We start from the raw sequence: 72,089 nt of genomic DNA, 5'->3' as shown, positions 1-72,089 counted from the left end.
TATGGAGGGGAGGTCATATGAGGAGAGACTGAGGGATTTGGGGTTGTTTTCGCTGGAAAGAAGGAGGCTAAGAGGGGACCTTATTGAAACATATAAGATGATTAGAGGTTTAGATAGGGTGGATAGTGATAGCCTTTTTCCTCGGATGGAGAATGCTAGCACGAGGGGGCATGGCTTTAAATTAAGGGGGGGTAGTTATAGGACGGATGTCAGGGGTAGGTTCTTTACCCAGAGGGTGGTGAGGGATTGGAATACCCTGCCTGCTGCGGTTGTAAATGCGCCTAGTTTGGGGGCGTTTAAGAGATCCGTGGATAGGTTTATGGACGAAAAGGGATTGGTTTAGATTAGTGGGTCTGTTTTTTTTTAAAAAAACTGGTCGGCGCAACATCGTGGGCCGAAGGGCCTGTTCTGCGCTGTAATGTTCTACGTTGTATGTATGTTCTATGTTCTATGTTTAAACGTGGAAAATACTTACTGCAATATGCTTTGAGATTATATTATCTTGTTGCAGCTGAGCTGATGAGTTTCTTTGTGCCCATGCCGCATTAATTTCCTCCTTATGGCTCATTTCATTCATTTCACAGTGAATACATATGTGCAATCAAATGCTCAAATAAAGTTAAAAAAAGTTCCCTGCATTTCAGCTGAGATTATACCCCCCAAAAAAAACTTGCCCTTCATCCGATTTTGCGGTTATGCCTCATCATTTGACACGAAAGTCACTCTCGCACAGAGTTTGGCAAAGTTAAAGAGGAAAGCAAATGCCAGTTAGTTCAGACTGTTAAGCATTGCTGGGTTTTCAAGCAAATCAAATATATTTGTTTTCAAATGTAGAGTGGCCACATATATATTATTATGATGATATATCTGACCCTGAGGTTCACAACATTTATGTGTCTGAAAATGGGCAGGCCTTCTCTATTACATTCCATACCACTAGTTCATTGACGCCGAGACAGCAATACTAACCAAAACGGGAAATAAGCCATTTAAATTTAGGTTAAAGACATATCTCTGGCCAGAGAATAAGAACATCAGGTGTAGTTAGCACTGCTGCCTCACAGCGCCATGGAAACAGGTTCAATTCTGGCCTCAGATCACTGTCTCTCTTGAGTTTGCACATTCTTCCCGTGTCTGCGTGGGTTTCCTCCGGGTGCCCCGTTTTCCTCCGACAGTCAAAAGATGCGTGTGTTGGGTTCATTGGCCATGGTAAATTGACCCTGGTGTCAGAGGATTAGCAAGGTAAGTGTGTAGGGTTACGGGATAGGGCATTAATGGGTTGGTGGTTGGTGCAGACTCAATGGGCCGAATGGCATCCTTCTGTGCTGTAGGGATTCTATGAGCAGGAGAAGGCCATTCGGTATTTCAATTTTCTGCTACCATTCAAGATGACAAGGATCCTTGTTATGGACTACATCTCCCTGCCCACAAACACAGGTCGCTTGATTGCCTGAGAGATCAACACTTAGATCTGGTAGACGACGAAGCATCCACAAGCCTTTGCGCTCGGGAATTATAAAAGAGTTAGAACTACTTATCTGATCAAATATTCTTCAACTCAGTTCAAACAGCCCTGTTATCTTAAATAGTGTGCCCACATTCTGGAGACCCCGGCCAAGGAAAATACCCTCTCAGCGTCGATGTAAATTTTTTTCAGGGTCGAGTATGACGTTATAATTTGACATTCTACTAAACTATTCGCCTGAGCGGATAGTCCAAACTTACCCAATCTCCCACCATTCATACACAGTCTCATTCCATGAAACCAGCTTGTGAACTTTCAAAATAACATACACATTCTCAGTATGTCATTCCCGAATTGGGAAAAGTAAAACACAGCAAAACAGGCGAAGTGTTAACAAAGCCCTTAGAATTGCAGTAAAATTTGATTATATTCTCCACTCCAGTGTCATCGAAATGAAGGACGGCAGAAATTCACTGCTCGTTCAACCTGGCAGGATTCCCTGGTCCCTCCAGCAGCACAACAAGTGCCCGCGGGTTTCCGACCGGCGTTGTGTAACGCCAGTGGGATTTCCCATTCACAGCAGTGAGACATGGGGATCCCACCACTCGCACACAATGTGCCACCTCTCGCTGCCAGGACCACATGGTGGGAGGCCGGAAAATTGGGTTTTCCGTTCTATTTGCTTCCTCGATCTGAACGATAGTTTTGTGAATTCGTGGTAAGAATGCACCTCAGTCAATACAGAAACACATATTAGCTAATTATGTGACTTTATAAAGGTCTTAATTTTCTCTTGTTCTTGCCAAAATTAATTTCTCCACAATTCCTCACATTACTCACCTTCACCCAATTGTTGTTCAGTTCCTATGTGCCTCATTGCAGCCCATGCGCGTCCTCAACATAGTTTACACTTCCACCGAGCGCTGTATTGTATGTTGAGGTGGATTCCTCTTTGACTTGGATATATGGAGATTAAAACCCCTCCCCCACGCCCACTACAACAACTACATCCACAATAATTATATTGCATTTGTTCGAAGCTAGTGTGGAATATTGCTTAATGGTATGTCCAAGAGTTTCACTCAATAGGAAACGCGTCCATATAGAACTCCAAAGCAAAAGCTTTTATTTCACTTTTGCGATTCTTATTTTCCATCAATTCAAATTCAACCTCCAAGTATTTACATCCTTTCTGCTCATGTACCCTGATTGTCACTTCTGCCACTCCTGAAAGCATTTTACCTTTGTCGATTGGTGTTTGCCAGACAATATTAATATCAGTCGTTATCATCTTTCAACGTGCTTGCCAGAAGTACATTTACATCTAAACCACAAATTTTAAATTACTACAGATTCTTCCCCTTATCTGCCACCGAGAAATATACAGCACCTCTGTGAAACTCATAAGTAGGTCACATTCATACGAAGTGGTAATCTTCGAATTTACTAACATGCCTATAATGGAACGGATTTGCTGCCCAGAATTAGGCACCCTATTCAATTTAGTTCAAAGCTGTATTGAAGAAAGTTTGAACAGCATGTCCTTGATCAAAAGCGAAGTGTTTCTGTTTGAACAGCCCGAGATCTTGTTATATTTAACCATTTATTCGACCTTCCCGGCACTCCTCACTGATTTGTACAAATGCATCGCTAACTCTGCCTGTTCCTGAAAACATTTTTGGAACAGCAACCTTTTTTGTTGTATTGGTTTTCCTTAATTGGCATCAACATAAAACATGAGTAGGGGAAAAAGCCATGAAAAGTTTGGAAGTTTGCCTGAAATATAATGACCCATCCAATTAATTTCAAACAACAGAGCACCAACGTGAATGCATTTTGCAACAAAATAGCAAACAATAAAATCCCCGTGCCGGAAACGGATTGGTTTCACCAACTGGAACCTTCAGGTAATACTCCCAGTCAGTCTACTGAGATGCATTTGGTTTATTTCCCAACAGTAAACTTGGAACTATAATAGGAAGCGTGAATCCTTTAACAGTGTCATTTCAACATTGTTTTCTGTTAGAACATCTAACAAGGAAGGTCACTTTGCCTGTCTCTGCCAAATGCCCTTTTAAATCTGTGACTCCACAAAAACAAGCACCTATTGCCTTTCAGAAGATAATAGTGAGTCCCTTTCCTGAAATGCTGCCATCAGTGTGGTGTTGGTCCGTCCACAGTGCAGTTGTGTTGCGGTTTACATGATTTTGCCTTCGGGAAAATGAAGGAAAGGACCCATATATTTCCATGTCAGGATGTATTGAGTATTGGAAATATACTGCCTGCTTTTAATATCCCTGGATCATAACCCTGGATGTCCCTGTCCAACACAACTGTGGGGTTATTTCAACCATAGGGACTGCGATCGTTCTAGAAGGCGGCTCACCCTTACCTTCTCAAGTGTATTCAGCGATGAGAGATAAATGTTCGCCGGGGCAGCGACGCCCACAGAATCTTATTGAATAAGTGTGAGGTGATTCAATTTGGGAGGACAACCTTGATTGCGGATTACAAGATCAACGGCAGGGTTCTGAAGAATGTGGAGGAGCAGAGAGATCTTGGGATTCATATCCAATGATCTCTGAAGATTGCTACTCAAGTGGATAAAGCAATGAAGAAGGTGTTAACGTTCATTAACAGGGGGTTTGCGTTTTAGAGCCCTGGAATTATGCTGCAACGGTACCGGACCTTGCTGAGACAGTGTTTGGAATATTGTGTGCAGTTCTGGTCACCTCACTTTAAGAAGGATGTGGAAGCATTGGAGAGAGTGCAGAGGAGATTTAGCAGAGGAGATGCTGCCTGGTTTGGAGGGGAGGTCTTATGAGGAAAGGTTGAGGGAGCTGGGACTTTCTCTTTAGAGTGGAGGAGGATGAGAGGCGACTTAATAGAGGTTTATAAGATGTTCAGGGGAATAGATAGTGTGGACGTGCCGGAGAATACTTCCTCGGGTGGATGTGGCTGTTACTGGGGGGCATAACTATAACGTGCATGGTGGGAGGTATAGGACGGATGTCAGAGGTATATTCTTCACTCAGAGAGTGGTTCGGGTTTGAAATGTACTGCCTGCTGTGATAGTGGAGTTGGACACTTTAGGAACTTTCAAGTGGTTATTGGATAGGCTCATGGAGCACACCAGAATGACAGGGAGTGGGATAGCTTGCTCTTGGGTTTGGACGTAGCACAGCGCAACATCAAGGGCCGAAGTGGCTGTACGGTGCTGCACTGTTCTAAGTTCTATCAGTGTGAAGCCAGGATATCAACTGCCTAATTTAACAAAAATGCATCTGAGCCACGTGAAGTCTTTGCTTCATCAGAAGTGGAAACATGCCGGCTCCAAAATGCCCCTTTTGGTTGTAGGATGATGAAAGAATGGGTCCCTCTCTATTTTCTGGATTTCGTGAGACTACTGTAACTTTCAACAGCCACTGTTTAACATGGATAACCTGGTGAAGCACAGCAGCCGAACTTGGGAGCTATTACATTGCATAAGAAGGTATTACAACGAAATGATGCTTCCCAAATGTATGTGCTCCATCTTACTTGCTTGGCAAGAATTAGTCACCGTTTTATTCGTGTAATTCTAACAGTTGTTACTGCAAGAGTGTGGGTAGATGCCTCAGTTATTGTAGCTAAAGGACTTTACTCATGTGTCAACAGATGCAGCAAAGACCAGGAATGACTGTACAATGAGAGCATCAAAGGTTAATTGGATTTTCATTTGATTGGAACTCATACATGGCAAGCTAAACTAAATAGAGAATTGAACTATTATTTACTGCTACTGTACAAATAAATGGCGACGAGAGGCGGGATGGAGAACAAACAAAATCAATTGAATTATCAAATGCCTGAGCATAACCTGATATTCTGGGAAGTTTTAAATTTCCCGCTTCTATTGGAGAGATGCCTGTGCAATGATTGCAGAGATAATGTTCTTATTCTGAAAAAGAATCCAGCCATAACTGACAAGTAAATCATGAGAGGTGATTTATTTGATCAAAATACTGGTCACTTGATTAGTTTTAGGGCGTGAAAACTGTATTTGATTAGACCCTGTGATATCTCTCCCACTTGTGACTGTACTTTTAATTCTAGAAATGTGCGCATTTCTTTCCGTTATTTGGCTGAATGCTTTAACAGTTGGTTGTTTCTGACTTTCAGTTGGCTGACTCGGAGCACACAGTATTATGCTGCGTTAAAACAGTAAGTTCAGTATGGAAGAGAGAGTTGGTAACGTCTCCTCCCTCATCGTGCAGTGCCTTCATTGTCTTAATGCACTGCTCGGCACTGTGTCAAAGCTTGTTCTCATCAGCAGAAAACTGCACAATTAACCAACAGGCATTTTCATCATCGTAGAGTCATCATCATCGTAGAAACACTGCAGTGCAGAAAGAGGCCATTTGGCCCATCGAGGCTGCAACAGCCACAATCCCATCCAGGCCCTACCCCCATATCCCTACAGACTTTACTCGGCAATCCCTCGAACCGACGCATCTCAGGGCAATAAAGGGCATTTTTAGCATGGCCAATAAACCTAACCCGCACATTTTTGGACATCCTTCATCTGTTAATTTCACTGGATTCTCAGGTAGCTTGCTTGGGCCAACCAATTGAGTGTTGACTATCATCTCCTTTCCGAAGAGAAGACGCATTAATTGGTGTCCAAACATTTTGGATTTGCTGGACCCAACTTGAATCTGCTCGTTACTGTATTCTCTTCTGGATATTGTGGCCGGATTAAGTGAAAAGTCTTATTTTTGGAACAAAAACATTCCGACAAACTGTGCTTACCTTTCGGGCTGTTGATCGTCTTCTTTCCGGTGAATTTTGTAGCTGGATGTGAAACGGTACAGGTGTATCTTGCTCCTGTCTTCCATTCCGCTGCCGGTAAAATGAGGAGGCTGCTTGTGCTGAAGGCCTGGTCCTGTTCCAGAGCAGTGGGGAAGCGAGTGATGTTCGAGCTCAAAACAGCTCCGTTCTTCTCCCAGGAGATGGATATTTTTTCCGGGTAGAATCTTCTTATCAAACAAGTGAGAGTCGCGACCCTGGAACTTTGAAGCTCCTCTGCTGATGGAGGCAGGAGTTGGAGATTGGGCTTCGATGGCTCGACTGCAACAGAATAACAACCAGTGATTTCTGTCCCTCCATTGTCATCCAGAAAAGAACCATTGTATTTGTTCATCGTGCTTTAATTCACCTTTTAACTTTTGTGTTCGTTTTGAGACCGGAGTCGATGATTCGCTCTTTTGTGCTGAACAGTTCAGCCCCACGATCCCACTCCTCCACACTGCTGGTCAAGCGGCTGATGGTCAGATAGTGGTTTCTTTGTTGAGGTCTTTCAGTTTGAACACCTTCAGTCCTTTTCTTACCATCCACTGTCCAAGAGATCCCAACCACACTGGGAACTGTGGAAACCACTTCACAAATGAGTGTGACAGTTTTCTTTATCCAAATTTCTTCAAGTGAGGGGTCTCTGAGAAATACTATGATTTCTGTCAATGGAAAATAACATAAATCCTGAATCAATGGCAGGCATTAATGGTAACGATTTCGTTTATACCGAGAATTTTAATGTCAATGAGAACCGCTAGCGTGGCAATTTTTGCCTTTACTGGGTTTTCTTAAATGTGAATTATAATTTTGCAGTTTGGCAAGATGCTGATCTGAAACACAATACCGAACGGCGAATTTAGACTGTGCAACTGGTTGAGGAGTACTGGCATATACAGAAAGGCACAAAGAAATGCAACAGAAAGTGCCATGTGCAGCAAAATTCAGAAGCATAGATTGAGAAAGAAACAATAACGTATGGAGCAGGAGAAAGCGAGATGGAGAGGGAGGAAGCTGCAGGGGGAGGGAGTCAGAGAAATACGTGAAGAAGGTATGAGACCGGAAGTTCAGCTCTTGGATGCCGAGTTCTTAAACGGTTTGTTTCTGCTTGAGACAATGTGCGAGAAATCAAGTGGTAGAGAGAGATGCACAGAGAGGAAAGAAAACGAGTTTCTGTGTGTGTGTGTGCGTGCGTGCGTGCGTGCGCGCGCACGTGAGTGCGTGAGAGAGTTAGGGAGGGAGGGGATCAGAATCGGAAAAAATAGCTCGAGGAAGAAATGACGGTCTATGTTTCTGTTCTATTCCACCGAGATTGATTTGGTGACCTGTCGCTATATTTTCGCAATATTGTTGATACATTATACTCAATACATTATTTACCCAAAATATAACATTTATGAGAAGGCGTCTGAAAATTGTCTGTTGCAACATTTTCCCAATTTTAATCAACATCGGGTACTTCACGCACCGTAGTTGAAAAGGAGAAAGATAGACAGCAAAATGAGGACGTTCAGCCTTTCAAAACTTCACGATCTCTTCTGAAAAGCATTATTAAGCAGCTTGGCCATTACAGCTGGATGAATTCCAACCAATTTTACTGCAACTTTTACTCTAACTGACCACACTCACAGGATGTCCACTGGGTAGATAAGTGGCAGATGGAATGTAAGCATGAAAAGTGTGACGTGGTACACGTTGAATGGAATCATTTGACAAACAAGTATTGGAAATTATGTCGAAAAAAAAATCCTTGACGTATATGTCCATAAAACCCTGAAGACCGAAGGGCATGATAGCAAGGTGGTGAAAAAAGTCTTTCGACACTTGTCTTTCTCCATCGAGTTATAGATTACAAAATCAGGGAAATCATGTTATAGTTGTATCGAACTTTGTTGAGGCCATAGCTAGTGCATTGCGCGCAGTTCTGGTGGCCAGATTGTAGGAAGAATGTGATTGAACTGAAGGGGTGCAGAGGAGATTCACTGGGACGCTGCCTGGCTTGCAGCATTTAATTACGAAGAGAGGATGGATAGGCTTAGGTTGATTTCTTTGCAGCAGAGAGAAATGAGGGCTGTCCTGACCGAGGCATACAAGATTATGAGGGGCATGGGCAGAGTGGACAAGGAAAGTTGCGCCCTTTGTTAAAGGATGAGTGAGGAGGGGTTAGAAATTCAAGCTGAAGGGTAGGCATTTTAGGTGATTTGAGGAAAGTCGATTTACTCCCAGATTGTGGTGACGGTCTGGCCTGCACTTCTTAAGAGGATGGTAAAGGTAGTTTGTCTCAGATCCTTTTAAAACATGTCTACATGTGCACTTGTCACGTCATCACATTCAAGGCTATGGGGACAACTGCTGGTGAATGGGATTAAGCGAGAGTTCATGCTTCTTTGGTGTCTTTGCAGATCCCAGAGGCCGAAGAGCGTATTCTGCAATGTATGTGCTATGAATATATGATTCAATTGGCCTGCTCCAGGATCTGCAACAACATATTATGTGACATTCTGTGAATCTGAAATTGAAAAATAAAACAGAAATTGCTAAAGATGAGTCAAACAGATTCCAAAGTCCTACTGCTTCTCTCGCCAAACATACTGCTGAGTTTTCATAACATTTTCTGGATTTTCTTTCCAGGATTTTTAGTGTTTATTGAATAATTTATATGCCAGCTTCCCAATGAATTGAATCCTGAAATTAAAATAAGATTGTATGACATCTGGAAGTTTGTGAGTTGGTTCCATTTCCTCACCTGAAGTTGATCTAATGTCTTTCCGTTTGTTGCTGTTGGTAGCAGAATGTGTCACTTGGCAGCTGTACGTGGAACCGCTGTTCCATTCCTGAAGCGGCAACTTTAGGATGCTGCTGGATTGGAATTTTCCATCTGCTGTCGCACATGGGGATGTAGTGGTGAAGCCAGACTGTAGGGCGTTTCCATTCTTCTCCCAGCTCACTCCAATGCTTTCTGGTTTGTATTCACTGATCAAACAAATCAGCTGCACAAACCCCTCATCAGTTTCAGAGGAGAGACTAATGACTGGGGGAGTCGCTCCTAAAATTACAAATCAAGTCTTAGTCCCTTATTTGAATAAAATTAAATCTTTTTCAACATGGTTAGCCAAAATTTATTCCTGTGCCAACATCGAAATCGAAATGAAATAATTCTGGCAGAATCACATTGCTGTATGTGAGAGCACATTAACGGCATCATCTGTCTGAACGTATCAGTGCCTATATTCGAAAGGTGTTTCATGGTCAGTATAACATTTATGAGGATGTGAAAAGTGGGTTAGAGTATTTTATTTTTTCTTGGTTTGCCGAGTTAATCCATTGTCGTGTATTACTTTCCATTTATATCATTAGCCTAACAAACCTGACAACACTTGAATTGTTTTCAAAAATATAGGACAAACATTTTTTGTTTAAGATGACATGATTGACTGTCAGCACTGAGTTGTGGGAGCTGATATCGTTGACACATCGCAGATTGTATATCCCTGACTCATTCCTATTCATCATTACAGTTGCCTGGAATTTCCTGCCATTGCATCACTGTGGGACATAACTGAGGCGCATCTTACAGGGCGTAAATTAATGCTCTCATCAGGAAATTGTGTTTTGCCTCAACAGCTTGAGAAAAAATCTATGCTGCAGATAACAGTGGACCTACATTTTGAGAGCACAAATTGAGTTCACAGAAATTTCCAAGCTGTTTAATGGCTTTTTCATATTTATGGCCAATGCTCGCAGGTACAGATTCAACTCAGAATTCGTTGAGCAGCGCATTGGCAATCTGAATTTGAGATTTATTTTAAGACTGATCTCAATTTTCTCTGGCAAATTGCAACGGGGCATTGAGCGTTTCACAAGATGTTGGAGAAAACGTTCAATTTTATTTTCAAAAAATAGCCGTAACAGGAATGAAACTCCCTGGAAACTTCCTGTGTACGTTTATCGACTGGTGAATAGCTGTGAGGGAACAGATAGGGAGCTGGTTCCCGTGCTGTCAAGCTATGTTTTGATAATGTCTTGATAACTACTGACAATCTGGTTAGTAATAGAGTCAACATTAGGACAGTCAGCTCCACATCTACCGCCAGCCATCAATTATGAGCGGAATATTCGGGTATGGACATTGTGTTAAAGAAATTGAAATGACAATGAACATTTAAATTTGCTTGCCATTAATTAAGTTGATGGCCAAATGATTTCCCATTCAATGTGTCAAACATTTCATTCTTTTTGACTTGGCGCCAAGTTGTCTGAAATTAAATGTACATTGAATTCATTTTTTCCTCCCATATATGTTTTTATTTATAATATAAATGCGCGCCTCGGTGACATCATCTGACACCGAAACGAAACTACGCACCTGTGCACTGTTGTATACTGACAACCTACACCGCCACAAATAGCAATTGCTCAAATGTCACTGAATTAACTAATTGTTAGTCCAACATCCAGTTCTAAATCATCACTCTTCATTCTCCCTTCCGTGAATTTAAAGCCACCAAAACCACTATTGACCGATTTTTAACCATGCTAAGTATCTTTCTCATGATATGGAGATGCTGGCGTTAGACTGGGTTAAACACAGTAGGAAGTCTCAACAACACCAGTCTAACGGGTTTATTTGGTAACAAAAGCCATTCGCTGTTGCAGCGCTGCCCCTTCGTCAGGTAAGTGGAAGTTCTGTTCACAAACAGGGCATATGAAGACATATGCTCAATTTACAAACTAGTGGTTGGAATGACGTCTTTGCAGGTAATGAGGTCTTAAAGGTACAGACAATGTCAATCGAGAGAGGGGTGAAGTGTCTCCAGCCGTGGCAGTTAGTGAGATTTTGCAAGCCCAGGCAGTTCATGGGGGTACGTTGTCTACCTGAAACTCTGCAGGAAAGGATGTCCTGAGGCATGGTGCATTGGGGAGACCATGCAGATGCTACGACAACAGATGAATGAAGATCACTCGACAATCACCAGGCAAGAGTGTTCTCTTCTCGTTGGGGAACACTTCTGCGGTCATGGGCATTCGGCCTTTGATCTTCAGGTAAGCGTTCTCCAAGGTGGCCTTCATGACACCCCACAGTGCACAGTCGCTGAGCAGAAACTGATAGCCAAGTTCTGCACACATGAGGACGGCCTCAAGCGGGGTCTTGGGTATATATCGCACTTTCTGTAACCCCCATTGAGTTTGTGTCTTTATATGCCCTGTTTGTGAACAGAACTCCCACTTACCTGACCAAGGGGCAGTACTCCGAAAGCTAGTGGCTTTTGCTACCAAATAAATCTGTTGGACTTTAATCTGGTGTTGTGAGACTTCTTAAAGTATCTTTGTCCCATGAGTTTGATGCTTGATGACCTACACCGTGCCCAGGTCAATCAACACTCTTATCTTAAAATTCTCTGCAAATCTTTCCATCACATCCTTCTCCGAGAACACAGAATACAACTGGATGTTCCACAAAGTACAAAGCACCTGTTCATGCTTATTTGCTTCCGATTTCAATTGCTCCAACATTGCTCGCCTTCTAATTAGCGGCCGTTCATGTTCTGTATTTGTCCCCGAAGACTCACCGCCCTTCCTGCTGGCCTCTATCCTTTATGATATTCATTAAATAAAGTAAAATATAAGCAAACAAATCTATCCCTCGAATCAAAGTTTTGCCAATTGGCATCTTCAGTGTCTCTTGTTAGACTTCAGTGTTTGACGACGCCATGAACGTCTTTGGAGTTGCATTTTTCTGCTAAAACTTCGACACTACGACTGTTCTTAACACTTCCAACATCTTTAAGAATAATTAAGCGAGTTGCTTTCTTAAAGAAGGATTCCTACCTGTGTAAGGTAAATGTTATGAAACAGAGATGCGTTGTGTGTTAAGTAAGTGACTGATAGAATAATCACAATGCCAACACAGAAGGATTAAGATTAAAATTATTCTGATGGCATCATTGCTTCTTGCAGTGCATTCATTACTCACACAAACTTCTGGTTAATACATCTATTTATCTTCACAAAATGATTTTACAATAGTGCCTTTTCTTTACCGACCAATACAAATATTGTTTCTGTCCAATTAGGGAATGAGAACTCTTCTTGATTATTACGGATGTAAAATTTTATTCTGATTAACTGAAGCTAATTTGTCAAAGAGCTGAATTCACTCTCTACCACATTGCTTGAGGCAGAGACTGTCCGCAACATTGACTCTGCACATTTGACTTGCCAAAAAGACCATAAGTCATAGGAACAGAATTAGGCCATTCGGCGCATCGAGTCTGCTCTGCCATTCAAACATGGCTGATGTTTTTCTCATCCTCATTTTCCCCATAAGCCCTGATCCCCTTTTGAATCAAGAACGCATTGATCTCTGCCTTAAAGACATTCAATGACTTGGCCTACACAGCCTTCTGAGACAGAGTTCCACCGATTCACCACTCTCTGGCTGAAGAAGTTCCTCCTCATCTCGGTTTTAAAAGATCGTTCCTTTCGTCTGAGATTGTGCCATCTGGTTCTAGTTTTTTCCTATTCTGGCACATACTCTCCACGCCCACTCTATCCAGACCTTGCAGTATCCTGTAAGGTGCAATAGCATCCGCCATCAACCCCCCACCCACCCCACCCCCCCCAACCCGGCGCACCACCACCACAACTCATTCGCCTAAACTCCAACGGGTACAGACCCAGAGTCCTCAACCGTTCGTCATACGCCAAACTCTTCATTCCAGGGATCATCGCTGTGAACCTCCTCTGGACCCTTTCCAAGGCCATCACATCCTTCCTTAGGTACGGAGCTCAAAACTGCTCACAATGCTCCAAATGGGGCCTGCCCAGAGCTGTGGACAGCCTCACAAGTACATCTTGCTTTTGTATTCTAGCCCTCTCGACATGAAAGCTAACACTGCATTTGCTTTCCTAACTGCCGCCTGAACCTTCATGTTAACCTTAAGAGAATGTCGAACAAGGTCTCCCAAGTCCCTTTGTGCTTCTGACTTCCGAACCGTTTCTCCATTTAGATAATAGTCTATGCCTGCATTCCTGCTTCTGAAGTGCAGAACCTCACACTTTTCCAGATTGTATTCTATCTGCTACTTCTTTGCCCATTCTCCTAGCCTGTCCAACTTCTTCTGCAGCCCTGCCCCTGCTTCGTCAATGCTGCCTGTCCCTCTACATATCTTTGTATCATCTGCCAACTTAGCAACAGTCCCTTCTCTTCCTTCTTCCAAGTCGTTAATGCATATTCTGAAAGGTTGTTGTCCTAGCACCACCCCTGAGGCACACTGCAAGTCACCAGCTGCCATTCTGAAAAATAGCCCTTCATTCCCAATCTCTGTCTTCACATTCAGCCAATCCTCTAGCCAAGCCAATATCTTACCCTGAACACCATGAGCTCTTAAATTATTTCACATTCTCCTATGTGGCACCTTATCAAAGGCCTTCTGGAAATCTAAATATATCACGTCCACTGGTCCTCCTTTTTCCAACTTCCTTGTTAACTCCTCAAAGAAATCTAAAGGATTTTTCAGAGATGACTTCCCCTAGCCTGAATTTCAACTTGACATGCTCGACGTCCCCAAGACCATCCATTTCTTTCACTAAATCATCTCATGCGTCCTTTCCTTCATACGGTCATATACAACTAAAGATATACTGCATGGCATTGCTATCTGTAGATTCCATAATAAAAATATGCCCATACCCACCCCGGCAAAACCTTGCTAATTACAGCTGTTCTGCTATTTGCGGCCATCGAAGAGGCATTGTAAAATAAACAGCAGCAAAAATCGTACAATCATTTCATAGTAGAGACCAAAATGAGGCAAATTTGTGATTCGGCCTGTGTACAGGGTCTTATTGAAATCCGCATATTGAGTCTGACTGCCTCATTTTCAAATAAAACTTGTCTGCATTCTGCCTGGACATTCTTGTAAAATTTATCTCTAGAAATTAATTCAGCATCCACTTCCATCAGGCCTCCTGGCAGTTCATTTCTTATCGTTACAAATCAAGACATCAAGCAATTCTTCAACCCGCATATGATGCGTTTATCTACATCCAGTCAAAGACTTCTCCTTAATTACTCGGCCAAAGCCGTCTTTGTTAACATCCCTGCTACACCGTGGCTAACATGCCTTGCTATAACCAGAACAATTAAAATTAATCTTAACTAATATGCCGTAGCACACATACTAAATTTAGCATTTTGTTACACACTGTTGCAGCGGCAAAACTACATTTCTCGCCCCGCAGCTTTCCTTGATGTTTCGAACGACTGGTCCACCGCTGCAATAAAACAATACACATGACTTATGTTTCGAATCCAACCTGCACCTCACCGTTTGCTTTGAAAGTTCAATGGTAAAATATTCGTCTGTGCTGATGGCGCAAAACGGGTGTATTAGTACTGGCCCCCTGTCATACAAACGTTCATTAAAATCAATGGAAGATAACGTGCCGAACCCATGCCCAAGTTTTGCACTGCCACGCGAGGCCAGATTTCCCGACCTCAGACTCGAAATCAACAAATTGCTTCTTCAAATGAAGTAAGGAAACAGACAACATAACATCTGAAGTGCAAGAAAACACTATTCACAACGAGACTTAGTATAAAAGGACAAAGAGAAAGCTTTTGAATATTTTGTTCAATTTCAGTTTCTCCTTTTTAGTTCAATCAGTTAGTTTTACACACAGAGAGCCCTTATTGGCTGAAGGAGACAAGTTTCGATGTAAACAGGGTTCTCGCAGAATTCCACAACGCATGGTTAAACCTGTCTCACTTGCTGTTCCACACCAGCAGATGGCGAATCGAGAGTCAGGTTTCCTCAATGATTCATCTACTGTCCATCTGCTTTCCACTGGTATTCACAAAACTGAGACTCAACTGGTCTGCTGTCGCTTACTCTTGGTCTGAAATTAAATCCACATTCCAGGTCAATGGGAGACATGGTAGGAGCTTGGGGTGTTGAGATGGGGGGCGGGGGGTGGAATAAACTTGTCAGGTAGGTTGCTGAATAACTAGCGCACTCCTGGCGCCAATGGAATAGAATAACACCATGACCAGTCAGTCCCTTACTCGATCAGTTGCTTTTTACCTTTGAGCAAATTCTGAAATGTACAGAAATTATTGGCCAACATGGCTCGATCAGACGTTAACGTTACTTTCCATGCCATGGTTAACGAAAAGTGTTTTATGGGTCATATAAAACTGTAACCAGCATTTTATGAAACAATACATTACATTTATTACGTGATTGTAGAGCTCAGTCTTCACCACAATATTGCATAGATTTGTTCTGGATTAGAAATAATATCTATTCATTTTACAAGTTACCAGGTCGGTCAGGATGAAAATTGGATGATTGGTTCCGTTTTAACTTTAAAAACCAGCATCACCTTCCCAATCAAGTCTTTAAAGTGTTTGTTGACAGCTAAGTTACCGTTAGAAATCTAATATTTTCAGTCACTATGTCCTAAATAGTTCTAAATGCCAGTCAAATCAAATGAGACAGTTTATGAAGTCAGGATCCGAAAAAGAGCTATGAATGTTACTTCACTTCTTCAGGCAATATTAATGAAAACATTAGTTCTTCTTAAACTTTGTGCACAAAAAACAATCTTATTGAAGTAGCAAGAAATGTCACTTACCAGGATTCACAGTCAGCACGGTGCCAGCCCCTTCAGACCAGTCACACACAGTCAGTAAGCATCCATTCTGGCCATGTCATAAACTGCCAATGAAGCAAAATCCGCTATTCAATGCCCTGAAGCAACATCGTTACAAAGATCTTTCGTATATGTTGCATTTATCAACGCATCTATATTCTTGATCTGTCTCCAACCGTGGAGAAATATTCCATGTGCTACATGTACACTTGTAATTCCTTAAAAGAAAGGCAGTCCAGTGATTCAATATAAAGGACCATAATGGGGCATTCCAAAAATGAAATTCCATCGGGAACGGATTTCCAACGCTGTGCAGTTAGAGGTGTAAGGAACAGTACTGTACAGCCTGGTTCAACAGTCGGAAAGGAAATAACTGGAGTGGAGGTTTTTGTTGTGGCCCGCACCATCGTGTCACCATAGCTGCACATCACTTCACATCAGCACAATAAATCCATTATCCAAACCTTCGCAGAAAATGCTTCAATCATTCCAAAATATCGGTTGGAAATTGCAGCAATTGTTTCCTTCATATTGGAATCTGAGCAGCTGTCTCTCGCTCCTGGGGACTTGTCCAAGTCATGGAGAAACCTCCGTGCTATGTTATAAATGCGATTCAATGATTTATAAACATAAGTGTCAAAATAAACAGAGAAAATGTTGCAATGCATCAATTGGTGTTTGAGGAGGACAGCAGTTGTTTAACCATGAGCTACCGTAGCCACTCAGAAAGTAAAATCGGTTTGTTTTGTCTTCAGGAGTAGAGGACTAGTTTTTGTATTAAGAGAACCTATGATTCATTAATGTGGGTCACACACCCACACAGCCGCAGAGGTCAGTGCAAAAACTTGTCATGTATAGTCATCCAAGCCTCTCAGTTCGAGACGTCTACTCCGATTTGAATTCACATCACACTGTCCTTTTTTCATTCTTTTCATTCCACTACATATGTTATCCCTCCAAAATATTCATGAATGATTTCTCGCAAAACCAGTTGAGGAACAGTTAACTTGTTCCAGTGTTAAAGAAAACAAATCTGAAGATAGTTTGTGTGTGATAGGAACCGTCTTCTCGACTGCTGTGGCAGTACCCACACAGTGGTCGAGCCCCGTTCAAAAACGGCTTCTCTGTTTATCTGGGTGTTAAATACAGTTGCTGCGCATCCACATTTCAAATGCTGGGATTTATCATCCTAGAACTGTCACCAGATGTTTAGAAAAGTCCCCATTTCAGAATAGTGTCCACAAATAAAATACAGTTTCAGCCTGAACAGCGTACAATATTGTCCTGCCTTTACTCGGAGATCGGAAGATACTTTTGCAGAACCAGAAGTTCAATCTTATTGTTGTGAGCCATCTCGAGCTTTGCAGAACATCACAATGTCCCTTTTCTCATCGTTTTCTTTCGACTAAACGTGCTAAACCTCCAGCTTATTCATTAATAACTTCCTGCAAGACCAGTTGAGAAACAGTTAAAATGTTCTGCAGTTCAAGAAAACAAATCTGACGATAGTTTGTGTATGACGGGAATTGCCTTCTCGATTGCTGTGGTTGTAATCACACAGTGGTCTCGCCCCGTTCAAAAGCAGCTTCTCTGTTTGTCTGTGGTTTGAATGCATTTGCTGCGCATCCACATTTCAAATGTTGGGGTTTATGATCCTGGAACTGTCATCAGATATTTACAAATGTCCCCGTTTCAGAATAGTTGTCATAGCTAAAATGCAGTTTCAGCCAGAAGAGCGAACAACATTGTGTTATCTTCATTGGAGATCAGAAGATATTTTTGTATGACTGAAAGTTCAATCTTATTGCTGTGTGAGTTAGAAGTTCCGCAGTAATATGTGCCACTATCTTCAACTGTTAAATCCTTGATTTGCAGAGAAAACGACTTGCTTCCCTTGTTGACTCTTTGAACATATCGGCCGCCAATGGTAATGCTTTCCCGACCTGTTGAACCAGGATTTTTCCGAAACCATCTTGTGTCATGCAAGGCAGAGCTACCAGCATCCCTTACGACGCAGTTGATTGTCAGAGATTCGCCTGTTTCTTTAGTTGCCGTCCGTGGTGTTTGATCGACATGTGCACTGAAGGCATCTGCATGGAGAAAAGATACGAAATGAATTATTTGGCTGAAACAATACAAGAACTTGAAGGTAAAGAATTTTCCACAATGTATGCGCAACCACCCAATTTTATCCAGTTAACACACTTTTCTCTTCTGAAAGAAACTTACTTGATAACCACGTTAAAAGGAGCGCAGCCCAGAAAATATGCATTGTTTCTTCACAAGCACTGAAAACCTCAGCAGGGCGATCACTCGAACTCAACACTGAGTGCTCTGTGTAACGGTGAGCAGCTGAACACCGACTTTATAAACCTCAAGAGACAGGGTGAATTTGCATAGGGCGGAGTGATCGAAGATGATCAATCTGCATTGGTCAGTCTGTGCCATAGCTTAAAATATGACTATAATATCCATAATCACGCGATTGGAATTTGTATCCAATGAATTTGGAGAATCCGTTAGCGTTATAGGGAATACTGTCAACATGTTGAGTTGTTTTCCATTTTTTCTTTCCTTTTTTATTTTAAACCAATATTATTCCCTGAGGTGTGGCAGTTACTAGCAGGAAAAGCAGACCTCATGAATGTGAAAGTGGTCGTGATTCGCCTGTTTAAACGTGTACAGTTCAACTGATGCAGGTACACATAAACTGCTGCGAGGAACGGAGTTCTTATTGATTCGATTAATAATATTATGTGTATTCAATCACTGTGAGAGAGCAGTGACATGGTTCCAAGTCAGGGTGTTGTGTGGCTTGGAGGAAAACGTTCAAGTCGCATTTTTCCGATCCGTTTGCTGTTCTTGTTTTACCCTTCAAAATAATTGCAGTTTCGAGTTTGGATTGTCCTTTCGAAGATGTCTCTGCAAATTCCTCTACAATGTTCAACAACCTGGCCATGCAATAAAGTAAGATCAAATGTCATCTTTGAAATAAAAGATGACATGCAAACAATATGAATGAAGTAGCAATTCTTTAACTGCATTATTGGAAGTAAACCTTTGCTCATTTTTGCAGTGATCGTTTGACTTTCAGTTATATATTGCACTGAGCACGCGAATTGTGCAAACACTTTTGATAGGTTTCCACTGCAGAATCGGCAAAGATATTAGCCAAAACATAATTATTAAGATGTGCCAAATTGGTTGAAGTTCTGTCTGCTTCACTGGCTATCTTTGCATGTATTTCCTCTTTGACACTGAAGATGCTTTTCGAAAGGGCAAGCAGAGGCCTCAGGTCGTTTGCAAATGTGTAAGTAAAACATTCCACAGGAATCTGTTCTTGGCCATGGTCGTCTACTCAATACATCCATTTTTTTTATCATCCCTGCTCCAAAAATCCTTTATCTGCCGTCAGTCCGTGCCCTTTACCGTGCAGCAAGCTCACATTAAAAATGTGTCTTTGCAACTCTGATGATAAATTAAATCACGAACGAGTTTTCCACTTCATATTTGCAATATCACTAAGACCCCTTATTTGCAATCCTAAAGCAGCTCGATTCACCTATATCTCAGCTCGCCTTGCAGGAACCCCTCATCTTTGTCTCCCTTACCTCTGTATTTGATCATTTCAACGTGTTCCGATCTCCCACACAATCGCCACAGTAAATTTAAGGTGATGTCAGCATCTAATGTCCATATTATAACACGCATTAGGTCCCATTTTCCTACAACACCTGTAATTTCAATACTGTCATCCTTGTTTACAAAACCCTTTCCTGCTTCAGATTTTTGTATCACTGTAATCTCCACCAAACGTTCATCGACGATGTGCATGCCTCTAATTGTAGTCTCCAGTACACTCCCAGTTTTAATTGCTCCACCATCTGTGGGATACAAACTGTTCACTTGTCTGCCGCACGACTTTGCATTCGCATTTAATACAATTATAAGTTGCCTCTTTATCAGGACTTGCATAAATTGACCTAATATTTCCTTCCTTGTCCCAGTCCCATTATTTTTTTCATAAGGAACTGGTTCTAGTTGTTGCGACATCCATTATGTTGAAGGTATTGGATAAATATTAGTTGTTTTCTGCGGTGGCGCTTTGGAGAGTGTTCCAAAAGGTGGGTGTGACACCGGAATTAAAAGCAAATGCATATTGTTAATAATTAGAAGATCAAAGTTATTTTTTAAACGGAACAATGAGCTGAAAAGTGACAGAAGACATTCCATCAGTAACTTTGAGATGAGTAAACAAAAAAAATATACTGGGAATGGAATGTTGTTCGGTGTTTGGAATGAGCAGAGGGATTAAGTGATATTGGGTCCGTTAATATGGTATGGAGATTGAGGCTTTAAATACTGCACAAGACATAACTTATAGTTTTATTCTTTCAAAGATGCAAATGTCTCTGGGAAAACCAGTATTAATTGTGTATCTCTCGTTACACATGATAAATTGTCGTGAGCTTCTTTCTGAGCAGGATGGCTCTCTTAGATAGAATTTAAGTGGAAATTACATTGCTGCATTTTTGGCTTTTTTTACAAGTGATGTCGGTTCGGAACAGTAGATATTGTTCCATTATGAAGAATATACCCTAAAAAGCATCATTTTTGACAATTGTGCATCTTCATGGTCAGCATTGCAAATTTTAGTTGCAGATTCATTAATTTAACTTTTTAACTCGAAAGCTGTTGTGGTGTTTTTTGAAATGACCTCTCTATTATCAGGCCAGCTGTAAAAGTGTTTGATCTGCAACGTCGTCAAACGGCTGCCACGCCGGTTCATCAGAGATTCCGCAAACAAGAGGCTAAATAAATACGAATAAACAAATAAGTGAATTGTCCAATTTCCTTCAAAAGAAATTTGAGGACGGGTCGATACATTAAGAATGTTTCAAAATATTGAAAAGGTGGAAAGGTTGGATGAAAGAAAAAGAAATGAATGTTCAATTGTTAGGAGGTGTCAGAGATACATTGTTAAGTTTTTTTATTTAGAAAAAATATCGAGTGAATTCAGAATTAAAGTTGTGAATCTGTAAAATTCACCAACATGTTTAATGCTTCGTTCAAGAACAATGTCAACATCCACATTAAGCTTGGGTTGATTGATTCTGTCTTTACCCCAAGCTGCTGAAATCTAACAGTCGAGCATTTTCAAGGCTCAGATTGAGTGGGAATTAAGGGTGACAGAGATAAGACAGGAACGAGGATTGTGTAAGTGGTAACACAGCTTTAATATTATGAAATGATGAAGCAGAGATGAAGAACTGAATAGTCTACTTCTGTTCCTATTTCTAATAGCCTTAAGTTCATTGCCGCTGTCAGAATTAAACATGCATTCCTTCCTGACAAGTGCTGGGACATACTTTTGTTGGAATGCACAGGTGGATATCATATTGACAATAGAGATGGATACATTTACACCTCTCCATTCTTGTTGACGATCAGTACACAGGGGAATTTTTCGGGTGAATTACTGTAATTGAAATTTTTGGACGAGTTGAAAGATGCATTTCCTCTGCTATTCTGTTAAATTTGTTTTGGCACTCTCACTGTGATAATACTTTGATCTTTAATATCTATGGGTGTTAAATCACGTTCTTGAAGCACGTTATGATACAGGAGCAGAGGCAGGCAATTCTAATAAAGTGTGGGAATTAAAGGTGACAGAGATAAAAGAGGATTGTGTTAGTGATAAATCAGCTTTAATATTATTAAATGACGGAGCAGACGTGAAGAGCTGAACAGTCTTTTCCTGTTCCTATTTCTAATAGTCTTAAGTTAATTGCCGCTGTCAGAATTAAACATGCATTACCTCCTCACAAGTGCTGGGACATATTTTTGTTGGAATGCACAGGTAGATATCATGTTGACAATAGAGACGGATATATTTGCACCTCTCCATTCTTGTTGACGATCTGTACACAAGGGAATTTTTCGGGTGAATTACTGTAATTGAGTTCTGGAATTGTTTCTGGAAGAGTTGAAAGATGCATTTCCTCTGCTATTCTGTTAACTTTGTTTTGGCACTCTCAATGTGATAATACTTTGATCTTTAATATCTATGGGTGTTAAATCACGTTCTTGAAGCACGTTACGGTGCTGGAGCAGAGGTAGGCAATTCAATCCCTTGAGCCTGTTCTACCATTGGACAACATGCTGGTTAATCTCTTTGTGCTTTAAGTGCTATGTTCCTATAACTTTTGGCCTCTTTCGGAAGAATAATCTGTCTACTTCCGCCTTGAACAGATTCAATTTCCTGGCTTCCTCTCCTTTCAGAGCAGAGAATTCCAAAGCTGCAAATAGAAAAATAATAACTTCATTGCTGTCCCAAAAAGCAGACCACTGACTTGAAAACGATGCCCCTCTAGTTGTGGGTTCACCCGTAAGACTCAGAATGTCATCTTTTCCACGTCTACTGTGTGAATACTATTTAGAATCGTATGTACTTCAACCAGGTTCAACACAGCCCAAAATTCTAAACTCCACTGGAAACAAATATATTCTTTCGACTTTAGCCTCATAAGAAAACCCATTCAATCCAGGAATAAATCCAGCAAACCTGTTCCAACCCATGTATATCCTTGTGTAAAGAAGGAGACGAAAACTGCTCACATTATTCAAAACGCAGTCTCACCAAAGCCTTGCATAATTGAAGCATAATATATTTATTATTTACAAGTTCATTTCCTCTCTTGTTAAATTATGCATTTGCTTTACTCTTCTTAATTAATATGTTTTGGGGCTCATGCACCAGATCAATTAGATCCCTCTGAAATTTGGAATTTTGCAGCAGTTCTTCGCATCAGCCATAGTTTTTTTTTCCTCACAACCTTATTCATAGGGCAGCAGTGTAAGAATACCATAGGTGGCCTAATGTTGAAATGGTAGAATTAAATGTTTTGGCACCTGATGCTTAGCTGAAAATTCCTGGCCAATGCAAGATTCGGTGAGCTTCATTGTCCATGAACATGCGACGTGACGATTTTTTTTGTGCAGATTTTTTTTTAATTCAATGAAGTATTTCAAAATCGTAGCATGCATTCCTAGTAAAGCCTACGTCCATTATTCTGCTTCGAATCGCATGCAAGTATAATTATCCTCCTGCATTGAACGCTCCATTATTCCAAATTATATTACTTTTTTTTCCGCTCAACGATGTAACATGTGTTTGACTGAGTTTACACAGACTCATTATACGTCAGATATCGAGGGTCCAGATTTCTCTGCTAAGCCTTTGCGAAATATTACTAATCTCTTTGATTTTTTGTGGATTATGCCAATACGTAGAAATTACTTCTAGTTATGGGTTCACCCATAAGACTCAGGATGTCATCTTTTCCAGGTCTGCTGTGTGAATATTATTTAGAATGGTATATAAATCAACAAGGTCAACAACAACTAAAATGCCAATAAGTAGAGATTAGTGTGTCCCGCGATATTTACTGTGAGGGAATCTGCAGACGTTCCATAAACTTCCACAACTAAGCTCAGAAAATAAGTTGCATAAGGAAGAATAGAGGAAGCTGGGATAAATGCTGTAGATTCAGATTTATAGAACGTTACAAATGGTAGTTTGACAGGAATCTGCACTGGTGTTTCATGTATCCACGATTCTCATTCAAAACTTGAACGATAAATCCGAAATTTGCATATCAGTGTCCGAAGGAGAAATAAGCACGTGTCACAATAAGTGGCACAGGTGGGATCACAAGTTTTCATTGGTAAATATACGATTTAAAAATCTGCATCCAACAGTACAGCAGTTGCAGATACGCTGCTTCGATGCTTAGTGCAGTTGACGTCACCTCTCGTCTGGTGTGTGAGTTGAAAATTGCTGGTTAGGCCAGCAAGGCGTTCTTTACTATTCTTTTGCGGAATGTGGTCAAAGCTAGGCCACCATTCATTATCAATTCTTAGGTACCGTTGAGAAGCAGGTCATGAGGTGCAATCTTGAACCGCTGCAGTCCCTGAGATGTAGTAACACAATCGTGCCCTTAGGGGTGGAATTTCAGGACTTTGAATCAGCAACAGTGAGGGAACGACAATATATTTTCACGTCAGAATGGTGACTGACTCTGAGGGGAACCTTGTGTTTGTGCTCCCGAGTAACTTGGAAAACCTACAATGCACAATGAGGCCATTCGGCAATTGACCATGCACCGACATGCTGTTTTGCGCATTCTTGCACTGAGACTGCATTGGGTATTTTCACAGCAATTTAATTGCAAAGTTAATGTAAGCCTATTTGTGACATTAATAAATAAACTTTAAAGTTGAATGATATTCGGAGCTGAGTGATCCCGACAGGACCCAAACTGAGCTTCTGTAAGCATCTTCATTCTGAGTCAGTATTCTTGAGAGCACTGTTAATGACCCATTCCATCACTTTACTGATGATCGACGGTAAACTCATGCTGGTGAATTGGCCAGGTTAAATTTCTCCTGTTTGGCGTTATAGAACAATTCGAAAACTTAGTTAGGCCTCATTTGGAATATGGTGTTCAATCCTGGTCGCCACACTACCAGAAGGATGTGGAGGCTTTGGAGGAGGTCCAGAAAAGATTTACCAGGTGTTTCTCTGGTATGGAGGGCATTAGCTATGAGGAGAGGTTGGAGAAACTTGGTTTGTTCTCACTGGAATGTCAGAGGTTGAGGGGCGACTTGATAGAAGTCTACAAGATTATGAGAGGCTTGGACAGAGTGGACAGTCAGAAATTTTTTCCCAGAGTGCAAGAGCCAATTACGAGGGGGGCATGAGTTTAAGGTGCGAGGCACAATGTTTAAAGGAGATGTACGAGGCAGAGTTTTTGCACAGAGAGTAGTGGGCGCCTAGAACTCGTTGCCGGAAAATGTAGTGGAAGCGGATACGGTAGTGACTTTTAAGGGGCATCTTGACAAGCACATGAATAGGATGGGAATAGAGGGATATGGTCCCTGGAAGCGTAGGGGGTTTCAGTTACGTCGGGCAACGTGTTTGGCGCAGGCTTGGAGGGCCGAAGGGCCTGTTCTTGTGCTGTAATTTTCTTTGTTTTTGTTCTTTGTTCTTTGAAGGGCAACTCCTCGTCTGAAACTGTGTTCTCAATCCTCGGCTTCTGCAGGGAGCTGATCAGTCATACAAAAATTGCAACTGCCAATTTTGCTTTCAGCGATAATAAGCAAGATTGATTGAGGCTGCTGTTGAATGTGACAGAGACTTTAAAGTCAAATAAACCTCTGGACTAGCGTGCAGATTTGAACATTCGTTCCAAAGAGTGAATGGCAATCTAAAACATAGCTTGAAAAAAAAACATAACAGTGAAAATGCTTTTTTGTGACCCTTGCCGTCATGGAAGATCTTGCCGCTCAAAAACTGGGCAGCCATCAGGCGCTGTTGGAAATCAGAAAATCTTTTGAGTCTTGCCAATATAGCAGCTGATCCAATATTAAACCTGTCATTTTCCTGTTCTGGAAGGTGTGGACAATGGGGAGCAAGGCAGCACGGCGTCACAGAGGTTAGTACTGCTGCCTCACCGCGCCAGGGACACAGGTTCAATCCGGCCTCGAGTCACTGTCTGTGTGCAGTTTACACTTTCCGAGTCTGTGTGGGTTTCCTCTGGGTGCTCCGGTTTCCTTCACAGCCCAAAGATGTGCGGGTTAGGTTGATCGGCCATGCTCATTTGAGTCGAATGTCAGGGGAATTAGCAGTGAAACTGAATAGGGCCTGGGTGGGGTTGTGGTTCGTGCAGACTCGATGGGCAGAATGGCTTCTTTCTGTGCTGAAGTGATTCTACGATAGCATGATATCCAGGTTTGGATTGATAAATGACAAGTAATATTCGTTCCATACGAGTGTCAGTCAATAGCCATTTCCAACATTTCCAGACCTGTCAGTTAGTCGCATTTATCATGCTAAAATTTTCCTCAATGGACGCCAGCCGGCACCAGAGTGTGCTGACTCGGGGATTTTCAGAGCAACTTCATTGCAGTGTTAATGTAAGTCTACGCGTGACAATAAATACATAAACGTATTTACTTTAATAATTAGCTAAATAATAGAAAATAGAGCCAACTCTGCCCACCACTGGATGGCATAAAAATTGCGAATACCCACCATCAACATTATGGGGATTACTTCAGGTACATAAGAACATAAGAAATAGGAGCAGGAGTAGGCCATCTAGCCCTTCGAACCTGCCCCGCCATTCAATAAGATCATGGCTGATCTGTCGCTGCTCAGTTCCACTTTCCCGCCCTCTCCCCATAACCCTTAATCCCCTCCCTAATCAAAAACCCATCAACCCGCGTCTTAAAAATATTTAGCGAGGCAGCCTCCACCACTTCAACGGGCAGAGAATTCCAGAGATTCACCACCCTTTGAGTGAATAAGTTCCTCCTCAACTCCGTTCTAAACCGCTCCGCCTTTATCTTGAGGCTGTGCCCCCTAGCCCTACTGTCTTTTTGAGCGGGAAGAGTCTCTCCACCTTTATCCTATCCATCCCATTCATCATCTTATACGTCTCAATGAGATCTCCCCTCATTCTTCTAAACTCTAACGAGTACAAGCCCAGTTTATTCAGCCTCTCCTCATAGCTCAACCCCCTCAACTCCGGTATCAGCCTAGTAAACCTCCTCTGCACTCCCTCCAAGGCCAAAATATCTTTGCGCAGGTGCGGCGCCCAAAACTGCACACAGTACTCCAGCTGCGGCCTCACCAATGCCCTATACAGCTGCAGCAAGACCTCCCTACTTTTATATTCAATCCCCCTCGCTATGAAGGCCAGCATCCCATTCGCCTTCCTGACCACCTGCTGCACCTACAAGCTGGGTTTTTGCGACTCATGCACAAGGACCCCGAGGTCCCTCTGCACCGTCGCCTGCTGCATTTTTTCGCCACGTAAGTAATAGTCCTTCCTACCATTCTTCCGACCAAAGTGGACCACCTCACACTTGCCAACATTAAATTCCATTTGCCATTTCCTGGCCCATTCGCCCAGCCTATCTAGATCCTTCTGCAGACTCTCCACACCCTCCGCACAATTTGCCGTTCCCCCAATCTTGGTGTCATCAGCAAATTTCGACACCCTACACTCGGTTCCCGCCTGAGCCAGCCAATTGGATCTTGTCAGAAAGATCAGGTCACAGGCTGTGCGCTCTGCTGACAGCAAATCAACTTAGGATTCCCCATCTTCTACAATTGCAGTTCAGGGGTGTGATGGAATACCCGTCAATAACCTGGGTGAATGCAGCTCCAACAATACTCAGTAAACCCAACATCATCCAGAAAATCGTGGCCGCTGGATCGACATTCTCTCCACCGCTGACTTCATTCACTCCCTCAATCATCGACAGGTAGTGTCAGCAGTATGCACCACGAAAAGCTGCACACTGCAACAACGTAACAGGTTCACTGTGACAGCATCTTCCGTTCCGCAACCCACACATTTCTGTCTCGCAAATAATTTGCCTTTCATTCGTTTTTGCTGGACAAAACTCTTCTGGTTGCCTTCCGAATATCCGAATATCAGTGAGATTATGCCTGAAACACACGGACCAAGCAGTTCAATGAACTGGACCGCCATCACTGTTTAAAGGGTATTTAGACATGGTCAATAAATGATGATCTACGTCGCAACATCCCGTGAACAAATTAATGTTTCCCAACTGCACTGATATTCGAACTTCATTCCCATCCCTGTTCCAAATTGGCGCATTCGTCTCATGTTGTGCTCCTGCAAAACATGCGGAATAATTTGAACTCTACGGAACTGGAAAAACGCACAGGCTATGTCCATTGGCCATGCCAAATTACCCCTTAGTGTCAGGGGCATTAGCAAGCGAAATACGTAGGATTGTGGAGTTAAGGCTTGGGTGGGATTGTTGACGCTGCATGCTCGATGGACTGGTGGTTTTTTGCAGCACAAGGCTTATATAAAGTGTGAGCGGACTACAGTAAATCAGATTGTTAATTTATCAAAATAATTGTCAGAGCGGAGCTCGTGAGTTTGATATCGAAGCCATGCAGTGTGTTTTAATAAATATTATACTTCTTAATAGATGTGTTCAATATTCAGGAATATTTCCAACGTTTCTGTAACATGTCGAAGTCTATGTTGTGCTGGTCCATTACATGGTTCTTTCAAATGAACGGGGCTTACAAAGTTCGTTGTATGACACTTTATGTGTTGGCGCATTATTTGTTTTTACATGTTTCAGCATTTAAAATGTGTACGTATGAGATTCATTGTGTTAATCACCGAGGCACACAAAAACCTCAACTATGTTGAACAGAAAAGCATGTGTTCGATATAAACTGGTATATTCAATGGAAAGAAACACGGAATCTAGTACGAAACACAAACTTTATTACATTTTACGTCATTTACCTTTCGACAGCCTATAAATTGTTTCTACACAAAAATACTACAACAAAATTCAAAACAACGATTAGTACACAATCTATTGAAGAGAATATGCAATACCCACACGTCCATCAACTGGGCAAAAATTTCCAATATTTCTGTCATTTCAGTTCGACAGGTCAGTGGAAATATTACATTTCAGGTAAAATCAACAAACGATCATGAGCCGCAAAGTTTCGGTGCATGTCACATATTGTCTAATATGAAGGCCAATTGTCGTACAGAATACACAAAATTCACACTGCAGAAACAAAATATTCCATATTGATAACGTTCATTCATTTTACATGACAATTGATAAGTACATGAAAAGTTAGGATTTGTGCCTCAAACTATATAGAGGAGAGAATCTATCTTCTCGCTTTGGGCATATGCTTCACAGGATATGTTGCAGGTTCTACCTTATATTATTGAGAACAGATACTCTTAAAATGCGTTATAATTTTGCTCAGGCCCAGAGAAATTAGCCTGGAAGCACTCTTGATCATAAAATAACAAGGTTCCTGACGAATTCGGAAACATGCCTTGAATCAAGAATCAGCAATTAAATTGCTGTTCCTTCAGAAATATGAGTAGCTAATCAGGAGGCATTTCAGTTTGGTGTCTGCAAGGGTGGAGTATTGTCAGTATGTCAGGAACAGTTGTGTATGCTAAGCATGTACCCATGGTAAGCTATGATGCAACGTTGTGCTCCTCTGGGTTCTGCATGTGAGCTATGTACACACAATTCTTCAAAATCTCTCAGTCTCTATTTCAAACATGCTATGCTCAGCTATGATAGGTTAACAACCGTGATAAAAAAAAGCCAAACAAAGACAATATTTCCTTGCACAGCAGGATTGTAAAGTAGGGTTGTACTAGAGAAAAACGTATTCCGCTTGTTCATCCTGTCTCCAATCTGCTCAACGAATGCCATTCGTTGATTACTCCAATGTGTTTTTATTCACAGAGAATGCTTCGACCTTCGGTTGCAGCTGACGAGCATAAACTTATCCAAGGTCAAGTTCTACAACAACAGCGGTTTGTCGATGTGATCAGGATGTGGTAAGGACATTAATCATTTCACATTTTTCAATTCAATTTGACTGGAAAAGTTTAACATATAAAGGAGCTAAGCAAGGCAACTTCTATTTCAAAAGCACAATCAACTTAGCGCATCATTCAGTGATGTATTTACAATTAATTTCAATTGGCTCAGTGGGATTTTCCGAAACACTGCTTTGTTTATCCAATAATGCTTAACCGAACATTGTGAGCCAATAAAAAAAAGTGAAGCCAACAAGTTGACATGGATTGGATAAAAATAGATAGGAACAGATGATGAGGGGTCGCTGTGGGGCAGTGGTACTTCTGATAGGGTGAGACAATTTGAAACAAGCAGGGTTCGGAATTCGAGAGAAGTTCCCTTTGAACATGTGCCAGAAGTCTCTTCAAGCCAAGCAGCCGCTATTTCACCTGCAGTGGAGGAAAAAATGCATTGAAACCAGGCGGGTTATTTAAGGAGACAGGCGATGTACAATCCAAGGGAACAATCCAGAAAGTACAGATACAATAATAAATATATTTGGTATTATGGTAGTAAAAGGTGAAGAAGATTCTTGACTCGGGTACCTATCATCCTCAATCAACAATCGTAATCTGAAGAAGAGGAAATCTCACTAAGTCATGTGCCTTCTTAACCTGATCAATGAGAATTGAATTGTATGATTTCACTTTTATAAATATAACACTAATTGAGAATGTTTCGCGGGGGAAATGTGATGGTTCTTCGAATAAGTGATTGCTTATTAGCACACCTGGTGCTGCATATCTGGATTTGATATGATCTGAACATGCAATTTCAAATTTGATGTGATTCACCATTTTCTGCTCAGTGAATGTCTGTTGGTCTGAAAAAAAAAATCAACCTCTTTCCTGTGTTTCGTCAACTGCTGGATTTGAAGCAATCTGCTATCTGGCGATCTGCACATAACATTGCCGTGTCTGTGTTATTCTGACATACGATTCCGACCCGCAGAACAATATATCCTGTCTGCATTATGGAAATGTTTTTCATGGTCTTTTGACAATTTAATGCAACACTATCCTTACTTTTCCCAGTGGCCGTTTGTACTCTCCCACGCCATGACTCTCTCGTCCTTCCCTCTCTCCTAGAATAAGGATGGAGTCTCCTTTGCTTTTGAATTTCACCGCACCAGCCTGCACAAACAAAGCATAATCCTCTGCTATTTCCGCCAACTCCAGCGTGATGCCGCCACCGAACATATCATCCCTTCACTCCCTCTGTCAGCACTCTGGAGAGACCTCTTCCTCCGGGATAAGCTCGTCCACTTCTCCACTGTGCTCAGCATCACTCCCGTCGCTCATGGCACATTCCCATGCAATCGCAGAAGGTGTAACATGTGCCCCTTTACTTCTTCCATGCATACCTTCCAGGGTCATAGAATCATAGAAACCCTACAGTACATAAAGAGGCTCTGCGGCCCATCAAGTCTGCACCAACTGCAATCCCACCCAGGCCCGACCCGCAATCCGTACATATTTTACCCACTAATCCTCTCTAATCTATGCAGCTACGGTCAATTTAGCATGGCCAATCAACGTAACCCGCACGTCTTTGGACTGTGGGAGGACTCCGGAGCATCCGGAGGAAACCCGCGCAGACATGAGGAGAATGTGCAAACTCCAGACAGACAGTGACCCAAGCCGGGAATTGAACCTAAGTCCCTGAAGCTGTGAAGCAGCACTGCTAACCATTGTGCTACCCTGCTGCCCAACACTATTTCCAGGTTAAGCAGCATTTCACTTACAGTTTTTTTTCAATTTGCTGCATTGCATTCACTGCTCCCAACGTCGTCTCCTCTATTTCGGAGAGCCCAAGCGTAGATAGGGTGATCTCTTTGCTGTGCACCTTCAGTCTGTGTGAAATCAGGACCCTGACCATCCGGCTGCTTGCCATTTTAACACACGATCTGGTTCCCTTGCTCACAAGTCTTCACTTGGCTTGCTGCAATGTCCCAGTGAAGCTCCAGAAAAGCTCAATATGCAAACTACATGTTCAGACCTCTTTGCAGAGCTTGGCCTGGTGCTGCCGAGTGCTCGTGCATGGCACTTTGAGGAATTTATTTAAAAAACGATTAAATCGGAAAGTGTAAAAATGAAATGACTAATGGAAGTTGGTAGTCAAATTGACTGGTGTTTCTGCAACAAGAAACACGAGTCTCTCATGAGAAGTTGTCTCAATGGTGTGAGGTAACATCACTGCATACTGAAGATAACATTGTCAAGTAAAAAAATCACAGCCCATTTTTCAGACAATCATATAATGGGAAGTAACGACGAACGTACTTTGAAATTGCATTGGTATCGACAGGAAAACATGGAAGAAAGCAATCTCTTGATGACTCCAGCTGTTAATGGATAGTCAGTGCAGCAGCAGCGAAGGAAAATATTTTAATATGGGAGCTGTGAATATTTTGAACAGATGTTTCACATTACAAGGGCATTGGCATCAGTTTGGGGTCGGTTGAAACATGGCACACCTACAGGGTTACATTTAATTTACCTACAAGAATGTTCAGGAACGCCGTGGCAGAGAGTTTCAGCTAATATGGAAGAGAAGGGCTAACAAGACACACCAAATGAAGAATTAGATGACAAGTGTAAGATGGAAGGATCTAGCTTCTGGAGGCATTGGAATTGATTCTCGAGAAGGTGCGACATGTAATTGCGGCATGAGCTGCACTCCAGCAGAAAAAACAACAATTAGTATCCTCGATTAGTTATTTGCTAGTAATGCTGGGAATGGGAACCTCTGCGTGGAGACAGGAGAACGGCAAACAAAGGGAATTTAAATAAATAAAATAAATAAAAATAAAAACAGAAAGTAGAGGAAGCAAAAATAAGTAGCAAATGAGGCCATTGTAGAAAATATGGTGTGTAAAATGTTAGAAGGACTTGTCTAAAAGCACTACATCTCATTGCACTGATCATTCACGGTTTTGAAGATGAATTAAGAGGCAAATAGATATAAACGGGTATGATAGCATTGTAATGACAGCTGCAGAATGGCCAATGTTTGGAACTGAATGACGAAGTGTTCTCGATGTTTAGGAAAGATAGACATAAAGAGAAAGAGATGACAGGTGTTGTTACTTAAGGATTAAATCGGTGCATTGTGCGAGAGGGTATTAGGTCATAACATCTAAAAGTTGATTCAGTCTGGGTGGAGATAAGCAGCAGCAAGGGGTAGATAAATGGTACGCGTTTTCTACAAGCTTCCATATTGTAATGACAAAGTTGAGTGTGGCATTTAAACAAGGAGTCAGAGGTGCACATAACAATGGGTGCGACAGTAATCATGGGTGACTTTAATCTGCATACAGATTGAGCTAATAAAATTAGCAGCATTACGGTGGCAGATGAATTCCTGGAGAATGTACGATTTTCCTTTTTCCCAGAAAAGGGGAAAATTACGTACCTTCACACCAGTCTGTTCTCCGCCAGTAGTGGAGGAAGTTTCAAATACCATTACTCAGTGTTCTCACCAATGTTGAGTTGTATCATTCAGGATGTTTAGATTTCGGTAGAACAGCAATAATATTTACTGGAATACTACCAGGAATGAAAGACAGTTATGGGGAAACAGTGAAGAATAATCGGACAGGGGCGTTTCTGACGAATTTTAAGTAATTAATGGAAACAACTTCTATTGAATTAACACCAGCACGGAGGGGTCGTCTGGATTGTGCCAGACAGTCTTCAACATATTTATCAATGAGTTATGATGAAGGAGAACCAGAAACAAGAATTGCTGACAATGTAGCATGAAACAGCTGCAACGTGGATCTCATCTTTGCAAATCTGAGAATGGGGTCAGAGGGTGCACAATGCTATTGAAATCCCATATAGAAACGTGATGACGTCGAATTTGAAACAAAAAAATTGAAATCTTAGTTATGTTACAAACAATTCGATGATTGGAACTGTAGAGTTTGGCATTCCTTTCACATGAATCTACAAAGCTAAATGGCAATGGCTAAAAGACAAATTGAGCACCTGCTTTGACGCCGGGTGGGTGCAGTCTGGTACAAGGAGGTAGAAGTTTTGCTTCAGTGGTGTTAATCACTGGTTATCGAGTTCAATTCAGGGGACGAACAACCCAGTAAGTACTTAGAGGGGGACAACACAAGTCCTCCACCATGACACCGGAAATTAAGGCAGTCGACATTATGCCAACATGACGTCATATTCGGCTTCTTTTGCCAAGGAAGTTACAGGCCGGCCTCATAGAATCCCGTAAGAAGTCTGACAACACCAGGTTTAAGTCCAACCGATTTATTTGATAGCAAACTCCTAAACTTTCGAGGTTTACATCTCTGTAAAAACTTGACGTCTGTGTCGATATGTGCAATCTTCTTGGAGATCCTCTTCACTTGGATCCGGCAGTTTCCGTGTCGATAGTAACCATGATGTGAGATGCTGGCGTTGGACTGGGATAAACACAGTAAGAAGTCTGACAACACCAGGTTAAAGTCCAACCGATTTATTTGAGAGTAATTTGTGAGTTTGCTATCAAATAAATCAGAAAAGTGTTCTTCACACATTGGGTGGACAGAATCTGGAACTTTCTCCACGCAAAAAGACAAACAAACTGATGTGGCTTGGCCAGATTCGTCTGAAAACTGAGTTTGACGGACTTTTTTTTTCAGTAAGCATATTAATAAAGCGAGTGACGATGCGTTCTTAATCAGTTAAAAGACTGAACAACCCATTATAAATGGGGCGGATAGGTAGCACAGTGGTGGGGTGGCATGGTCGCACTGCTGCTTCACCGCTCCAGGGACCTCGGTTCAATTCCCAGCTCAGGTCACTGTCTGTGTGGATATTGGACATTCGCCTCGTGTCTGTGTGGGTTTGCTGCAGGTCCTCCGGATTCCTCCCAAAGTCCAAAGATGTGCGGGCTAAGTTGATTGGCCATGCTAAAATAGTCCCTTAGTGTCCTGAGATGCATATATTAGAGGGATTAGCGGGTAAAATACGTCGGGATGTGGGGGTAGGGTCTGGGTGGGATTGTGGTCGGTGCAACCTCGATGGGCTGAAGGGCCTCTTTCAGCACTGTAGGATTCTATGATTATAAATGTGTGGTGAACCAGGTAAAACTGCTAATTTTCAAAATTTCCATTATCGTCCACTATCAATGTTTTTGTAATTCCAGTTACTTAACTTTGATCTGAGAGCCATAATATCTGTTTGATTGCTTGTCGTTTCCGTGCCCACAGCTTGCCGTCTTGTACTCGTTGTCTATCAAGTTGAAGGCTGATACTTTCTCCAATACTTCCGTTGCCAATGTTTTTTTTTGACAACTGTCAACAATTTTCTCCTCTCCCATCTTTCCATAAGAAATGTTTACCTCGTCCATCCACCCTGCCCCAAGATTTCCTCGGTAAACCTTTCGTCATCGTTTCAAAATGATTCATCTCACATTTTGTCAGTCACTGTTTTCCTCAAACATACACAATACTCCAAATTCCATCCTTCCATTATCAATAATGTTCACATTGATTCATCTCCTGTCAAGTTGGAGTCAATGCTTTCTTCATCTCTGCACAAAGATCCAGAACGCCATGTGAAGCATTTTTTGCAGCTCCCCCTCCCAATAGACATATCATAGTCAACGCTCCTCCTTTTTTTCACGAGAAGACTATTTGGATCATTTCTCAAAAACATCATTTTTTTTTAACGTGTCTAATGATGTCCAATCTGGATTCAATGTATTTATTCATTATTTACCGATTTCTCGTTTTCCTTTGAATGTCCATATGCATTCAATCTTCTCTTTAATCTTCATGTTCTGGAGGTTTATGAATTATTTCTATGCATCACATAGGAACGAACATTAAATTCAATTGCGAGAGAGTTAACAGTATAAATTGTGTGTATGTTGGAACATTTAGTTAACCATTTGTGCTACAGCAATATATGTGGATGACCTTCAATTTATGAACATATATTTACAATGTTATAGTACAATTGTGAGCCATTATTACCTTGGTAGCTGTCACATATGCGCTGTACATCATACTGAGAACGAATAAGGTGACGAAAGCAACTACTGTTGATGAAGTGCTGAGATTTTCATCGAAGTTTTCCAATCCATCTTCCACTACCACTTCGTTCTCCACTATGTCCGGTATTGGAGGGGTTTCTATAATCAACACATGAATGTATTTGTCAATTGAATCTTGTTGAAAATAGACTAGATATGTTGCGTTGTGCACTGAAATAATAGAACATGACAAGGCCCAAAGATGATCGAGATAGATTTCAGAAAAGGTGGAGATTGGTGCTGGTTGGCAATAACTGAAGGCTAATAGGGGACAGAGGGCAGGTGATTTTTTTAAATGATACATGCGTGTATCCTTCCTATATTCCCGTGAACAGAGCCAATCACACGTGTTGCATTTTACTTTCTTATTTTTTTTAACCGTCATTTTCAAAATCTGTCGATAAGCTGAACTCGGTTCCATTTTGAACATAGAACATAGAACATTACAGCGCGGAACAGGCCCTTCGGCCCACAATGTTGCGCCGACCAGTCTTATTTTTAAAAAAAAAACATTGACCCACTAATCTAAACCAATCCCTTTTCGTCCATAAACCTATCCACCAATCTCTTAAACGCCCCCAAACTAGGCGCATTTACAACTGCAGCAGGCAGGGCATTCCAGTCCCTCACCACCCTCTGGGTAAAGAACCTGCCCCTGACATCCGTCCTATAACTACCCCCCCCCCTTAATTTAAAGCCATGCACCCTCGTGCTAGCTTTCTCCATCCGAGGAAACAGGCTATCACCATCCACCCTATCTAAACCTCTAATCATCTTATATGTTTCTATAAGATCCCCTCTTAGCCGCCTTCTTTCCAGTGAAAACAACCCCAAATCCCTCAGTCTCTCCTCATAGGACCTCCCCTGCATACCAGGCAACATCCTGGTAAACCTCCTCTGCACCCTCTCCAAAGCCTCCACATCCTTCCTGTAATGTGGGGACCAGAACTGCACACAGTACTCCAAGTGCGGCCGCACCAGAGTTGTGTACAGTTGCAACATGAGGCTGCGACTCCTAAATTCAATCCCCCTACCAATAAACGCCAAGACACCGTATGCCTTCTTAACAATCTTATCTACTTGATTCCCAACTTTCAGGGATCTATGTACACATACACCTAGATCCCTCTGCTCCTCCACTCTATTCAAAGTCCTCCCGTTAGCCCTATACTCAACACATCTGTTATTCCTACCGAAATGGATTACCTCACACTTCTCCGCATTAAACTCCATCCGCCACCTCGCGGCCCAGCTCTGCAACCTGTCCAAGAACAGAAGGGTTGAGTGGGGCTCAAATATTTTGCATGTTAACTTAGCATGTTCACATGCTAAATTATCACAAGAACTGAATGTTAGAGCTGGGAATGAGTCATTTTTGAGCTTAAGATTTGAGGGCTTCAAGTTTGTGCAGATTGTATTCGCATCTGTTACGTTATTGACAGTTTACGGCGAAAGTCACTCACAGCTTAAGCTCACGCAACTGCAAACCGGCAAAGCATGTCTACTTCAGCTCAATGGTGTTCAACAATGCCCATTGTCATTTGAATTATTTGTTACACGTAATATCAGAATTGCCATACTTTGTAAGGCTGTTCTGTCAAATTACATTTACCAGGTTAGTGAGTTTACCAGGTTTACCAGGTTAGTGAGTTTTTATGGAATCCACATGCTTGTCTATAGCAGCTCTAGTATTCGGTCATTGAAAAATTCGCAGGTGTGGACACACTATCTGTTTTTATGGTTTCTGAATTACAACGGACATCAACACTTCTCTCAATCTCCTGAAGGCGTCACTCCGATCAAAGTCGATTTTTTTTTCAAACTACTGTTTTGGATAATGCTGGTCGATTTTTTGCGGAGGGTGTAATGTTTTTATGCTTGCATTAACGTTTACAGTTATTTGTAAAGCATCGTAATCTGAGCATGAACTGCCCTACGGCAGGTTTTCTTTTGTCATCTTGTTTCAAATTTATTGTATAATTTAATATCTTCTGGTACATAAAAGTTTATTGCACTGGCATGCCACATGTTCTAAATAACTGCGTCAGGAAGGGTAAATGCCACCTCAAAACAAGACCTTCCAATAATACAAGATGAACGTGACTGTTGCTCCTACTAGACACATGCGACACTGAGCCATACGTGCCCTTCAATAGTGTTAGCGAATGAAACAGAGTAAAGTCCAACGACCTGGTGATGGATCAGTAATAGAGTGAAACAGCTGTGTATCCTGTTCAGCCACATACAAATCAACGTTAAGTACATCGATACAAATTGTATTCACTGTATTTGATCAGTTGAACTTTTTTCAAGTCGGCGTTTGTCACCGTGTAAAATATACAGCGGTTACTTCACCCAGGCTATGTGGCATGGATAGATGGGTCAAATACCCTTATCCTGTGCTGGATAATTTCCACTCAATGAAACTTCAGCACGTAAAGCTACCAAACCCATTCGACACAGCATGACATCCCCCAGCATGGAGACACAACACAGCACAAACAGCAACAGCAACAGTTACTGGAGGCACAGTGCCTCAGCAATATCTGTTTAACTCTGCGTCAGTTAAGGCAGGTAGACACACCTAGTCACTTCCACACGTTCTCCAACCTGAGAGCAAACGCGCTTTTCTATAACCGAGCTAACATTGATGAATTAATGGACCCTGCACTGTTTCTAAGTCAATGCGTTAAGTTACATCAGAAGGCACACTCCAGTCGGGAGCAATGCAATGTTCCCTGATTTGCATAATTTCTTCTCTGCAAAGTTTAATCCACATGACAAGAAGGCGTGAAGTACTGATGCATTGGCTGGTAAAGAGATCAACTGACATATGAAATTGGTGTCAGTGCATTTTCCAACATCACGAAGTCAATAATGAATTGATGCACCAAGGGAATGGGAAACTGTTATACTGTTTGCGGCAAGAAGTCAAGCAGCTGATTCCCTTGAAATATTCAGCTATTGATGTCTCCCTTGCCATTGCATAAACTGACAGATTCCGTACACTGTCTGACATCATGTGGGTTCAGCCAGGTTGACGATCATGGCAACATATAAATATATTGCTTCATAGGTCGTCATTCCCCGGTTGCCGAAGGTTTTTAAGCAAATGATTTCATTTTAAAGTGTTTCAGTTAAATCCGTACAGCAAATTTACCCCTCATAAGATGTGTCAAAAATAAAGCCATGTTGCAATTAATGGGATGTCAGTGTATACAATGCTGCTTTTGGCCACACACTGGGAGGGATCGCTGCTCCAGCAATTCACCAAAAGAATATTCAACATACATCTGAACAATCGGTTCAGGCCAGGAAGAAATGTTTCGATTGAAACACTGCACTATTATGGCTGTAGCAACACAAAGAGTGTCGAGCTGCACGAATAGCCTTGATGAAAGTGCAAAATGTTGGATATGATCTTGAATGAAACAACTTCTGAGTCAGGAACTATCTCAATAGTCACGATAGAATCTGGGTCTTTAACGACAGGGCGATACATTCAAAGTCAATGCATAGTTCCGAATTGCAGCTTGCGTTCAATGCGGAACCGCATCAAGTTCCATTTTTACAGCATTTTAAGTTGTAAAAGGCCCCAAATTGTTTTTTGTGGCCATCAGCTCTCAAACTTTGCTGCCAAGTCATATAAGCGGACCAGAACTTAAGTGAATGAACACTTTGCAAAATTTTGGTGATATATAGATCTTGTTAAATTAAGAGATTAGACTGGAGGGCGTATAGCAACATTATTCTATTCAATTACGTCGGACTTGGCCAATTGAAATCAGAAAACCTAATCTACAAGTGCACATGGAAAGATAGTAACAATAAAGAAACATAAAATAGAAGCAGGAGTAAGCCATTAATCTCTTCAAGCCTGCTCCACCATTCATTTTCATCATTGCTGATCATCAAATTCAATAACCTGATCCCCCTACCCACCCACCCCACCCCCCCCCCCATAACGCTTGATACCGTTAGCCCCAAGAGATATACTTAATTTATTCTTGAAAGCATTTAACTTCAACCACTTGCTGTGGTAATAAATTCCACAGAAACATCACTCGCTGTGTGATGAAGTTTCTCCTCACCTCCGTCTCATAAGGCCCTTATCCTCAAACTAGGAAACTTAGCCAGAACTCACACACCAATGGGAACATTCTTTCTGAATCCACTCTGTTAGAATTTTATAATTAACTATGACATCCCCTCCCACAATTCTAAACTCCAAGTAATATAATTCTCATAGACAGTGACACTCCTCACATGACATATATTTCATCCCAGGAATCAGCCCAGTAAACCTTCGTTGCACTGCCTCTAGAGAAAGAACATCCTTCCTCAGATAAGGACAACAGCACTGTACAGTTCGCCAGGTGTGGCGTGAGCAACGCCCGATACATTTGCAGTATAATGTTCTATGTTCTATGTTCTATAACATCCCTATCCCTTTTCTCAGATCTTCTCGCTGTGAAGGTAAACACAGCATTCGGTTTCTTTACTGACTGCTGCACCTGTGTGCTTATTTTCACTGACTGATACATGAGGACACCAAGGTGTCGCTGAGTATTTACCTCTCCCAATTTGTATCCATTCAAAGAATATTCTGCCTTCCTTTAATTGGATATACGGAAAGCCTCACATTTCATCATACTATTTTATAATGCATTGGCCATGCATATGCCCATTCACTCAGTCTGTCCAACTGACGCTGAAGCTTCACTGCATCCTCCTCACAGCTCAACACCCCCCATCCGCACATTTGGAGATGAAACATTCATTGTTCTCTTCCAAATCATTGATATCAAATACGAACAGTTTCGGTCCTAGTTTTGATGCCTACATACTTGTCACATCCTGCCGATCCGAAAAAAGACCAATTTACGCCAGCACGTTTCTCCCTGTTGCTAACCAACTTTCTTTCCAGCTCAAGACAACACCCACAATCTCAGGCACATTAACTTTACATAGTAATCCATTATGTTAGGCCTTGTTGAGGGCTTTCTGAAATTACAAATAGACCACATCCATCAGTGCTCCTTGGTCATCTTTTCTCGTTATATCCTCCAAGAATTCCAATAGGTTCATCAAGCATGATTTCCCGTTGGTAAATCCATGCTCACTTTGTCTGATTCTACCACTGTTTTCAAATATTGTGCTATGAAGCCCTTGGTAATGGACTCCAGCAACTTCCTCTGTCCTGACGTTAGGCTGCCCGGTCTATAGTTCCCTATTTTCTCTCTCCCTCCCTTTCAAAATAGTTACTTGGAAAAACGGAGGTTTTAACAATGGTGAGCCATGAGAAAATTAAACAATTATTGAAAAGAAAAATCATTAATATCTTAAGGTAAGGAAATCTGCCATCCTTACATGTGCCCTCCAAATGATTTCAGACGCACAGCAATTTTTGATTCACAACTGCCCTCTGTCATGGTCTGGAAAATGATACAACAGGGCACCTTGTGATGGGCAACCACTCATGGCCTTCCCAGCGACTTCCCATGAAATAATAAAATGGAAACAAAGGAGGATCGATACAAGTTCTGAATTGGAGGCATATGGAGTTCGGAGAGGACTGATTAACTCAAGAATAGAATTAAAAAATCCTCCTACGTTGGCAATGCGTTCACATTTCCAAACAATTTCTTTCCCCTCACTCTGATTCACAGTGTAGACGTTCGACAGCAAACACTGCAACCACTTCCCACGCATCCTCAGATGGCTGCTTCCAAACCCAAGATCTCTCCCGCATAATGGACAACAGCAGCATAGGACTATCACCACTACCAAATCGCCCGAAATGTTACATATCTGTATTTGACAGCAAATTTCCGTTTCCTTTATTATTTCTGGATCAATATCCTGTAATGCCTTACAGCGAAGTGCGCACGCATACACCATATATGTACGCCAATTGGCTCGCCACTATCATCTCAAGGGAAATTATGGATGAGAAACAGATTTTGACCTTACTTGCAGTAATAACAAATCCAAAAGGAATACAATAAAATGTTGACAGAGCATAGAAGCCATGGACATATTTGAAAACAGAAGTAAGAATTTTCAAGTCATGTTGCTATTGGACCTGGGAGCCATTACAGGTGAACAGGCACAGGGTGGTGGGTAAAGAGCGATATGCAATGAATTCGGAATTGGGTGAAAACTTTTGGATGGCTCTGGTTGGACTCGGTAACATGAGAATGAGTCTAAGTGAGTAGAAAGATTATAATTTTGATGCTCTCAAAATTAAACTCAAGATTTGTCAGTCTCTGTCCACCTAATGCTACATCAGATATGCAACGTCAAAAATGAGGAGCAGTGGAGCGTGTAGACAAAACGCAATGAGATACTGCTGGCTGGTATCTGCAAGCAAGTGCAATGGAAAAAGGTGTCTTTGAATTTAGTGATCGAGAAGCAGCATCCAGTTATAGAACATGAGGGGGTTAATGTTGTGGAAAGCGAAGGCATTTCACTGAAACAGGTTGCCTTTCTGGAACTGGATTAAACCAGACAACCAGTGTTGGTGAATGAATGTGACTCTATAGGTTGAACAGATACTCCTTCACCTTCATTCATGCCACTCTATGGGTAAAGACTTCATGGTCAAGAAATAAATCACAAGATCACTTGTCAGTAAAGTTGTCAAGACTGCTTATAAGTTAGTTTGATCAGGTGATAGAAGCCCTGAGCTTTTTTAACTGGGTAAAGGCAAAGTTATTGCACATTTTGAACCTTACAGCATAGACATAATTTATCTTTTCCTGAAAATATAAATCATCCCCTCAAATATGTCACACACATAAACCAGGAATAGGCAAGTACGAAAGTTTTCATTTTGCATTTATTGCGTCTCGTCAGGCCGATACATATCGAAAAAGGGCACTAAAGCCTCCAAGAGATCTTCGACAAAATGACAAAGTGTATCAAATACTATTATGCTCATTTGAGGATCTCAGATTCTAAACACAATTATCCTTCATTGAATGACATAGTTTTATGTGTTAGCAAAGTGACAAAGCAAGTATTTGCTGCTCTAAAGCGTGATTGTGCCTTCATATGATTGGAAGATTTGCTGGTTCCAATTACCAAAAAGAAATAACCGAAAGTGGTGACACTTTTAGAGAAAAGAACAATTGAATCGTGGCGGGCTATACGCAAGATTTCAAACTGTCAGTTAGGGCCAGCGAAACATTCACTAAAGTAGGTTTACCATAAGAGTTATTTATACTTCGGATTAAATTCCTTTCAAGGGACGGGTGTCCCACTAAACAGGAATAAGTTGTGCCAGTGTTCCACTCCGCCTCTGTGAGCCTCAATCTGCTGGCAATGAAGCTGGAACCATCTCCTTTGTCGCTCACTGGTTGACCGGGGAAACCCGATTCTAAAAGGGTGTCATTGGCCAACCAAGCGATATAAATTTCAGCAGGATAAAAGCCAGCGGCTGTGCACATCAAAGTTGCCATCTTCTCTGAGTCAATTTCGGCCGCTGATGGTGGCAGAACGTACACTTTAGGACTATCCATCGCACCAACTATAAAAAGAGAAAAATGCATACATTTCGTAAACCAAATCTTTATATTCCTTCATTTTCTTCTATCCAGTTACCTCTCTTAGATATATCAGCGACTGCAAATGTGTAATGCTTCATATCCCTCAGAGTTTTAAGGGATGTTTTCCTTGTTCATGAGCATTATTAATATTCATTAATTCGTTGTGGTTTGATGTTATTTTGACCAGATTAGAGAAATAACCTTTGAGGTACTGACACGTTTTGGGTTTGCAGCTCAGCAGATTCTCATATGGTAGTTTTTATCCATGTGGCGACTGCTGGCTTCCAGGACTATGTGAAGTGTATTATACGAGCATTTAATGATAGAATCAGATTTTTGTTTCCGTTTAACAACAATGATAATTGAACCAGTCTCTGAACGAGTTTTATCTCCGCTTACCCTTTATTTTGCGAGTCGATCGTTTCTTCGGTGTTGGCAATTCACTTCCTTCTGCGATGCAGACATATTCCACCCCAGTGTCCCACTCTGCTGCTGTGACTTTCAGTTTACTCATGATCGTTGTTTTACTTCCATTCCATTCAGGAGTTTGGGTCTCAACTCCTTCCGTTCTCATTCTCCCATCCACTTGCCAGGAGACACTGACGTTTTCTAACACCGTGTAACGGATTTCACAAACAATTGTTGCTGTCTTTTGGACCCAAATCTCTTCAAATGAAGGGTTCAATATATTTATGGAAATGTCTTCCTCGTAGCAATCAACTGGGAAGAATGTGAAGGGTTATTTTAATGTTTCATGTTGAAATCACTGTTGGCAACAACGACTCCATGGAAAAAACAAACGTGGAAAATACTTACTGCAATATGCTTTGAGATTATATTATCTTGATGCAGCTGAGCTGATGAGTTTCTATGTGTCCCTTGCCGCATTAATTTCCTCCGTATGGCTCATTTCAGTCATTTCCCAATGAATGCATATGTGCAATCAAATGCTCAAATAAAGTAAAAAAAAGTTCCCTGCATTTCAGCTGAGATTATACCCTTAAAAAAAACTTGCCCTCCATCCGATTTGGCAGATGTGCCTCATCATTTGACACGAAAGTCCCTCTCGCGTAGAATTTGGCAAAGTTAAAGAGGAAAGCAAATGCCAGTTAGGTTCAGACTGTTAAGCATTGCTGGATATTTAAGTAAATCAAACATATTTGTTTTCAAATGTAGAGTGGCCACATATATGTTATCATAATGATATGTCTGACCCTGAGTTTCCCAACATTTATGTGTCTGAAAATGGGCAGGCCTTCTGTATTACATTCCATACCACTGGTTCATTGACACAGAGACAGCAATACGAATCAAAATGGGAAATAAGCCATTTAAATTTAGGTTAAAGACATATCTCTGGCCAGAGAATAAGAACATCAGGTGTAGTTAGCAGTGCTGCCTCACAGCACCAGGGAGACAGGTTCAATTCTGGCCTCAGATCACATTCTTCCCGTGTCTGCGTGGGTTTCCTCCGGGTGCTCCGGTTTCCTCCCACAGTCAAAAGATGCGTGGGTTGGGTTCATTGGCCATGGTAAATTGACCCTGGTGTCAGGGGATTAGCAGGGTAAATGTGTAGGGTTACGGGAATGGAGCATTGGTGGGTTGGTGGTTGGTGCAGACTCAATGGGCCGAATGTCATCCTTCTGTGCTATAGGGATTCTATGATTCTATGAGCAGGAGAAGGCCATTCAGTATCTCGATTCTCTGCTACCATTCAATATGACAAGGATCCTTGTTGTGGACTCCACCTCCCTGCCCACAAACGCATGCCACTTGATTCCCTGAGAGACCAACACGTGGATCTGGTGGACGACGAAGCATCCACCAGCCTCTGCGTTAGGGAATTATAAAAGAGTTAGAAACCTTCATCTGATTAAACATTCTTCAACTCAGTTCAAACAGCCCTGTTCCCTTAAATGGTGCGCCCACATTCTGGAGATCCCGACCAAGGAAAGGACCCTCTCAGTGTCGATGTATTTTTTTTTCAGGATCGAGTATGGCGTTATTATTTGACATTCTCCTAAACTATTCGCCTGAGTGCATCGTCCAAACTTACTCAATCTCTCACTACTCGTACAGAATCTCATTCCATGAACACAGCTTGTGAACTTTCATAATAACATACACATTCTAAGTATGTCCTTCCTGAAATGGGAAAAGTAAAACACAGCAAAAAAGGCGAAATGTTAACAAAGCCCGCAGAATTGCAGTAAAACTTGGTTACATTCTCCGCTGCAGCGCCATCGAAATAAAGGACGGCAGAAATTCACTGCTCGTTCAAACTGGCAGCATTATTCTTATGTTCTTATTATCTGGGCCCTCCAGCAGCGCAACAGTTCCCGCGGGTTTCCTACTGGCCTGGTGTAACGCCAGTGGGATTTCCAATTCACAGCAGTGAGACATGAGGATCCCACCACGCGCAAACAATGTGCCACCTCTCGCTGCCAGGGCCACATGGTGGGAGGCCGCAAAATTGGGTTTTCCGTTCTAATTGCTTCCTCGATCTGAGCAATAATTTTCTGAATTCGTGGTAAGAATGCATCTCAGTCAATTCAGAAACCAGTATTAGCTGATAATGTGACTTTATAAAAAGCTTAATTTTCTCTTGTTCTTGCCAAAATGAATTTCTCCACAATTCCTCACATTACTCACCTTCACCCAATTGTTGTTCAGTTCCTATGTACCTCATTGCAGTCCATGTGTGTCCTCAGCATAGTTTACGCTTCCACCTCGCTCGGTGTTATATTTTGAGATGGATTCCTCTCTGACTTGGATATATGGAGATTAAAACCCCTCCTCCACGCCCACCACAACAACTACATCCACAATAATTATATTGCATTTCTTAGAAGCTTGTGTTGCATATTGCTTAATGGTATGTCGAAGAGTTTCACTCGATAGGAAACGAGTCCATAAAGAACTCCAAAAGAAAAGCTTTTATTTCACGTTTGCGATTCTTAATCTCCAACAATTCAAATTCAACCTCCAAGTATTAACATCCTTTCTGCTCATTTACTCTGATTGTCACTTCTGCCACTCCTGCAAACATTTTACCTTTGTTGATTGGTGTTTGCCTTACAATGTTAATATCAATCGTTATCATCTTTCAACATGCTGGCATAAGTACATTTACATCTCAACCACAAATTTTAAATCACTGCACATTCTTCCCATTTTCTGCCACCGAGAATCATACAGCACCTCTCTCAAACTGATAAGAAAATCACATTCAAAATACGTTCGAAGTGATTATCTCCGAATTTACTAACATGCCTACAGTAGAACGGATTTGCTGCCCAGAATTAGGCACCCTATTCAATTTAGTTCAAAGCTGTCTTGAAGAAAGTTCGAACAATATGTCCTTGATCAAAGGCGAAGTGTTTCTGTTTGATCAGCCCTGGATCTTTTCATATTTAACAATTTTTTCAACCTTCCCGGCACTCCTCACTGATTTGCACAAATGCATCGCTAACTCTGCCTGTACCTGAAAACATTTTTGGAACAGTAACCTTTTTTTGTGATATTGGTTTTCCTTAATTGGCATCAACATAAAACATTAGCAGGGGAAAAAGCCATGAAAAGTTTGGAAGTTTGACTGAAATATAATGACTCATCGACTTAATTTGAAACAACAGAGCACCAACGTGAATGCATTTTGCAACAAAATAGCAAACAATAAAATCCCCGTGCATGAAACGGATTGGTTTCACCAACTGGAACCTTCAGGTAATCCTCCCAGTCATTCCACTGAGATGCATTTGGTTTATTTAGAACATAGAACATTACAGCGCAGAACAGGCCCTTCTGCCCACGATGTTGCGCCGACCAGTTAAAAAGCAATGACCCTCTAACCTAAACCAAACCCTTTCCATCCATAAACCTATCCACGGATCTCTTAAACGCCCCCAAACTAGGCGCATTTACAACTGCAGCAGGCAGGGCATTCCAATCCCTCACCACCCTCTGCGGAAAGAACCTTCCCCTGACATCCGTCTTATAACTACCACCCCTTAATTTAAAGCTATGCCCCCTCGTGCTAGCTTTCTCCATCCTAGGAAAAAGGCTATCACTGTCCACCCTATCTAAACCTCTAATCATCTTATATGTTTCAATAAGGTCCCCTCGTAGCCGCCTTCTTTCTAACGAAAACAACCTCAAATCCCTCAGTCTCTCCTCATAGGACCTCCCCTCCATACCAGGCAACATCCTGGTAAACCTCCTCTGCACTCTCTCCAAAGCCTCCACATCCTTCCTATAATGTGGGGACCAGAACTGCACACAATACTCCAAGTGCGGCCGCACCAGAGTTTTGTACAGTTGCAACATAAGAACATAAGAACAGAAGAAATAGGAGCAGGAGTAGGCCATCTGGCCCTTCGAGCCTGCCCCGCCATTCAATAAGATCATGGCTGATCTGTCGTGGCTCAGTTCCACATTCCTGCCCACTCCCCATAACCCTTAATCCCCTCTCTTATCAAAAACCCATCAATCCGCGTCTTAAAAAATGTTTAGCGAGGTAGTCTCCGCCACGTCAACGGGCAGAGAATTCCAGAGATTCACCACCCTTTGAGTGACGCTACGGCTCCTAAATTCAATCCCCCTACCAATAAACGCCAAGACACCGTATGCCTTCCTAACAACCCTATCTACTTGATTCCCAACTTTCAGGGATCTATGTACACATACGCTTAGATCCCTCTGTTCATCCACACTATTCAGAGTCCTACCGTTAGCCCTATACTCTACACATCCGTTATTCCTGCCAAAGTGAATTACCTCACACTTTTCCACATTAAACTCCATCTGCCACCTCTCGGCCCAGCTCTGCAACTTGTCCAAGTCTCCCTGTAAACTAAGACACCCTTCCTCACAATCTACCACACCTCCGACTTTGGTGTCATCAGCAAATTTACTAATCCACCCAACTATACCCTCATCCAGATCATTTATAAAAATTTCCCAACAGTTAACTTGGAACTACATTCGGAAGCGTGAAATCTTTAACAGTGTCATATAAACATTGTTTTCTGTTATTACATCTAACAGGAAAGGTCACTTTGCCTGTCTCTGCCAAATGCCCTTTTAAATCTGTGACTCCGCAAAAACAAGCACCCATGCCTAATTGCCTTTCAGAAGTTAATAGTGAGTCCCTTTCCTGAAATGCTGCCATCAATGTGTTGGTGGTGCGTCCACAGTGCAGTTGTGTTGGGGTTTACGTGATTTTGCCTGAGGGAAAATGAAGGAAAGGACACATATATTTCCAAGTCATGATGTATTGTGTATTGGAAATATATTGCCTCCTTTTAATATCCCTGGGTCAAATCCTGGATGTCCCTCTCCAACACAACTGTGGGTTCCCTTCAACCATGTGGACTGCAGTCGTTCGAGAAGGCGGCTCACCCCTATCTTCTCAAGGGTATTCAGCAGTGGGAAATAAATGTTTGCCGAGGCAGCGACACCCACAGATTGTTCCTGAATAAGTGTGAGTTGATTCATTTTGGTAGGACAATCTTGATTGCGGATTACAGGATCAACGGCAGGGTTCAGAGGAATGTGGAGGAACAGAGAGATCTTGGGATTCATATTCAAAGATCTCTGAAGATTGCTACTCAAGCGGATAAAGCCAAGAAGAAGGTGTTAGCGTGCATTAACAGGAGGTTTGAGTTTTAGACCCCTGGAGTTATGCTGCAACGATACCGGACCTTGGTGAGACCACATTTGGAATATTGTGAGCACTTCTGGTCACCTCACTATAAGAAGGATGTGGGACCATTGGAGAGCGTGCAGAGGAGATTTAGCAGAGGAGATGCTGCCTGGTTTGGAGGGGAGGTCTTATGAGGAAAGGTTGAGGGAGCTGGGACTTTTCTCTTTAGAGTGGAGGAGGATGAGAGGCGACTTAATGGAGGTTTATAAGATGTTGAGGGCAATAGATAGAGTGGACGTGCAGAAACTATGTCCTCAAGCGGATGTAGGTGTTACTAGGGTGCATAACTATAAGATTCATGATGGGAGATATAGGACGGATGTCCGAAGTAGATTCTTTACGCAGAGAGTGGTTGGGGTGTGGAATGGACTGCCTGCTGTGATAGTGGAGTCGGACACTTTTGGAACTTTCAAGTGGTTTTTGGATGGGCTCATTGGGCACACCAGAATAAGAGGGAGCTTGTTCTTGGGTTTGGACATAGCTCAGCACAACATCGAGGACCGAACTGCCTGTACGGTGCTGTACTGTTCTATGTTCTATGTTCTATCAGTGTGAAGTCAGGATATCAACCGTCTAATTTAACACAAATTCATCACAGCCACGTGAAGACTTTCCTTCATCAGAAGTGGAAACATGCCGGCTCCAAAATGGCCCTTTTGGTCGTAGGATGATGAAAGAATGGGTCCCTCTATATTTCCTGGATTTGATGAGACCACTCTAACTTTCAACAGCCACTGTTTTAACGTGGATAACCTGGTGAAGCACAGCAGCCGAACTTGGGATCTATTACATTGCATATGAAGGTATTACAACCTAATGACGCTTCCCAAATTTTATGAGCTCTATTTTATGAGCTTGTATCGAATTAGTCACCGTTTTGTTCGTGTAATTGTAATACATGTTATTGCAAGAGTGCAGGTTGGTGCCTCAGTTACTGTCGCCAAAGGACTTTCCTCATGTGTCAACACATGCAGCAAAGATCAGTACTGACTGTACAATGAGAGCATCACAGGTTAATTGGATTTTCATTAGATTGGAAATCATACATGACAAGCTGTACTAAATAGAGAATTGAACTATTATTTACTGCTACTGAACAAATAAATGGTGGCAAGAGACGGGATGAAGAACAGACAAGATCAATTAAATTATCAAATGCCAGAGCATAACCTGATATTCTGGGAAGTTATAAATTTCCCGGTGCTATTGTAGAGATGCCTGTGCAATTATTGCAGAATGTTCGTGTTCTGAAAAAAAAATCCAGCCATAATTGATAAGTAAATCATGAGAGGTGATTTATTTGATCAAAAGCACTGGTCACTTGATTAGTTTTAGGGCATGAATAGTGTCTTTGAGTCGACACTGTGATATCTATCCCACTTGAGACTGTACTTTTAAGACGAGAAATGTGCGCATTTCTTTCCATTATTTGGTTGAATGCCTTAACAGTTGGTTGCTTCTGACTTTCAGTTGGCTGACTCGGAGCACACAGTATTGTGCTGCGTTAAAACAGTAAGTTCAGTGTGGAAGAGAGAGGTGGTAACCTCTCCTCCCTCATCGTGCGGTGCCTTCATTATCTTAATGCACTGTTCGGCACTGTGTCAAAGCATGTTCTCATCAGTAGAAAATTGCACAATTAACTCACAGGCATTTTCATCATCATAGAGTCATCATCATCATCGTAGACACCCTACAGTGTAGAAAGAGGCCATCTGGCCCATCGAGCCTGCAACAACCACAATCCCACACAGGCCCTACCCCCATATCCCGACTTATTTTTCCAGGTAATCCCTCGAACCTACGCATCTCAGGACACTAAGGGGCAATTTTAGCATGGCCAATAAACCTAACCCGCACATTTTTGGACATCCTTCATCTGTTCATTTCACTGGATTCTCAGGTCGCTTGCTTGGGCCGACCAATTGAGTGTTGACTATCATCTCCTTTCCGAGGAGAAGACACACATTTTGGATTTGCTGGATCCTACTTGAATCTGCTCGTTAATGTATTCTCTTTTGGATAATGTGACCGGATTAAGTGAAAAGTCGGATTCTTGAAACAAAAACCATTCCAACAAACTGTGCTTACCTTTCGGGCTGTTGATCGTCTTCTTTCCGGTGAAGTTTGTAGCTGGATGTGAAACGGTACAGGTGTATCTTGCTCCTGTCTTCCATTCCCCTGCCGGTAAAATGAGGAGGCTGCTTGTGCTGAAGGTCTGGTCCTGTTCCAGAGCAGTGGGGAAGCGAGTGATGTTCGAGCTCAAAACAGCTCCGTTCTTCTCCCAGGAAATGGATATTGTGTCGGGGTAGAATCCTCTTATCAAACAAGTGAGAGTCGCGACATTGGAACTTTGAAGCTCCTCTGCTGATGGAGGCAGGAGTTGGAGATTGGGCTTCGATGGCTCGACTGCAACAGAATAACAACCAGTGATTTCGGTCCCTCCATTGTCATCCAGAAAAGAACGATTGTGTTTGCTCATCGTGCTACAACTCACCTTTTAACTTTTGTGTTCGTTTTGAGACCGGAGTCGATGATTCGCTCTGTTGTGCTGAACAGTTGTATTCAGCCCCACGATCCCACTCCTCCACACTGCTGGTCAAGCGGCTGATGGTCAGATACTGGTTTCTTTGTTGAGGTCTTTCAGTTTGAACACCTTCAGTCCTTTTCTTACCATCCACTGTCCAAGAGATCCCAACCACACTGGGAACTGTGGATACCACTTCACAAATGAGTGTGGCAGTTTTCTTTCTCCAAATTTCTTCAAGTGAGGGGTCTCTGAGAAATACTGTGATTTCTGTCAATGGAAAATAACATAAACCCTAAATCAATGGCAGGCATTAATGGTAACGATTTCGTTTATACCGAGAATTTTAATGTCAATGAGAACCGTTAGCGTGGCAATTTTTGCCTTTACTGGGTTTTCTTAAATGTGAATTATAATTTTGCAGCTTGGCAAGATGCTGATCTGAAACACAATACTGAACGGTGCACTTAGACTGTGCAACTGGCTGAGGAGTACTGGCATATACAGTAAGGCATAAAGAAATGCAACAGAAAGTGCCATGTGCAGCAAAATTCAGAAGCAGAGATTGAGAAAGAAACAATAAAGTAGGGAGCAGGAGAAAGCGAGATGGAGAGGGAGGAAGCTGCAGGGGGAGGGAGTCAGAGAAATACGTGGAGAAGATATGAAATTGGAAGTTCAGCTCTTGGATGCCGAGTTCTCAAACGGTTTGTTTCTGCTTGAGACAATGTGCGAGAAATCAAATGGTAGAGAGAGATACACAGAGAGGAAAGAAAACGAGTTACTGTGTGTGTGTGTGTGTGTGTGTGTGTGTGTGTGTGTGTGTGTGTGTGTGTGTGTGTGTGTGTGTGTGTGTGTGTGTGAGAGAGATAGAGAGGTAGGGGGTCAGAATCGGAAAAAAATAGCTCGAGGAAGAAATGGCGGTCTATGTTTCTGTTCTATTCCACCGAGATTGATTTGGTGACCTGTCGCTATATTTTTGCAATATTGTTAATACATTATACTCAGTACATTATTTACCCAAAGTATAACATTTATGAGAAGGCGTCTGAAAATTGTCTGTTGCAACATTTTCCCAATTGTAATCTACATCGGGTACTTCACGCACCGTAGTTTGAAAGGAGAAAGATAGACAGCAAAATGAGGACACTCAGCTTTTCAAAACTTCACGATCTCTTCTGAAAAGCATTATTAAGCAGCTTGGCCATTACAGCTGAATGAATTCCAACCAATTTTACTGTAGTGTTTCACTGCAACTTTTACTCTAACTGACCACACTCCCAGGATGTCCACTGGGCAGATAAGTGGCAGATGTAATGTAAGCATGGAAAGTGTGACGTGATACACGCTGAATGGAGTCAGTTGACAAACAAGTATTTGTTGAACTCGGAAATTATGTCGAAAAAAAATCCTTGACGTATATGTCCATAAAACCCTGAAGACCGAAGGGCTAAATAGCTCCATCGAGTTGTAGATTACAAAATCAGGGAAATCATGTTATAGTTGTATCGACCTTTGGTGAGGCCATAGCTAGTGCAGTGCGCGCAGTTCTGGTGGCCAGATTGTAGGAAGAATGTGATTGAACTGAAGGGGTGCAGAGGAGATTCACTGGCATGCTGCCTGGATGGCAGCATTTAATTACGAAGAGAGGATGGATAGGCTTCGGTTGATTTCTTTGGAGCAGAGAGAAATGAGGGCTGTCCCGATCGAGGCATACAAGATTATGAGGGGCATGGGCAGAGTGGACAAGGAAAGTTCTGCCCTTTGTTAAAGGATCAGTGAGGAGGGGATCGAAATTCAAGCTGAAGGGTAGGCATTTTAGGTGATTTGAGGAAAGTCGATTTACTCCCAGATTGTGGTGACGGTCTGGCCTGCACTTCCTAAGAGGATGGTAGAGGTAGTTTGTCTCACATCCTTTTAAAACATGTCTACATGTGCACTTGTCACGTCATCACATCCAAGGCTATGGGGTCAACTGCTGGTGAATGGGATTAAGCGAGAGTTCATGCTTCTTTGGTGTCTTTGCAGATTCGAGAAGCCGACGGGCCTATTCTGCAATGAATGTGCTATGAATAAATGATTCAATTGCCCTGCTCCAGGATCTCCAACAACAAAGTATGTGACATTCTGTGAATCTGAAATTGAAAAAAAAACAGAAATTGCTAAAGATGAGTCAAACAGATTCCAAAGTCCTACTGCTTCTCTCGCCAAACATACTGCTGAGTTTTCATAAAATGTTCTGGATTTTCTTTCCAGGATTTTTCATGTTCATTGAATAATTTATATGCCAGCTTCCCAATGAATTGAATCCTGAAATTAAAATAAGATTGTATGACATCTGGAAGTTTGTGAGTTGGTTCCATTTCCTCACCTGAAGTTGATCTAATTTCTTTCCGTTCGTTGCTGTTGGTAGCAGAATGTGTCACTTGGCAGCTGTACGTGGAACCGCTGTTCCATTCCTGAAGCGGCAACTTAAGGATGCTGCTGGATCGGAATTTTCCATTTGCTGATTTACATTGGGATGTAGTGGTGAAGCCAGACTGTAGGGCGTTTCCATTCTTCTCCCAGCTCACTTCAATGCTTTCTGGTGCGTATTCACTGATCAAACAAATCAGCTGCACAAACCCCTCATCAGTTTCAGAGGAGAGATTGATGACTGGGGGAGACGGTCCTAAAATTACAAATCAAGTCTTAGTCCCTTATTTGAATTAAATTAAATCTTTTTCAACATGGTTAGCCAAAATTTATTCCTGCGCCAACATCAAAATCGAAATGAAATAATTCTGGCAGAATCACATTGCTGTATGTGAGAGCCCGTTTACGGCATCATCTGTCTGAATGAATCAGTGCCTATATTCGAAAGATATTTCATGGTCAGTATAACATTTATGAGGATGTGAAAAGTGGGTTAAAGTATTTTATTTTTTCTTGGTTTGCCGAGTTAATCCATTGTCGTGTATTACTTTCCATTTATAATCATTAGCCTAACAAACCTGACAACACTTAAATTGTTTTCAAAAATATAGGACAGGTATTTTTTGTTTAAGATGATATGATTGACTCTCAGCACTGAGTTGTGGGAGCTGATATCGTTGGCACATCGCAGATTGTATTCCCCTGACTCATTCCTATTCAACATTACAGTTGCCTGGAATTTCCTGCCATTGCATCATTGTGGGACATAACTGAGGCGCATCTTACAGAGCGAAAATTAATGCTCTCATCAGGAAATTGCGTTTTGCCTCAACACCTTAAGAAAAACTCTATGCTGCAGATAGCAGTGGACCTTCATTTTGAGAGCACAAATTGAGTTCACAGAAATTTCCAAGCTGTTTAATGTCTTTTTCATATTTATGGCCAATGCTAGCAAGCACAGATTCAACTCAGAATTCGTTGAGCAGCGCATTGGCAATCTGAATTTGAGATTTATTTTAAGACTGATCTCAATTTTCTCTGGCAAATTGCAACGGGGCATTGAGCGTTTCACAAGGTGTTGGATAACATGTTCAATTTTATTTAAAAAGAAATAGCCGTAACAGGTATGAAACTCCCTGGAAGGTTCCTGTGTACGTTTATCTACTGGTGAATAGCTGTGAGGGAACAGATAGGGAGCTGGTTCCCGTACTGTAAAGCTATGTTTTGATAATCTCTTGATAACTTGACAATCTGGTTAGCAATAGAGTCAACATTAGGGCAGTCAGCTCCACATCTACCACTAGCCACCAATTATGGGCAGAATATTCGGGTATGGACATTGTGTTAAAGAAATTGAGATGACAATCAAGATATAAATTTGCTTGCCCTTAATTAAATTGATGACCAAATGTTTTTCCATTCAATGTGTCAAACATTTCATTCTTTTTGACTTGGTGCAAAGTTGTCTGAAATTAAATGTACATTGAATTCATTTTTTCCTTCCATATATGTTTTTATTTATAATATAAATGTGCGCCTCGGTGACATCATCTGACACCGAAACGAGACTACGCACCTGTGCACTGTTGTATACTGACAACCTACACCGCCACAAATAGCAATTGCTCAAATGTCACTGAATTAACCAATTGTTAGTCCAACATCCAATTCTAAATCATCACTCTTCATTCTCCTTTCCGTGAATTTAAAGCCACCAAAACCACTATTGACCGATTTTTAACCATGCTAAGTATCTTTCTCATGATATGGAGATGCTGGCGTTGGACTGGGGTAAACACAGTAGGAAGTCTCAACAACACCAGTCTAACGAGTTTATTTGGTAACAAAAGCCATTCGCTGTTGCAGCGCTGCCCCTTCGTCAGATAAGTGGAAGTTCTGTTCACAAACAGGGCGTGCAAAGACATAAGCTCAATTTGCAAACTAATAGTTGGAATGACGTCTTTGCAGGTAATCAGGTCTTAAAGGTACAGACAATGTCAATCGAGAGAGGGCTAAGTCCAGGTTAAAGAGATGTGAAGTGTCTCCAGCCGTGGCAGTTAGTGAGATTTTGCAAGCCCAGGCAGTTCATGGGGGTACGTTGTCTACCTGAAACGCTGCAGGAAAGAATGTCCTGAGGCATGGTAACTTGGGGAGACCGTGCAGATGCTACGACAACAGATGAATGAAGATCACTCGACAATCACCAGGCAAGAGTGTTCTCTTCTTGTTGGGGAACACTTCAGCGGTCACGGGCATTCGGCCTCTGATCTTCGGGTAAGCGTTCTCCAAGGTGGCCTTCATGACACACCACAGTGCACAGTCGCTGCGCAGAAACTGATAGCCAAGTTCTGCACACATGAGGACGGCCTCAAGCGGGGTCTTGTGTATATATCAAACTTTCTATAACCCCCATTGAGTTTGTGTCTTTATATGCCCTGTTTGTGAACAGAACTCCCACTTACCTGACCAAGGGGCAGTAATCCGAAAGCTAGTGGCTTTTGCTACCAAATAAATCTGTTGGACTTTAATCTGGTGTTGTGAGACTTCTTAAAGTATCTTTGTCCCATGAGTTTGATGCTTGATGACCTACACCGTGCCCAGGTCAATCAACACTCTTATCTTAAAATTCTCTGCAAATCTTTCCATCACATCCTTTTCCCAGATCACAGAATACAACTGGATGTTCCACAAAGTGCAAAGCACCTGTGCATGCTTATTTGCTTCCGATTTCAATTGCTCCAACATTGGTCGCCTTCCAATTAGCGGCCGTTCCTCATGTTCTGTATTTGTCCCCGAAGCCTTCCGGCTTCCAGCTGGCCTCTATCCTTTATGATATTCATTAAATAAAGTAAAATATAAGCAAACAAATCTATCCCTCTAATCAAAGTTTTGCCAATTGGCATCTTCAGTGTCTCTTGTTAGACTTCAGTGTTTGACGACCCCATGAACTGCTTTGGAGTTGCATTTTTCTGCTAAAACTTCGACACTACGACTGTTCTTAACACTGCCAACATCTTTAATAATAATTAAGCGAGTTGCTTTCTAAAAGAAGGATTCCTACCTGTGTGAAGTAGATGTTATGAAACAGAGATGCTTTGAGTGTTAAGTAAGTGACTGATAGAACATAGAACATAGAACATAGAACATAGAACATAGAACATTACAGCGCAGAACAGGCCCTTCGGCCCACGATGTTGCGCCGACCAGTTACAAAAACAATGACCCACTAGCCTATACCAATCCCTTTTCGTCCATAAACCTATCCAGAGATCTCTTAAACGCCCCCAAACTAGACGCATTTACAACTGCAGCAGGCAGGGCATTCCAATCCCTCACCACCCGCTGGGTAAAGAACCTACCCCTGACATCCGTCCTGTAGCTACCCCCCCTTAATTTAAAGCCATGCCCCCTCGTGCTAGCTTTCTCCATCCGAGGAAAAAGGCTATCACTATCCACCCTATCTAAACCTCTAATCATAGAACATAGAACATAGAACATAGAACACTACAGCACAAACAGGCCCTTCGGCCCACAAGTTGCGCCGACCACATCACCTACCAACCTACAGACCTATCTATAACCCTCAATCTCATTAAACCCCATATACTCATCCAGAAGTCTTTTAAAAGACCCCAGCGAGTTCGCCTCCACCACCACTGACGGCAGCCGATTCCATTCACTCACCACCCTCTGAGTGAAAAACTTACCCCTAACATCACTTCTGAACCTCCCTCCCCGCACCTTAAATCTGTGTCCTCTCGTAGCGACCATTTCAAACCGGGGAAATAGCCTCTGAGAGTCCACCCTATCTATTCCTCTCAGCATTTTGTAAACTTCTATCAGGTCGCCTCTCAACCTTCGTCTCTCCAGGGAAAAGAGTCCCAGCTCCCTCAACCTAACTTCATAAGGCATGCCTCCCAGTCCAGGCAACATCCTTGTAAATCTCCTCTGCACCCTTTCAATAGCTTCTACATCTTTCCTATAGTGAGGCGACCAGAACTGCGCACAATACTCCAAATGAGGCCTGACAAGGGTCTTATAAAGTTCCAGCATTACCTCCCGACTCCTAAACTCAATCCCTCGATTAATGAAGGCCAGTACACCATACGCCTTCTTGACCACCTCCTCCACCTGCGAGGCCGATTTAAGAGTCCTGTGGACCCGGACCCCAAGATCCTTCTGCTCCTCAACACTACTCAGACTTCTGCCCTTAATAGTGTACTCGTTCATCCCGTTGGTTCTGCCAAAATGGACGACAACACATTTATCCGCGTTGAAGTCCATCTGCCACTTCTCCGCCCAGTCCTGCATCCTATCTATGTCCTGCTGCAACTTTTGCCATCCTTCCAGATCATCCACAACACCACCGACCTTCGTGTCATCAGCGAACTTACTTACCCATCCCTCCACTTCCTCATCCAGGTCATTTATGAAAATGACAAACAACAAGGGTCCCAGAACAGATCCTTGAGGCACTCCGCTGGTGACTGACCTCCATTCAGAAAAAGCCCCATCCACAACCACTCTCTGCCTTCTGCAGGCAAGCCAGTTCTGGATCCACAAGGCCAAAGGCCCTTGGATCCCATGCCCTCTCACCTTCTCAAGAAGTCTTGCATGGGGGACCTTATCAAACGCCTTGCTGAAGTCCATGTACACTACGTCCACGGCACTTCCTTCGTCAATGTGTTCAGTCACATTATCGAAGAACTCAACTAGGCTTGTAAGGCACGACCTGCCCTTGACAAATCCATGCTGACTATTCCTGATCATGTCAAACCTCTCCAAATGTTCGTAAATCTTGTCCCTCAGAAGCCTCTCCATCAGCTTACCAACCACTGAGGTCAGACTCACCGGTCGGTAATTTCCCGGGCTATCTCTGTTCCCTTTCTTAAAAATAGGAACTACATCCGCAATCCTCCAATCCTCTGGAACCTCTCCCGTCTCCATTGACGACGCAAAGATCATCGCCAGGGGCTCTGCAATCTCTTCCCTCGCCTCCCACAGTATCCTGGGGTACATCCCATCTGGTCCCGGCGACTTATCTACCTTGATAGAATTCAAAAGTTCCAACACATCCTCCTCCTTAATATTCACGTACTCAATCCTTTCCATCTGCTGCAAATCCATAACAAAATCTCCCAGATCGGCTTCCACCGTGAATACTGAGGCGAAGTACTCGTTAAGCACCTCCGCCATTTCTTCTGGTTCCACACAAACCTTTCCCCCCTCACCTTTTATCGGTCCTATCCCTTCTCTTCTTATCCTTTTACCTTTCACATATTTATAGAAGGCCTTGGGATTCTCCTTAATCTTACTCGCCAAGGTCTTCTCATGACCCCTTCTGGCTCTCCTAATTTCCCTTTTAAGTTCCCTCCTACAGTCCTTATACTCCTCAAGATCTTTAACATCTCCTAATTCCCTGAACCTCTTGTACACCTTCCTTTTCTTCCTGACTAGGTTCATCTTATATCATCTTATATCATCTTATATCATCTTATATGTTTCAATAAGATCCCCTCTTAGCCGCCTTCTTTCCAACGAAAACAACCCTAAATCCCTCAGTCTCTCCTCATAAGACCTCCCCACCATACCAGGCAACATCCTAGTAAACCTCCTCTGCACCCTCTCCAACGCCTCCACATCCTTCTTGTAATGCGGGGACCAGAACTGCACACAGTACTCCAAGTGCGGCCGCACTAGAGTAGTGTACAGTTGCAACATTACACTGCGACTCCTAAATTCAATCCCCCTACCAATAAACGCCAAGACACCGTACTTGATTTATTATTTATTTATTATTTTTATTATTGATTTATTATTGAATCTACTTGATTCCCAACTTTCAGGGATCTATGTACACACACACCTAGATCCCTCTGTTCATCCACACTATTCAAAGTCCTCCCGTTAGCCCTATACTCGACACATCTGTTGCTCCTACCAAAGTGAATTACCTCACACTTCTCCGCATTAAATTCCATCCGCCACCTCTCGGCCCAGCTCTGCAACCTATCTAAGTCTCCCTGCATACTATGACACCCTTCCTCACAATCTACCACTCGTAACTGTACTCCATGATGAATATTTACCATCCACCACCACCCTCTGTCTCCTATCTGATAGCCAATTCCTGATCCAACTTCCTAGATTACCCACAATCCCATACATCTGCATTTTCTGCAGAAGCCTACCATGGTGAACCTTATCGAACGCCTTACTAAAATCCATGTATACCACGTCAACTGCCTTGCCCCCATCCACCTCTTTGGTCACCTTCTCAAAAAACTCAATAAGGTTAGTAAGGCACGACCTACCCGCTACAAAACCATGCTGACTATTTCTAATCACAATAATATATTATTATAATATATTAATATATAATATAATATAATATAATATAATATAATAATATATTAATATAACAATAATATATAATAATAATAAAAAAATAGAATAATCACAATGCCAACACAGAAGGATTAAGATTAAAATTATTCTGATGACATCATTGCTTCTTGCAGGGCATTCATTACTCACACAAACTTCTGGTTAATACATCTATTTATCTTCACAAAATGATTTTACAATAGTGCCTTTTCTTTACCGACCAATACAAATATTGTTTCTGTCCAATTAGGGAATGAGAACTCTTCTTGATTATTAAGGATGTAAAATTTTATTCTGATTAACTGAAGCTAATTTGTCAAAGAGCTGAATTCACTCTCTACCACATTGCTTGAGACATAGACTGTCCGCAACATTGACTCTGCACATTTGACTTGCCAAAAAGACCATAAGTCATAGGAACAGAATTAGGCCATTCGGCGCATCGATTCTGCTCTGCCATTCAAACATGGCTGATGTTTTTCTCATCCTCATTCTCCTGCCTTTTCCCCATAAGCCCTGATCCCCTTTTTAATCAAGAACATATCGATCTCTGCCTTAAAGACACTCAATGACTTGGCCTCCACAGCCTTCTGAGACAGAGTTCCACCGATTCACCACTCTCTGGCTGAAGAAGTTCCTCCTCATCTCGGTTTTAAAAGATCGTTCCTTTCGTCTGAGATTGTGCCATCTGGTTCTAGTTTTTTCCTATTCTGGACACATCCTCTCCACGCCCACTCTATCCAGACCTTGCAGTATCCTGTAAGGTGCAATAGCATCCGCCATCAACCGCCCCCCCCCCCCCGCCCCCACGACCACGCGCACCACCGCCACAACTCATTCGTCTAAACTCCAACGGGTACAGACGCAGAATCCTCAACCGTTCGTCATACGACAAACTCTTCATTCCAGGGATCATCACTGTGAGCCTCCTCTGGACCCTTTCCAAGGCCATCACATCCTTCCTTAGGTACGGACCTCAAAACTGCTCACAGTGCTCCAAATGGGGCCTGCCCAGAGCTGTGGACAGCCTCAGAAGTGCATCTTGCTTTTGTATTCTAGCCCTCTCGACATGAAAGCTAACACTGCATTTGCCTTCCTAACTGCCGACTGAACCTTCATGTTAACCTTAAGAGAATGTCGAACAAGGTCTCCCAAGTCCCTTTGTGCTTCTGATTTCTGAACCGTTTCTCCATTTAGATAATAGTCTATGCCTGCATTCCTGCTTCTGAAGTGCAGAACCTCACACTTTTCCAGATTGTATTCTATCTGCTACTTCTTTGCCCATTCTCCTAGCCTGTCCCACTCCTTCTGCAGCCCTGCCCCTGCTTCGTCAATGCTGCCTGTCCCTCTACATATCTTTGTATCATCTGCCAACTTAGCAACAGTCCTTTATCTTCCGTCTTCCAAGTCGTTAATGCATATTCTGAAAAGTTGTTGTCCTTGCACCACCCCTGAGGCACACCACAAGTCACCAGCTGCCATTCTGAAAAACAGCCCTTCATTCCCAATCTCTGTCTTCACATTCAGCCAATCCTCTAGCCAAGCCAGTATCTTACCCATAACACCATGAGCTCTTAAATTATTTCACATTCTCCTATGTGGCACCTTAAGAACATAAGAACATAAGAACATAAGAAATAGGAGCAGGAGTAAGCCATCTGGCCCTTCGAGCCTGCCCCGCCATTCAATAAGATCATGGCTGATCTGTCGTGGCTCAGTTCCACATTCCCGCCCTCTCCCCATAACCCTTAATCCCCTCGTTTATCAAAAACCCATCAACCCGCTTCTTAAAAATATTTAGCGAGGCAGCCTCCACCACTTCAACGGGCAGAGAATTCCAGAGATTCACCACCCTTTGAGTGAAGAAGTTCCTCCTCAACTCCGTTCTAAACCGCCTCCCCTTTATCTTGAGGCTGTGCCCCCTAGTCCTACTGTCTTTTTTGAGCGGGAAGAGTCTTTCCACCTCTATCCTATCCATCCCATTCATCATCTTATACGTCTCAATGAGATCTCCCCTCATTCTTCTAAACTCTAACGAGTACAAGCCTAGTTTATTCAGCCTCTCCTCATAGCTCAACCCTCTCAACTCCGGTATCAGCCTAGTAAACCTCCTCTGCACTCCCTCCAGGGCCAAAATATCCTTGCGCAGGTGCGGCGCCCAAAACTGCACACAGTACTCCAGCTGCGGCCTCACCAATGCCCTATACAGCTGCAGCAAGACCTCCCTACTTTTATATTCAATCCCCCTCGCTATGAAGGCCAGCATCCCATTCGCCTTCCTGACCACCTGCTGCACTTGCAGGCTGGGTTTTTGCGACTCATGCACAAGGACCCCGAGGTCCCTCTGCACCGTCGCCTGCTGCAGTTTTTCGCCACGTAAGTAATAGTCCTTCCTACCATTCTTCCTACCAAAGTGGACCACCTCACACTTGCCAACATTAAATTCCATTTGCCATTTCCTGGCCCATTCGCCCAGCCTATCTAGATCCTTCTGCAGACTCTCCACACCCTCCGCACAATTTGCCTTTCCCCCAATCTTGGTCCCCCAACCTTATCAAAGGCCTTCTGGAAATCTAAACATATCACGTCCACTGGTCCTCCTTTTTCCAACTTCCTTGTTAACTCCTCAAAGAAATCTAAAGGATTTGTCAGAGATGACTTCCCCTTGCCTGAATTTCAACTTGATAGGCTCGACGTCCCCAAGACCAACCATTCCTTTCACTAAATCATCTCATGCGTCCTTTCCTGCATAAGGTCATATACAACTGAACATATACTGCACGGCATTGCTATCTGTAGATTCCATAATAAAAATATGCCCATACCCACCCCGGCAAAACCTTGCTAATTACAACTGTTCTGCTATTTGCGGTCATCGAAGAGGCATTGTAAAATAAACAGCAGCAAAAATCGTACAATCATTTCATAGCAGAGAACAAAATGAGGCAAATCTGTGATTCGGCCTGTGCACAGGGTCTTACTGAAATCCACATATTGAGTCTGACAGCCTCATTTTCAAATAAAACTTGTCTGCATTCTGCCTGGACATTCTTGTAAAATTTATCTTTAGAAATTAATTCAGCTTCCACTTCCATCAGGCCTCCTGGCAGTTCATTTCTTATCGGAACAAATCAAGACATCAAGCAATTCTTGAACCAGCATATGACGCATTACTACATTTATCTACATCCAGTCAAAGGTTTCTCCTTAATTACTCAGCCAAAGCCGCCTTTGTTAACATCTCTGCTACACCTTGGCTAACATGCCCTGCTATAACCAGAACAATTAAAATTAATCTTAACTAATATGCCGTAGCGCACATGCTATTTTAGCATTTTGTTACACACTGTTGCAGCGGCAAAACTACATTTCTCGCCCCGCAGCTTTCCTTGATGTTTCGAACGACTAGTCCACCGCTGCAATAAAACAATACACATGACTTATGTTTCTAATCCAACCTGCACCTCACCGTTTGCTTTGAAAGTTCAATGGTGAAATATTCGTCTGTGCTGATGGCGCAAAACGAGTGTATTGGTACTGGCCCCCTGTCATACAAACATTCATTGCAATCAATGGAAGGAACAGACAACATAACTTCTGAAGTGTAAGAAAACACTATTCACAACGAGACTTAGTACAAAAGGACAAAGAGAAAGCTTTTGAATATTATGTTCAATTTCAGTTTCTCCTTTTTAGTTCAATCAGTTAGTTTTACACACAGAGAGCCCTTATTAGCTGAAGGAGACAAGTTTCGATGTAAACAGGGTTCTCGCAGAATTACACAACGCACGGTTAAATCTGTCTCATTTGCTGTGCCACACCAGCATATGGCGAATCGAGAGTCAGATTTCCTCAATGATTGATCTACTGTCCATCTGCTTTCCACTGGTATTCACAAAACTGAGAATCAACTGGACTGCTGTCGCTTACTCTTGGTCTGAAATTAAATCCACATTCCAGGTCAATGGGAGAGATGGTAGGAGCTGGGGATGTTGAGATGGGGGAGGGTGGAATAAACTTGTCAGATAGGTTGCTGAATAACTAGCGCACTCCTGGCGCCACTGGAATAGAATAACACCATGACCAGTCAGTCCCTCACCAGATCAGTTGCTTTTAACCTTTGAGCAAATTCTGAAATGTACAAAAATTATTGGCCAACATATTTTTGGGGCCCGATCAGACGTTAACTTTACTTTCCATGCCATGGTTAACTAAAAGTGTTTTATGGGTCATATAAAACTGTAACCAGCATTTTATGAAACAATACATTACATGTATTACGTGATTGTAGGGCTCAGACCTCACCACAATATTGCATAGATTTGCTTTGGGTTAGAAATAATATCTATTCATTTTACAAGTTACCAGGTCGGTCAGGATGAAAATTGGATGATTGGTTCCGTTTTAACTCTAAAAACCAGCATCACCTTCCCAATCAAGTCTTTAAAGTGTTTGTTGACAGCTAAGTTACCGTTAGAAATCTAATATTTTCAGTCACTATGTTCTAAATAGTTCTAAATGCCAGTCAAATCAAATGAGACAGTTTAAGTAGTCAGGATCCGAAAAAGAGCTATGAATGTTACTTCACTTCTTCAGGCAATATTAATGAAAACATTAGTTCTTATTAAATTTTGTGCACAAAAAAACTCTTATTGAAGTAGCAAGAAATGTCACTTACTAGGATTCACAGTCAGCACGGTGCCAGCCCCATTAAACCAGTCATACACAGTCAGTGAGCATCCATTCCGGCCATGTCATTAACTGCCAATGAAGCAAAATCCGCTATTCAAAGCCCTGAAGCAACATCGCTACAAAGATCTTTCGTATATGTTGCATTTATCAACGCATCTATATTCTTGATCTGTCTCCAACCGTGGAGAAATTTTCCATGTGCTACATGTACACTTGTAATTCCTTAAAAGAAAGACAGTCCAGTGATTCAATATAAAGGACCATAATGGGGCATTCCAAAAATGAAATTCCACCGGGAACGGATTTCCAACGCTGTGCAGTTAGAGGTGTAAGGAACAGTTCTGTACAGCCTGGTTCAACAGTCGGAAAGGAAATACCTGGAGTGGAGGTTTTTGTTGTGGCCCGCACCATCGTGTCACCATAGCTGCACATCACTTCACATCAGGACAATAAATCCATTATTCAAACCTTCGCAGAAAATGCTTCAATCATTCCAAAATATCGATTGGAAATTGTAGCAAATTGTTTCCTTCATATTGGAATCTGAGCAGCTGTCTCTCGCTCCTGAGGACTTGTCCAAGTCATGGAGAAACCTCCGTGAAATGTTATAAATGCGATTCAATGATTTATAAACATAAGTGTCAAAACAAACAGAGAAAATGTTGCAATGCATCAATTGGTGTTTGAGGAGGACAGCAGTTGTTTACCCATGAGCTACCGTAGCCACTCAGAACGTAAAATCGGTTTGTTTTGTCTTCAGGAGTAGAGGACTAGTTTTTGTATTAAGAGAACCTATGATTCATTAATGTGGCACATCCAGCCACACAGCCGCAGAGATCAGTGCAAAAAGTTGTCATGTATAGTCATCCAAGCCTCTCAGTTCGAGACGTCTACTCCGATTTGAATTCACATCACACTGTCCTTTTTTTAATTCTTTTCATTCCACTACATATGTTATCCTTCCAAAATATTCATTAATGACTTCTCGTAAAACCAATTGAGGAACAGTTAACTTGTTCCAGTGTTAAAGAAAACAAATCTGAAGATAGTTTGTGTGTGACAGGAACCGTCTTCTCCACTGCTGTGGCAGCATCCGCACTGTGGTCGAGTCCCGTTCAAAAACGGCTTCTCTGTTTATCTGGGTGTTAAATACAGTTGCTGCGCATCCACATTTCAAATGCTGGGATTTATCATCCTAGAACTGTCACCAGATGTTTAGAACTGTCCCCATTTCAGAATAGTATCCAGAAATAAAATACAGTTTCAGCCTGATGAGCGTACAATATTGTCCTGCCTTTACTCGGAGATCGGAAGATACTTTTGCAGAACCGGAAGTTCAATCTTATTGTTGTGAGCCATCTCGAGCTTTGCAGAACATCACAATGTCCCTTTTCTCATTGTTTTCTTTCGACTAAACGTGCTAAACCTCAAGATTATTCATTAATAACTTCCTGCAAGACCAGTTGAGAAACAGTTAAAATGTTCTGTAGTTCAAGAAAACAAATCTGACGACAGTTTGCGTATGACGGGAACTGCCTTCTCGATTGCTGTGGTAATCATACACAGTGGTCTAGCCCCGTTCAAAAACAGCTTCTCTGTTTGTCTGTGTTTTGAATGCGTTTGCTGCGCATCCACATTTCAAATTTTGGGGTTTATGATCCTGGAACTGTCATCAGATATTTACAAATGTCCCCGTTTCACCATTGTTGCCATAGCTAAAATGCGGTTTCAGCCAGAAGAGCGAACAAAATTGTATTATCTTCATTGGAGATCAGAAGATATTTTTGTATGACTGAAAGTCCAATCTTGTTGCTGTGCGTAGGCTTTACAGTAAAATATGGCGCTGTCCTCAACTGTTAAGTCCTTGATTTGCAGAGAAAACGACTTGCTTCCCTTGTTGACACTTTCAACATATCGGCCGCCAATGGTAATGCTTTCCCAATCTGTTGAACCAGGATTTGTCCGAAACCAACTTGTTGTATACAAGCTAGAGCTACAAGCATCACTTAGGACGCAGTTGATTGTCAGAGATTCGCCTGTTTCTTTAGTTGCCGTCCGTGGTGTTTGATTGACAAATTCACTGAAGGCATCTGCATGGAGAAAAGATACGAAATGAATTATTTGGCTGAAACAATACAAGAACTTGAAGGCAAAGAATTTTCCACAATGTATGCGCAACCACCCAATTTTATCCAGTTAACACACTTTTTTCTTCTGAAAGAAACTTACTTGATAACCACGTTAAAAGGAGCGCAGCCCAAAAAATATGCATTGTTTCTTCACAAGCACTGAAAACCTCAGCAGGGCGATCACTCGAACTCAACACTGAGTGCTCTGTGTAACGGTGGGCACCTGAACACCGACTTTATAAACCTCAAGAGACAGGGTGAATTTGCATAGGGCGGAGTGATCGAACATGATCAATCTGCATTGCTCAGTCTGTGCCATAGCTTACAATATGACTATAATATCCATAATCACGCAATTGGAATTTGTAACCAATGAATTTGGAAAATCCGTTAGCGTTACAGGGAATACTGCCAACATGTTGAGTTTGTTTCCATTTTTTCTTTCCTCTTTTATTTTAAACCAATATTATTCCCTGAGGTGTGGCAGTTACTAGCAGGGAAAGCAGACCTCATGAATGTGGAAGTGGTCGTGATTCGCCTGTTTAAACGTGTACAGTTCAACTGATGCAGGTGCACATAAACTGCTGCGAGGAACGGAGTTCTTATTGATTCGATTAATAATATTGTGTGTATTCAATCACTGTGAGAGAGCAGTGACATGGTTCCAAGTCAGGGTGTTGTGTGGCTTGGAGGAAAACGTTCAAGTCGCATTTTTCCGATCCGTTTGCTGTTCTTGTTTTTCCCTTCAAAATAATTGCAGTTTCGAGTTTGGATTGTCCTTTCGAAGATGTCTCTGCAAATTCCTCTACACTGCTCAACAACTTGGCCATACAATAAAGTAAGATTAGTAAAGCCCAAATGTCATCTTTGAAATAAAAGATGACATGCAAACAATATGAATGAAGTAGCAATCCTTTAACTGCATTATTGGAAGTAAACCTTTGCTCATTTTTACTGTGATCGTTTGACTTTCAGTTATACATTGCACTGAGCACGCGAATTGTGCAAACACTTTTGATAGGTTTCCACTGCAGAATCGGCAAAGATATTAGCCAAAACATAATTATTAAGATGTGCCAAATTGCTTCAAGTTCTGTCTGCTTTACTGGCTATCTTTGCATGTATTTCTTCTTTGACACTGAAGATGCTTTTCGAAAGGGCAAACAGAGGCCTCAGTTCGATTGCAAATGTGTAAATAAAATATTCCACAGGAATCTGTCCTTGGCCATGGTCGTCTACTCACTATATCCATTTTTTTTAATCATCCCGGCTCCAAAAATCCTTTATCTACCGTCAGTCCGTGTCCTTTACCATGCAGCAAGCTCACATTAAAAATGTCTCTTTGCAACTCTGATGATAAATTAAATCACGAAGGAGATTTCCACTTCATATTTGCAATATCACTAAGACCCCTTATTTGCAATCCTAAAGCAGCTCGATTCACCTATATCCCAGCTCGCCTTGCAGGAACCCTTCATCTTTGTCTCCCTTACCTCTGTATTTGATCGGTTCAACGTGTTCCGATCTCCCACACAATCGCCACAGTAAATTTAAGGTGATGTCAGCATATAATGTCCATATAACACGCATTAGGTCCCATTTTCCTACAACACCTGTAATTTCAATACTGTCATCCTTGTTTACAAAACCCTTTCCTGCTTCAGATTTTTGTATCACTGTAATCTCCACCAAACGTTCATCGACGATGTGCATGCCTCTAATTGTAGTCTCCAGTACACTCCCAGTTTTAATTGCTCCACCATCTGTGGGATACAAACTGTTCACTTGTCTGCCGCACGACTTTGCATTCGCATTTAATACAATTATAAGTCGCCTCTTTATCAGGACTTGCATAAATTGACCTAATATTTCCTTACTTGTCCCAGTCCCATTATTTTTTTTCATAAGGAACTGGTTCTAGTTGTTGCGACATCCATTATGTTGAAGATATTGGATAAATATTAGTTGTTTTATGCGATGGCACTTTGGAGCGCGTTCTAAAAGGTGGGTGCGACACCGGAATTAAAAGCAAATGCATATTGTTAATAATTAGAAGATCAAAGCTATTTTTAAACGGAACAATGAGCTAAAAAGTGACAGAAGACATTCAGTCAGTAACTTTGAGATGAGTAAACAAAAAAATATACTGGGAATGGAACGTTGTTCGGTGTTTGGAATGAGCAGAGGGATTAAGTGATATTGGGTCCGTTAATATGGTATGGAGATTGAGGTTTTAAATACTGCACAAGACATAACTGATAGTTTTATTCTTTCAAAGATGCAAATGTCTCTGGGGAAACCAGTATTAATTGTGTATCCCTCGTTACACATGATACATTGTCGTGAGCTTCTTTCTGAGCAGGATGGCTCTCTTAGATAGAACTTAAGTGGAAATTACATTGCTGCATTTTTGGCTTTTTTTACAAGTGATGTCGGTTCGGAACAGTAGATATTGTTCCATTATGAAGAATATACCCTAAAAAGCATCATTTTTGACAATTGTGCATCTTCATGGTCAGCATTGCAAATTTTAGTTGCAGATTTATTAATTTAATTTTTTAACTCGAAAGCTGTTGTGTTTTTTGAAATGACCTCTATTATCAGGCCAGCTGTAAAGTGTTTGATCTGCAACGTCGTCAAACGGCTGCCACGCCGATTCATCAGAGATTCCGCAAACAAGAGGCTAAATAAATACGAATAAACAAATAAGTGAATTGCCCAATTTCCTTCAAAACAAATTTGAGGACGGGTCGATACAATAAGAATGTTTTAAAATATTGAAAAGGTGGAAAGGTTGGATGAAAGAAAAAGAAATGAATGTTCAATTGTTAGGAGGTGTCAGAGATACATTGTTAAGTTTTTTATTAAGTTTAGAAAAAAATATCGAGTGAATTCAGAATTAAAGTTGTGAATCTGTAAAATTCACCAACATGTTTAATACTTCGTTCAAGAACTATGTCAACATCCACATGAAGCTTGGGTTGATTGGTGAATAGAAGGCGTGTGGAGTCGCCAGCAATCTTTGCTCTCAAGTTTGTCTTGATTGTCAAGGAACAAAATTATTCTTAGGGGGTTAGGCGGAGTAAATTTTCAGAGGATATTTGCACTCATGGGAGAGTAGAGGACCAGAGAACATAGTGGCAGGATAAAGCTGTGATCATGGAAGACGGAATTAGGGAAGAATTTCTTTTCTCAAAGGGTTGTGAATCTTTGTAATTCTTTACCCCAAGCTGCGGAAGTCTAACAATTGAGCATTTTCAAGGCTCAGATTGAGTGGGAATTAAGGGTGTGGGAATTAAGGGTGACAGAGATAAGACAGGAACGAAGATTGTGTAAGTGGTAACTCAGCTTTAATATTATTAAATGATGAAGCAGACAAGAAGAACTTCTGTTCCTATTTCTAATACTCTTAAGTTCATTGCCGCTGTCAGAATTAAACATGCATTCCCTCCTGACAAGTGCTGGGGCATACTTTTGTTGGAATGCACAGGTAGATATCATAATTGACGATAGAGATGGATACATTTCCACCTCTCCATTCTTGTTGACGATCAGTACACAGGGGAATTTTTCGGGTGAATTACTGTAATTGAAATTTTTGGACGAGTTGAAAGATGCATTTCCTCTGCGATTCTGTTAACTCTGTTTTGGCACTCTCACTGTGATAATACTTTGATCTTTAATATCTATGGGTGTTAAATCACGTTCTTGAAGCACGTTATGATACAGGAGCAGAGGCAGGCAATTCTAATAAAGTGTGGGAATTAAGGGTGACAGAGATAAAAGAGGATTGTGTTAATGATAAATCAGCTTTAATATTATTAAATGACGGAGCAGGCGTGAAGAGCTGAACGGTCTTTTCCTGTTCCTATTTCTAATAGTGTTAAGTTAATTGCCGCTGTCAGAATTAAACATGCATTACCTCCTCACAAGTGCTGGGACATACTTTTGTTGGAATGCACAGGTAGATATCATATTGACAATAGAGACGGATACATTTACACCTCTCCATTCTTGTTGACGATCAGTACACAAGGGAATTTTTCGGGTGAATTACTGTAATTGAAGTTTCTGGAAGAGTTGAAAGATGCATTTCTTCTGCTATTCTGTTAACTTTGTTTTGGCACTCTCAATGTGATAAAACTTTGATCTTTAATATCTATGGGTGTTAAATCACGTTCTTGAACCACGTTATGATACAGGAGCAGAGGTAGGCAATTCAATCCCTCGAGCCTGTTCTACCATTGGACAACATGCTGGTTAAATCTCTTTGTGTTTTAAGTGCTATGCTCCTATAACTTTTGGCCTCTTTCGGAAGAATAATCTATCTACTTCCGCCTTGAACAGATTCAATTTCCTGGCTTCCTCTCCTTTCTGAGCAGAGAATTCCAAAGCTGCAAATACAAAAATAATAACTTCATTGCTGTCCCAAAAAGAAGACCACTGATTTGAAAGCGATATTCAAATATCCACTATATTTATTCATGACTTGAACGATAGATCCGAAATTTGCACATCAGTGTCCGAAGGGGAAATAAGCACGTGTCACAATAAGTGGTACAGGTGGGATCACAAGTTTTCATTGGTAAATATACGATTTAAAAATGTGCATCCAACGGTACAGCAGTTGCAGATAAATTCGAGAGAGATTAAGTCACATACTTTCCCTGCAAGTACAGTAAATGTATATATATTCTAAATGCTAAAGGATTATGAACGGCAGAGGAAGAAGTCGGTTTCCAACTGCACATAGAACAAAGAACGGCACAGCACAGGAAACAGGCCCTTTGGCCCTACAAGCCCGCGCCTCCCATTTTAACACTCAGAATGTGCCTTATTCAAGTCTTACATCGATCGTCGACGTTTTTGTTTACCTCTAGTTAGGTTTACCAGGATGTTGCCTGGTATGGAGGGGAGGTCCTATGAGGAGAGACTGAGGGATTTGAGGCTGTTTTCGTTGGAAAGAAGGCGGCTAAGAGGGGACCTTATTGAAACATATAAGATGATTAGAGGTTTAGATAGGGTGGACATTGATAGCCTTTTTCCTCGGATGGAGAAAGCTAACACGAGGGGGCATAGCTTTAAATTAAGGGGTGGTAGTTATAGGACGGATGTCAGGGGTAGGTTCTTTAACCAGAGGGTGGTGAGGGATTGGAATGCCCTGCCTGCTGCAGTTGTAAATGCGCCTAGTTTGGGGGCGTTTAAGAGATCCGTGGATAGGTTTATG

The 72,089-nt window shown here is 41.9% G+C and overlaps 1 pseudogene and 1 gene segment (V, D, J or C); both read right to left on the bottom strand.

Annotated features, from left to right (window-relative positions):
- The window catches only part of LOC145363613 (Ig heavy chain C region, secreted form-like), a 20,260-nt pseudogene extending 1,984 nt beyond the window's left edge, over positions 1 to 18,276 (bottom strand). The window contains exons 1-6 of the transcript XR_013890020.1: positions 18,182 to 18,276; positions 17,775 to 18,042; positions 15,935 to 16,011; positions 9,042 to 9,341; positions 6,663 to 6,957; positions 6,257 to 6,574 (exon numbers count right to left, since the gene is read on the bottom strand). The product of XR_013890020.1 is annotated as an Ig heavy chain C region, secreted form-like (transcript). The remainder of the gene's footprint in view (positions 1 to 6,256; positions 6,575 to 6,662; positions 6,958 to 9,041; positions 9,342 to 15,934; positions 16,012 to 17,774; positions 18,043 to 18,181) is intronic.
- Positions 18,277 to 42,287: 24,011 nt separating this feature from the next.
- LOC145363614 (Ig heavy chain C region, secreted form-like) lies at positions 42,288 to 67,005 on the bottom strand. The segment is given in 9 exon segments: positions 42,288 to 42,508; positions 42,579 to 42,995; positions 43,414 to 43,734; positions 50,807 to 51,124; positions 51,213 to 51,512; positions 53,611 to 53,910; positions 64,720 to 64,773; positions 66,524 to 66,823; positions 66,963 to 67,005. Coding segments are annotated over 8 exon segments (2,019 nt in total).
- Positions 67,006 to 72,089: the final 5,084 nt, after the last annotated feature.

This window comes from Carcharhinus amblyrhynchos, unplaced genomic scaffold, assembly GCF_965287045.1.
Source record: "Carcharhinus amblyrhynchos unplaced genomic scaffold, sCarAmb.v2.hapA scaffold_39, whole genome shotgun sequence".
NCBI lineage: Eukaryota > Metazoa > Chordata > Chondrichthyes > Carcharhiniformes > Carcharhinidae > Carcharhinus > Carcharhinus amblyrhynchos.
This window is presented reverse-complemented; position numbering and strand designations above follow the sequence as displayed.